Below are 72,089 nucleotides of genomic sequence, written 5' to 3'. Positions count from 1 at the left end.
GTACAATCTGTTTAAGAAGGAGAAGGAATTTTATTTACTATTTAGGGATATTTTATCATGTTATTACCCCCAAAAGATGACGACAGTATTCAATACAATGATTTTCCAAAAGTCACGTGGCTGTAAATGTTCAAACTAAATAAAATTATAAATGGTAAAGTGTGAAATTTTAACTTTTTAACCCCATCAGCATAAGTCCACACACATCCACACATTTTCTTTTCTTTTAAGAAATAATATTGTTATTTGATTTTAAAGGACAATGGGGAAAAAAGATGAATGAAGAATAAACAAAACTAGAGAGAGAACAACAGCAATGTTAGTCCAGTAAAAGATTGTCGGTCCAGTTTGTGTTGCCAGGGAAACGCTCCAGCTCGATCTGTTTATTGTGTCAATGGCCCAAGATACAACCCAACATACATTTATATGATGACAATATTTGACATTTGACATTGAATAGACCTGCTTTCATCACTGTGAATACTGCATACACTTTGAATTGCTTTCAGAACAAAAATAATCATTCAATAAAATTCTTTGGTCGTTTAATAAATGGCTCATGAAAAAATGTGCTTTTATTTTTAATTTTTTCAAGCACCAAACTTGGTTTGTTATTGACTTTTCTTTTTGAACTGTGTCGTCTAATGTGTTAATTCTCACAATGACATACATTTAAGACTTTGATTTAAGAAATGGTTAGACCCGCAAGAACTCTGATTTTATAATGGCATGAAAACAATTAACCATAAACAAAACCAAAGTGTGTTAGAGGAAATGTTGATTTATTAAGTTAGCTTTGCTGTGGAAAAATGTGTTAAAAAAGTGCAATTGTTTGGTTTCTCTGGTGAATAGTCTGACTCTGACCACATATTTAGTCATTTAGTATTTCTCATAACTTAACTAATATTTGAGATTTCCGTGACCTCAACAGAACTCGTCAATATCTGCAAAATTTAAAAATGGCCGAGTCCAACATTTCTCAGTTGCTCCTCACAAAATGTACTTTTAAGCATTGAAGCCAATATTACTTTACAAATGATAACCTCACTATCTCGTTGTATGCAACAATGGGCAAAATGAGTTTCATTTTGTTTGTTTTTTAGTGATCACAGAATAGCGCATTTTTCGGGTTTATAAGGAAATTACCCAGCAAACACTGAGAAAAAACTCATCTAATGTCACAAACATATGAAAAATATATGAAAGTACATTTGTTTTGCTAATGTGTAGAGGGTCAAAAAAGTTGTTTCTTTGGGTAAATTATGCATAAAATTTGACTGGAATGAGTCTCCTAGTGTGATGTCACTTCCTGTCATTTTCTACAGATTGTAGAAACTGTTTCTCCACAAATACCTACTTGATTAGTGTAAAACTATAATTCATATGTGCAACAGGTATAAATACACCAAATAAAGTCAAAATAAGATAACCTTAAATCATATTGACATTCAGAAGTCAGTTGAGGTGATGTTGGAGGACGTTGAGTTCACATAAGATAAAATGCTTCTGTGATTTCCGTGGTTCAGAAAATAGTTGTTATTGGCACATAAGCTGCTGTAAACAGAACAATACGCTTCATGTTGTTTTCAAAATGTGAATCTGCGTCACAAGAAAGAACAAAAGCACACGGTAATTTTCTAACTCATCATTTCTTTCAATAAGACGTTGAAGGCTGTTGAAGTGTTTTCTACGATGGTCCAGAACCAGGTTTATCCCAAGGAAGCAAAGGCAGGACTCACTGGTGGATCTTAAGGTTTTTACCATTCACTCATTTTGACTTTATTTGGTGTATTTATACCTGTTGTACATATACATTATAGTTTTAAAACAATCAAGTAGGTATTTGAGGAAAATAAACATTGACACATCTGTAGAAACTGACAGGAAGTGACATCGAGCTAGGTGCACTCATTCCAGTCACAGTTTATGCAGAATTTACTCAAAAGAAAAAAAAAAATTTGACTCTCTAAACACTAATTCAACAAAAAAATATTTTATTTGTCAAAAAAAATGTTTGCTGGGTTATTTCTTAGTGTGATGTCACCAATTACAAACAGTAAGTGAAATTATAAACCTTAAAAACTGCTATTCTGTGAAAAAATGTTTCATAATTTATACAAAATTCTAAATATATATATATCTTAACAGCATTTTAGTTCAATGAGCCGTCATTTTAGTTCAATGAGCCGTCCGACCGACAAAAGCTTTATGTTGAACATTTAAGTTGTATTGAAGTTTGGCAGTCTATGGAGAAATCAATACTTCCTAATCAGTCACAATTTGGGACGTACGGATCTATTTTTTTCAGTACCGACCCATACTTGGGCTTTGAGTCATCAACAATGCTCCTAAAAGTTTCGGATGGTAAGAGGCTAATGACAAGCTAAAAGGGCCCTCTATTCAGTTATATAATATTTGTTTATTTGAGCCTCTTCTTCTTAGATTGCTTGTGCATTACAGTATTATTTGCATTCACTGGGTTGAAAAATACCTCATTTTCTTATATGCTCTTTATGCAATTAAATCAAACCAAACCTTGTCCAACGTTAGAAGTATAACCTCTGAACTTTCACACAGACTGTTTCTGTTAGCAGTTCCTATTGATGCTAAGAATGCTAGCGCTGTTTTTGCATGAGGATAAAAAATGCAGCTGGATTCTACAGGTTCTGAGCTTTAAAATGAGGTTTGGCAAGGCCGTTTATTCACTGAGAATAAGTGGGAAATGGTGTTTATGTCTTGGATGTGGCTGCTTTGGGCCCCTGTCGTCTTTTGCACGGTTTGAGTGGAACTGAATGGAGTCTAAACAAACACGGCGACAGGATGCTCTAAATGAGGTATGGCAGGACTTTATTCACTCAGGCACATGACGACTGATTGAGGTATTGGTTCAGTATATTCTGTCAAACTGTAATATGGAGAGGGCAAGCACTTCCATCTGCTCTGAACTAAGTATTGATTGTATTTTCCTTCTCCTGCACTTTACCATAAAAGACTAGATTTACTCTCTGCATCTCATTACTGACATGTCTACCTCATTAAATCACCTGTAATTACACTTTGAGTCCTTGAAGTGTAATACTTAATTTCAACTGCACAAAACACTGGGGGTGTTTGAGGCATTGGCTGTTTGCAAATGGGTCATGAGAATTTCAGCACATTTATCTTGGTGAAGGGAGCAGCTCGTTACATAATGTCAGACTAGACTAGACAGGGCTTCACCTTAGTGTAGTGTGACCTTGTGTTTCAGACGGAGACAAGAACATAAACGATACTCAGATTATTTAAATTACAGTTACTGGAGCAAAAAATGAATAAAAAGACTTGAATAAAATCTTTTTTTTTTAGAGCTGATACCGATGGCGATGTTGAGGGGCTCCTTTTTTACCCACTTTTTTTTTTACCAATTTATATATATTCATAAGGCGCTGGTACAGCTGGCAGCCCGGTGTAAACGCTCTCTCTTCTTTCTCACACTTATTGTGCTTTATCTCCTATATTTTGTAAATATAATTAGTATATTTTAACTATTTTACTGTACGATAGGGACACGCGCTGGAATAGTTTTTTAATTCAACAGTTTTTGACTTTTTTCGGCTGGATTTGAGCGTTTTTCGTTGCGTTCGTTGTGTTGTTGTGACGTGAGCTAGCTCCGAGCGAGCCCACCAGCCCCCCCGCGCCCTCCGGCCGCGCTAAAGTACGGCGTGTCGTCGGTACACGTTTATATACACGTTTATATGAAAGAGGAACTTCACGAACGATCGGGACACGCACTGGAATCGCTTTAAATTAACTTGTTTTGACTTTATTCGGCTGGATTGAGTGTTTTCGTCGTGTCGTTGCGATGTGTTTTGGCTCTGAGTCCCCCGGCTCCGGCCCCGCTCCCCGCCCGGCGCCGTACCGCGTTTACACAAAGGAGGAACTCATGAAACTGCGGAGAACTGTCGTCTTACCCGGAGATCGTCACGTTATCCCGGCGGACATCCTAAGGAAAACGCAACGAAGCAGACGGGCTGGACGTAAACTCCGAGAGAAGAGAGGAGAAAACAGGAAGTCGGTTCCCGCCGTAGTCATGGGTAACGTGAGGTCCCTTCAAAATAAAATGACGGAAATAGCGAGCCTCATGCGGTCCCAGAGGATTTATAGGGACAGCAGCGTCTTGATTTTCACAGAGACCTGGTTAACAGCAGAAATGCCAGACTCTATTGTAGGTTTGGACAATTTTCATCTGCTGCGGGCGGACAGAACGAGAGAATCCGGGAAGAAAAGAGGAGGCGGTCTGGCGGTGTATGTGAACACGAGCTGGTCCAAACCCGAACACTGCACAGTGAGGGAGCAGCTATGTAACAAGGATATTGAACTAATGGCTATTGGCATGAGGCCATATTATCTGCCCCGGGAGTTCTCACATGTGATTTTGATCGCAGTCTATGTGGCCCCGTCTGCCAATGCTGAAGATGCTTGTGAAGCACTGCTCTCCTGCACTTGTAGGCTGCAAACACAGCATCCACAGGCTCTCTTCCTCATCTCTGGTGACTTTAACCACGCTTCTCCCTCTTCTGTTCTACCAACATACACCCAGTATGTTACCTGCCCCACCAGAGAGAATAGAACATTGGACTTGTTTTTTGCCAACACCAAGGAGGCTTATTCCTCTTCCCCCCTCCCTCCCCTGGGCAGCTCGGACCACAACCTTGTACATCTGAGGCCTGTGTATGAACCCATCGTGCGCAGGCAGCCTGTGGTGTCCCGTGAGGTGAGGATGTGGTCTGCTGAGAGCGAGGAGGCTCTGAGGGACTGCTTCAGCACCACTCTCTGGACTGAGCTTTATGACCCACATGGGGAGGACATCAACACCATCACAGAGTGCATCACGGACTACATCAACTTCTGTTTTGAGAACATTGTTCCCTCCCGGACGGTGCGGTGTTTTCCAAACAACAAGCCATGGATTAAGCGTGAACTGAAGGCTCTGCTGAAGGAGAAGAAGAGAGCCTTCAGGTCAGGGAACAAGGAGGAGCTGAGGACTGTGCAGAAGGAGCTGAGGAGGAAGATCAGGCAGGCTGAGGCCGGCTACAAGAGGAGGATGGAGGAGCAGCTGCAGCAAAAGAACATTCAGGGAGTGTGGAGGAGCCTGAAAACCATCTCGGGCTTCAAAATCCCCCCTGCCCAGACAGAGGGGGATCTACAGTGGGTGAATGATTTAAATGCTCACTTCTTGAGGTTTGATCGGTCACCCGCCCCTCCCCCTGCACAGCTGCATGCTCCCTCTTCCACAGCTGGACAATGCCCTGCATCTGTTCCTCTTCGCTTATCTGCCCCGGACCATCAGCTTCCCACTTTGCCTGGACTCACCCATCCCCCCAGCACACGGTCCCCCTGCCAACCACTGACTGTCACAGCAGCACAGGTGAGGAGTGAGCTGAAGAGGATTAAAGTGAGGAAGGCAGCAGGACCTGATGGCATCAGCCCCAGGCTCCTTAAGTCCTGCGCAGATGAACTGTGTGGAGTTGTGGAGCATGTCTTCAACATGAGCCTGAAGCTGAGGGTGGTACCACAGGTCTGGAAGACCTCCTTTCTGGTACCTGTGCCTAAGACACCGCGCCCCAAAGACCTCAACAGCTTCAGGCCAGTGGCTCTCACGTCCCACCTGATGAAGACACTGGAGCGGCTAGTCCTGGACCACCTCCGCTCCACCGTGAGCTCAGCCATGGACCCGCTGCAGTTTGCATATCGGTCTGGCATCGGAGTGGAGGACGCCGTCATCTCCCTGCTGCACCGCTCTCTCTCTCACCTGGAAAAGCCTGGCAGCTCTGTGAGGATCCTGTTCTTCGATCTCTCCAGTGCCTTCAACACCATCCAGCCGCTGCTCCTGAGGGACAAGCTGGAGACGGCTGGTGTGGAGTATGACCTGGCAGAGTGGATCCTGGACTACCTCACAGACCGACCCCAGTTTGTGAGAGCCCGGAACTGTGTGTCTGACACTCGGACCTGCAGTCTGGGGGCGCCCCAGGGCACTGTCCTCGCGCCCTTTCTCTTCACCCTTTACACTGCAGACTTCAGACATGACACGGACAGCTGTGTCCTGCAGAAGTTCTCTGACGACTCTGCCATCATCGGACTCATCACGGACGACGATGACGCGGAATACAGAGGACTGGCGCAGGACTTTGTGGACTGGTGTCAGCGGAACCACCTCCTCATCAACGCGGGGAAGACCAAGGAGATGGTGGTGGATTTCCGCAGACGCCACCCCACTGCCCCCTCACCAGTGAACATCCAGGGACGGGACATTGAGAGAGTGGACTCATACAAGTACCTGGGTGTTCATCTGAACCACAAACTGGACTGGACTCATAACACAGACGCACTGTACAGGAAGAGCCAGAGTCGGCTCTACCTCCTGAGGAGACTCAGGTCTTTTGGAGTGACAGGGCCACTCCTGAAGACCTTCTACGACTCTGTGGTGGCATCAGCCCTCCTGTATGGTGTGGCCTGCTGGAGCAGCAGCATCACAGAGAGGGAGAGGAGGAAGCTGGACAGAGTCATCAAGAAGTCCAGCTCCGTCCTGGGCTGTGCTCTGGACTCGGTGCAGGAGGTGGGGGACAGGAGGGTCCTGGCTAGATTCACATCTATGCTGGACCATGAGTGTCACCCCCTGCAGGACACTCTCTCTGCTCTGGAGAGCAGCTTCAGTGAGAGACTGATCCACCCTCGCTGTGTGAAGGAAAGGTTCCGTAGGTCTTTCCTTCCTGCTGCTGTCAGACTTTATAACAAAAACTGTTAGTACTGAACACTCGCAATACTGACCTAACCTAATACTGATGTGCAACTCTGTCATATGTGCAATTGCTGTTGGAATTCATGTGCAATTCATGTGAAATTCATGTGCAATCTATGTGCTGTCGTGACACATATTCATGTGCAATTACTGTCGTGATCACATGCAATGGTATTTATTTATTTATTTATTTATTTGTCTATGGGAGTTTTTATTTATTTATAGGAGATCTTCTACTGAAAGTGTTTTTCAGACTTCCTATAAGTGATCTGTTCTTCTGTATCTACCTCTGTATCTACCTGCGTTGCACCAATGAAATTTCCCCATGTGGGACAATAAAGGAATATCTTATCTTATCTTATAACTCAATACAGTAACTCTGCAGTATGATTCTACTGCTGTCTACTTTAACCCTTGAACTTTGACCCAGGCTGTTTCTTTTAGCTACTGTATGAATGGTGAAGTAAACATCGACAGACTATTAGACCACATCCACACTTGAGGATAGACGACGTCTGAAAACGGTGTAATACATATGCCAGGTCCCTTGGTGGCGCTGTTGAAAAGTAACTCAAAGACAATGCACATGCGCTGAAAACTGCACGTGGGGAGTACACAAACAAAACAAACATGGTGGCTTCAGTAAGTTTGGGGCAGGCGTTGCTCAGTAAAGGCGTTGCTACGTAAAGGAGTTGCAGCTATGGTGTAACAGCGGAGATGCACTCTGGGACCTGGTTTCAAAAAGATCAGTTTTTAGACTCCTGAAACACCTTATGGAAACGCTCCTTGTGGATAACACCCATTTTAAACTAAATATCTTTGCTGATTTGCCCTGAGTTTAGGGCCTTAGAACTTCTAAAATACTGACAGAGCTGTAATTGGCTGGATACCGTCGATAAACCGCCGCCTTTGCCTTGAAGTGTGGGTTGCCAAGCAGCTCAAAAACTCAGCAATCGAGGTTTTAAGCTTTAAAATGAGCTCTGGCCTGTCCTGGTGAAGCTGGAGTTGGTAATCAGCCATGTCTAGCCAGACTGCAAAACTATATCTGTAAAACAGTAACTCTTAACTCATGAAATAATAATAATACTCCAAATATAAACTCTTATGTAAGTGGATGACGAAGGCTCTGCCCTGGTGTGATTATAATGTGTGACTCAGGAGTAATGGACCCAGTTGCAAATACCTTTCAAGGCCATTTCTACCACACACGCTCCTCCAGCCTTAGACAGAAGTATTCATCCAAATAAAAGACTCCATCAATGCCTTTGGATGAGAAATTTGAACACTTAAAGCACATTTTTTTAAGTAGTAGCTGTTTTGTCTACCACAACAATTTCCGCAATTTGTTCAAGTTTGAATCAAATTGAATGTTTTATATTGAGAATTGACATTTTGGATCTTTCAAAAAACATTTTCTTTTTATCTCAACAAAATAAAGCAGCAACACTAAACCTCTACCTATAAGTTGATAGTGAAAATTGGTAAATTTGCTTATTTTTTTAATAAAATGGCTTATTTTCATAAAGGCAGGTTTATTTATAGAGCAGTTTGTATAAAGAGTAATTCAAAGTTCTTTACATGATGTGTAAAAGTAAGATAAGATAATCCTTTATTGTCCACACATGGGGAAATTTCATTGATACAACGCAGTAGATACAGAGGAAAAGGACAGATCACAGAATATAGGAAGTTTAAAAAACACTCTCAATAGAAGAACTCTTATAAACAAAAACTCCTATAGACAAAACCTCCCATTTCCCAACAAGGGATGGAGGGGAAAAATTAGGATGTCCGCCGGGATAACGTGACGATCTCCGGGTAAGACGATGGTTTTCCGCAGTTTCATGAGTTCCTCCTTTGTATAAACGCACCGGCGCCGAGCCATACGGCGGCTGTGGCCGAGGAGCGCGGTGGGGCCGGGGGGCTAGCTCAGAGCTAGCGCACATCACGACGACACAACGAAAAACACTCAATAATCCAGCCGAACAAAGTCGAAACAAGTTGAATTAAGCGATTCCAGCGCGTGTCCCGATCGTACAACTAAAGTAGAAAAAATATTTACAAAATACAAAAGATAAAGCACATAAGTGTGAAAAAAGTGTGAAAAAAGAGCGGAGCGTTGCACCGGGCTGCCAGCTGGACCGGCGCCTTTGTGAAGTGCAATGCAAACAGATGAAAACATAAATTGTCATTATAAAATGTACTTTAAAAGGTAATAGTGTAGTCTTTTCAGTCACATACACGGCTAAACATCTTTTTTTCCCCCGTCTAATGTCACTATAGTCTTAACAAAAGTTTCATCTGGAGGTGACTAAATATAGAATTCCGTCATCTAAATAAGCTCTCTATGGATACAAGTGTATCGTCTGAACATTTCCAATTAGATATTTTTACAAAATAGTTCAATCATGGTTATACCTCATCTGAACTTTTATCCTTTTATCTTCATTAACCTCTTTGCTCTTATGCTACGAGATAATGCTTCCAGGTAACGCCCCCCCCTCCCCCCTCCTCCTCCCGCCATCACAATCCAGGCTAACTAGGCCAGACATAATGAAGCCACATCTGTTCATTTGTGCGCTAATAAACACGGTCTACTTGTTCTGCTAATAGTACCGTCTCAAGTGCTTCGGAGACGATAAAAGCATGCAACAAGAGGAGACATTTACAGTCAAATTGAGTCCGCCGCATTAATATTCGGCCAGCGTTGCCTCGAAGGTTTGCAGGAAAACGCAGGACTGAAATGGCTCCTTCCGAAAAGTCGTTCTTGGGGCGACGATGCGGCGGTCCAGGAACATCAAAGAGCAAATGTTAAGAGTAAGCGCGTGGTAAAACGTTCTTTCAACTAAATACCATCTTAATTGCGATAGATCTATAATTAATTAATGTAAAAGTGGTGTTATTTTAGCTATCGGGTGGTCGGAAACAACCTTTGGAGATCAAAGATTAGTTATCGCAGACGACGCGCCGAAATGTTTTAAGAGTTGACGAAACAAAATGGCAGAACAGGTTGCATTAGAGTTTGAAAGCGCAGCCTCAAGGGGGATCAACAGAAAGTTCACAAAGTATAAAAATGTATGACCACCTAAATGTCTTTTACCCACACACCTTCACACAACACTTGAGGAGGCGTCCTGTTCAAGGGCACAAAAACAGTATGCACAGGAAGGGACGTTGCCTGACCAGCCAAGACCGCACGCTTTTAAATTACTTTACAAAGGCGTTTTGGTCTGTCATATCGTATCCATAATCGTATCCAGACTGAGAAACATCGTCAATTTCTGAAGAGTCAACAAGCGACACAATAAACTCTGTAAATCTGAGGTAAATGAAGCTATATTTTGTTCTCAATGTTCCAAAAATATTTGAGAGGAGACGTTTTCCGCATTTGAGAGTCGCGTGGCGTAAATTTGCGGCGATGGTTGGACCAGTGAATGCTCGGAGAGCTTTTTCGATGCCCCCCTATGGTCCTATTCCAGACCCTCAGGCAAGACGGAATGGGTATCGAACCACCAATCTTCGAGTAAGTTGGCCGAAGACCCTATTGCGCTGTGCTGTTGACATTTGAACTCAAGGTAAAATAACTACAACGTGACTAAACAGGTCGGTCGCCTTCAGGTTGTATTGAATGATTGATGATTGTAATTTCAGCTGTAGAAGAGGAACCTATCAACAAACAATTCATCAATGTCACTTTATTTTAGTTTAATCAAGCAGTTAAATACAATACTAAGAGAAAAGCTCAAAACAATGTCTTAGTGGAGCTCAACTGATGACTAGGGTCTGCAGATCCAGTGTCAGAGCAGTTCGAGGAGAGTAACAGCCCCCAGGACAAAAGTGTCTTGTCCAACATGACTTTTTGAAAGAAATATCCACAAAGAAATACTACAGATGTTGAACCTTCTCATGATTTGGTCGGGATTTGCTCCAAAAACATGTCATGTTGATCTTATGGCTTTAAGTTCTTTCCACAGACAACAATAATGTCTTTGGAGTTGAATAATGGCACCACTTTTTTGAAGCTATTGTGAAAAAATCATTCAACTTTTGTTTATTTGCGCTGACAAGAAGACATTAAAAGTTATGCCAGTTGTTGTTTTGTGTGGAAAGGCCCAATAGATGCAGAGATATTAACCGTAAACCAGGTCCATGAAGGGTCTCATTTCAAAAGCAGGTTTGCAGACGTAGTAGCGGTAGTAATAATACAACTGATAATTCCATTCCATTATTTTAATTTGCAGACAGCACAGATAAACTGTTGTTGTTTTCAGGGTGTTTGTTCCATTTGGCAACGCTTAATTAAAGTCATCTAACTTCCAGCTTAATTTTCATCGAAAGTCCACTAATTCATGTTGGATGAACTAAAAAGAAATAATTGTCAAACCTTTGTCGCCTGCTTTTAATTTTGTGATTATTTGCGTAATAACATTAGATTTAAGAAATATAAATGTCTTTTGTGCAAATGTTGTTCTGTCCCTAAATTTCACTAAACACTGACACGTGGTAATGGTTTCTAACAATGCTCTGGTGTTACTCCCCTCGGCCCAAATGGTGGTCGGTTGCGAAAAACAGCCCTTATTTTTAATAGTGTGCTATGTTTGGAGGCTAACGCTAAAGGCAGGTTTATGCTTGATGTGTCCGCGCCAGGGGGGGAAATTTAATTACGCAAACGGTTCTGTGCGGAAATAAATAGGATTCGTAGCATCTAGCTCTGCGACACCACCTGAACCTGAACCCGTGCAGACTACAAATACTGTCTTCTCCGCTGCCCTCCGCACGTCTCATTTCCGCGCTGAATTTACTTGCGGAAAGTATAATCCAAGCTTAACTCGCCGGGTCAAAATGCAACAGAGCCAACTCATGGAACGTTCTGTTTACAAACACTGGAAGGGTCTATAGTAGTAGTATAAGTATTCACTGTTTCAGTAACCTATATTTGTGGGAGCAAAAGGTAATGCTCGAAGCAATACTGGGAGTAATTCTGTCATTTTAGCCATTAAGGCAGCAGAAGTTACTGAAGTAGAACCACCATTAAAGGTAGCTGTATTATTACCAAGTTGCAGTAGAAGAAGTAGTAGTAGTAGTAGTAGTAGTAGTAGTAGTAGTAGTAGTAGTAGTAGTAGTAATGTAGTTGTAGTAGTAGCAGTAGTAGTAGTAGTAGTAGTAGTAGTAGTAGTAGTAGTAGTAGTATTAGTAATAGTAGCAGTAGTAATGTAGTAGTTGTAGTAGTAGTAATGTGTAGTTGTAGTAGTAGTAGTAGTAATGTAGTTGTACCTGTAGTAGTAGTAGTAGTGTAGTTGTAGTAGTAGCAGTAGTAGTAGTAGTAGTAGTAGCAGTAGTAGTAGTAGTAGTAGTAGTAGTAGTAGTAGTAGAGGCAGCAGCGGCAGTAGTAGCAGTAGTAGTAGTAGTAGTAGTAGTAATGTAGTTGTACTAGTAGCAGTAGTAGCCACAGCAGCAGTAGTAGTTGTAACAGCAGTAGTAGTAGTGGCAGCAGCGGTAGTAGTAGCAGTAGTAGTAGTAGTAGTAGTAGTAATGTAGTTGTACTAGTAGCAGTAGTAGCCACAGCAGCAGTAGTAGTTGTAACAGCAGTAGTAGTAGATGTAGTAGTAATAAATATGTTCATAGAGTCAAATGAATGAAACTATCCACAGTAGTGTTGACAGATTGTAGCATTCAGATATTTTGTGAAGCAACAACACATTTTTTTTTCTCTAAGTCAACATTTTCTTTGCACAAACTGAATCCAGGAGCGCGACACACAAATGCTCTCCACATGTGGCCGAGGCCGGAGGGGCACAGCAAAATGGAAATGATTTAAAGGACTTAGAGCTGGCTAAATACACCCTGATTTGAAAAGAATCAAGCTTTTCACCGTCTTTGTAAATGGCTTCCATTGTGTCTGCAACAGGAAGCAGTCCAGCTTTTCATCAAATATGGTGTTAAAATGTGTATTAGAAGTCAAGTCATTAATTCTGTACAGTGCAAACACACAATGACAAAATGCGTGTTGTGTGACTTTTGATGCTTTAAAATTAAATAAAGGTGATATTTTGTTAAATAGAATTTGGGCATTTTATTTATTGTTTTAATCCTATTATGTAATTAGCATTTTATTTATTATTCATAATTAATGTCAGACCTGTCATGGCTATTTTCAAATTTACATATCATTATTATTCTTCGATTATTATTCTTGAAAATGGGAGAACTACCAATTGGGCACGTGAAACTCCACTGCAGCCTCTACACCAGCAATATCTGCCCCAAAGGTCACTGCACTTAAATTATTGGTATGTTTGAGTTTCTTCTGATAGAAATATTCATATTAATAGAGGTTATGAAAATGACATCACCACAATTAGACTTTTAGCGGTGAGTGGCCAAACTGAATAGTTGAACCCCTGTAAGAGCTCAAAACACATCTAAAATGTGAAAGAGCTGCTACAGTCTAATAATATATATAACGGTCTCCAACTCAGTTAAATATTTAGTTTGTACCTGACATCTGAATAAAGAGTATGAAACCAGATAAACAATATGTAACACCTGAACCCAGTGAGAAAGTGTAAATAATGTGTAAAAATATACAATATGTGTAGAGGGATGTGAGTGATTAGGAATGAGGAACAATAGATAACGTTCAAAAGTGACCAGTTTAATGATTTGAATGGTCAAAAAATTGTTACCAAGGACAATAGGTCAAATGCCGAACAGTAAATGTTAGGGGCCCCCATGAACATAAAGCAATAGAATATATAACACAGTTGTAAAGCCGACAAACTTCCTAATTAATGTCTCTACTAGGTAGCGAGTGCATAGCATATACTGATACAGACTTGATGATCACACACAGTTGAATTGTTGTGAGGTGAGTTGAAGTGTCCTTTATCTCTCCTTGCCAGTGTAAGATTATACAAACAAGCTAGCTAAGCTCTAAACAGATGGAGACACTACTTTTACTTTCCATTCCACCTTATGAAGTTAATTTGAATGAAGCAAATTAACTAAAAGAAAAAGGCGAATAAATGTATTTTGTTAGTTGTGCTACCCAAAGTTCTGCCAATCTTTTTGAATTAAAATTTAAATAAGAAACAACATATTTTATCTATCAATGAGAAAAAACCCTCAAAATTGATAGATTTTAGATGACATCATACATCTATATAAAATCATATAAAATGCTGACCGCCGTATGGCACGTCTAAAGTCAGTTCCTCATTAGACTTGTTTCTCTGTGAAAAAGTGATGGTATTACTTAATCACAAAAGTTTATGTTTATTAAAAAGGCTTAAATTTGTTCAGGCTAATAATGGCAATTTGCTGATTTTAGTTTGGATATTCCCTATAGAAATATAATTATGTATGTGATGTATATGATAACTGTCTCCAGGCTAAAACCACAACCTCCTAAACCGGATCACTGGTGGGAAAGGGTTAAAGACGTCATGGAAGCAGAAAAAGTGACTGCAAGAATATATGAGTTATGGTTATATGTAATACAGACAACAAAGGAATTTCATAGTCCATTATTTTATTGTTTTTATTCATAATTCTAGTGTATTTGGAGGAAAAACACAGAATTGGAGAAAAAGGGTAAGAAGGGATTCAAATAAAGTTATTCTATTGTTAAGTGTGCACAACGCAAAGCTACCATTCATAGGTCAAAAAGGGAAAGTGTATGAACACTTGCGTGTATGTATATGGGGGGTATGTACATAATGTGCGCATATATTTTTGAATATGTATAACTACCAGATGTACGGGTATATTTTGTCCGTGTTAACACAGGACATTATTTGTTCATGGATCCACATATGCATTGTTGATGTGTGTGTTTAAGCTCATTCACACAGATTTATTTGAAATCATTATAATAGGTCTTTTCAATAATGTTTCTGTTTGTGGGCAGGCACTGTATGAAGGAAGGCAAAAGTGAAAATATACTTAACATCTCAAATTGAACTGTATAATAAAGATTTGTATTTACCAAAAATAGAATTAAATAGGCTCCTCGCAAACTGATGACGCTTGTATTTGTCGGACCAATTGCAGCTCTGAGAAGTTGGAAAGAAAACACTGCAAAACTTGGGCTTTCATCCAATTTGGGCTTGAGCGAAGCATAAACAAGAGCTTCTGTCCTCTGCCCTCTTTTCTTTGCTGTGGTATAAGAGTAACGCCGTGGAATAATATAATGAACGTCAAGCTGTGCCACTGAAGAGGCCAAGTGGGCGACAGTTCAAGTACGACGGTGACAGGCAGGCAAAAACACACAAACAAAAATAAATATACTTAAAAAATACACAAAGAAGGAAAAAATAGAAAGGTAGCAGCCATTTAGCTTCTCCTTTTAGGAACACCAATAGCAATGTCAAGCTTAAAAAGTATTTAAAAAAAAGGCATTTTCACCAAAAGGGTAACTAGAGCATGCAAAAATGTATATATTATGATTTTTAAAAAAGAAAAACAAATGTACAATCTACAGCAAAATCAGGGAAAACAGAATAAATACAATTTGTTTTATTTAAGTTGAATAATTTTCTTATTTAGGCTTGTTACTTCCTTTTACAAGATGACAATAAATGGTTCTTTGGAAATTCAAAAAAAAATATAAAATAATGAGAAATAAAAACTACATTAAATGACAATGAAGGAGGAAACAAAACAAAACAACAACAAAAATCTTTAAAAATCTGGGCCAAAACAGATCAGCAACAGAAAATGTGTTTTTGGTAGCTTGGTTCAACTAAATGTTGAAAAGGTTTTTGCTGCATTCTAAAGCCGTTGACCCTCACAAAACTCTCAAAGGTCAAGTGACTACAGGAGTTTGGGATAAACCTCCGGCTGTTTAAGACCTCAGTGACATTTCCCAACAGAGAAGACTCAGTCACACTCACCACTCAAATACTACTCAAAAATATAGCTGTGTGCCTCATGGTTTTCACACAAAAATAAGCAAATGTCAAATGTCACTTTGGAGCCATTTGCAATAATGTTTGCATCGATTTTTCTTCATTTAACTGTATTATCTGTTTTTTTTCTGAAAAGCGACGCACATCCAAAGTTATGTAGAATATAAAGCCCAAACACACCTGGCGCTCTACATACGACAAAAATTAGCGTTCACAATACACATTTTTAATAACAATATGAATGAATATTAGATACGAGTTGTATAAATTGATGCAATAAATGCCCATTTATGCTCTAAATTCAAGACACATAACATGGAGGCTTCTGACCGTCCTTTTGTTCTGTCATTTGTTCTGTTGCCTCAGAGCTTTTGGACGTGTAGCAACAGAGCTGTACTCGTGCTGACCACTGGGGACAGTAGTGAACACAACACAACAGTGATGCTCAACTTTTTATAAAGGGACTAGAACAAGCTGTAAAACAAATAACGTATCACACATCTCTCACATTGATTTTGGCTCTTTTACAACAAATGTGATCCAAAAAATATGTTCTTTTGGCTCTATTTCTTCAGTTTTGGTCATTTGTCCAACCGTCTTTTTAAAGACTGGTGGTTATTTAACAGAACACAGTTTTGGCATTTGAAAATAATTGGAAGTATGAATGCAAGGACGGTAACTACAGTTCAAAAGTGGTGACTGAGCCTCACTGGCACTGAATGTCTTGTAAAGTTTCAAGTTAAATTCAAGCTGTTCTGGGGTGTGGACTCCCAATTAGACCTATTTCTGAGGTTCTAGAAGGTCAGAACTAGTGGACTGTGATGGTGTTGGTCAGGGATATGGTATCTTGTGTGATTAGGTTGGGTGTAGACTCGATCAGAAGACTCTCTGGATCTAGTGTTGGTTTGCAAGGTGTTTGTAGAATGATTATGGGTTGATGATTATTAACTTCTATCTTTCACAATATGCCAAGGCAACAAAATCTTCAAATTGTCTTTCTTTCTTGCTACGGTGCTACGGACAATGCTGTGAGGTCACTCGGGGTTGCACTTGTCCTGGACGCTTTCCATCTTCAAATAAAAAACGCCTCTATAGCTCACCGTATCATTTCGACCCCTCCGTTGTCTCATGTTTTACTCCGGGGTACAAAGTGTGACTAACGAGCCGAGCTAGCACATTCTCATCAATCATTGTGCGCTGAACCTGGCGTGGCCCTGTCCTCGATCGTCCCCAAAGACGCCGCGTACACACAGGGGACATTCTTTTTAGACAAAGGCATTTTTTTTTTGGTCGCAACATTGGTGTATTGTTGGTCCATCTGCTCCAAAGATAACAGCTGAACCCTCAGGAGAAGAGTTAGTGAGATACTGGCTGTGAAGGTCTAACAGTCAGAATATTTGGCTGTGAATGCTTTTAACGGCTCAAAGGAGGTGTGTAGAATCTGGAGAAAATACTGTTGTCGGGGTATAGTCCTTGCAGCTAGTGGTCAAGGCAAATTTGAGTTGCGAAGTTATAGCTTTCTTTTTTCAAATTCATTGTCTATTCAATGGATGTGGTTTAAATCATTTGAAAATGAAAGTAAAAAGTTGGATAGGCAAGCACTTGAACTAGTATTTATTATTTTGCTAATTATTTTCTTATTATGTTGAAATTATATCGATGCACACAAATGTTACATCCACAAATGCCACAAATGGGTCCAGAGGAATGTCTGCTATGGTTAGTCATTAAAAGCTATGCAGTTTAGGGTAATGGGTGAGGTTAGGAAAGGGTTAGGGTAATGGGTGAGGTAAGAAAAAGGTTAGGGTAATGGGTGAGGTTAGGAAAGGGTTAGGGTAATGGGTGAGGTAAGAAAAGGGTTAGGGTAATGGGTAAGGTTAGGAAAGGGTTAGGGTATTGGGTAAGGTTAGGAAAGGGTTAGGGTATTGGGTAAGGTTAGGAAAAGGTTAGGGTAATGGGTAAGGTTAGGAAAGGGTTAGGGTATTGGGTGAGGTAAGGAAAAGGTTAGGGTAATGGGTAAGGTTAGGAAAGGGTTGGGGTATTGGGTGAGGTAAGGAAAAGGTTAGGGTAATGGGTAAGGTTAGGAAAGGGTTAGGGTATTGGGTGAGGTAAGGAAAAGGTTAGGGTAATGGGTAAGGTTAGGAAAGGGTTGGGGTATTGGGTGAGGTAAGGAAAAGGTTAGGGTAATGGGTAAGGTTAGGAAAGGGTTAGGGTATTGGGTGAGGTAAGGAAAAGGTTAGGGTAATGGGTAAGGTTAGGAAAGGGTTGGGGTATTGGGTGAGGTAAGGAAAAGGTTAGGGTAATGGGTAAGGTTAGGAAAGGGTTAGGGTATTGGGTGAGGTAAGGAAAAGGTTAGGGTAATGGGTAAGGTTAGGAAAGGGTTGGGGTATTGGGTGAGGTAAGGAAAAGGTTAGGGTAATGGGTAAGGTTAGGAAAGGGTTAGGGTATTGGGTGAGGTAAGGAAAAGGTTAGGGTAATGGGTAAGGTTAGGAAAGGGTTAGGGTATTGGGTGAGGTAAGGAAAAGGTTAGGGTAATGGGTAAGGTTAGGAAAGGGTTGGGGTTAGGGCAGTGGTCCCCAAACTTTTTTGACCTGAGGGCCACATTGGGTTCTAAAATTTGGCCGAGGGGCCGGGCCAGGAAAATATGGTGTGTTTGTGTGAACTAATGAATTACTATAAATTACACGCAAGATTTGACCTGTAACTTGGAACAAAGCAACAAATGCAAGGCTCAATGTACTAATTGTTTTTCAAATGCATTAAATAATGATTATTTTAATTACATTTCAGTTGAATAAACACAGCAGGAAAAGTGACCTTCTATTTCAGTGGGAACAGTGTTGTTGATCTCCCTGTTTTGCATCAAAGTCTGGTGTAAGTTTTGTTGTTCTCAGGATCGATCCTTTGGTGTTGGTCAGTGAAGCTGGATCTGTGATGGGCTTTGTTCATGTTCATGACACTGAATGTCTCACATATGTAGGTCGAGCCAAACAAGACCAGCATCTTCTGTACTTCCTCCGGAGGTTTTGTTTCGTTCAGTGAAGTTTAAGAGTGTTGGACCGTTTTTTTATTAGCATTTCTTCTACCCATAAATGATCTAGTAGTAACAGCATAGAATGATTAATATCCATAAATAAAAAATCTTAATAAATGTCACCAGAATATGTAAACATTTTGACTTGAATGTTACATTTTTGCTCTTCTGTCCTTCTCACTTCTCCAGTGGTTGGACACTTCGTCCAGGTTGATGCTGCGTTTGCTTCTTGCTGTGACTTTATGCTCATCAACTGCTCCAAAATGTGCCACTTCAAGACCATTTCTGGATGATATTATTCATAAACTAACAGGGCCGCACCTGTCATAAACCGCAGGTGCCCACGTTGTAACATGAGATATTTACACAGAAATAAACGCAGTAGTGATGTGTCTTTTAAACCGGGGGTCTCGTGGCGCACGCGGCGCACCCTGCGGTCCGCTTTAGACCCGCTTTAGAACAAATCACAGCTGTCTCTAGTGTCCCCTCTGTCCCCTCTGTCCTCGAAGACTCTGTGTGAGCTGATTTACCTGTGTCTTCACATCAGGATCATCTGCTCCCGAGCTCGTACTCATCGAGTGAGTGTTACTGTGACATGAGATATTTACACAGAAATATGGTCCAGATAATGATGCACATGTGTCTTTTGACTCGTGAGTCAGGTCTGGTCAAGAAAGTCTCATTTACACAATAGTGACACACCAGTGTCTATTGAACGTGCCCGCGGTCCGCGCTACGCAACGTTTTGAAACTAAAAATGTAGAGAACACAACGTGTCCCCTGGACAGTGCTTCTACTGTCCACAAGAGTCTTCTACAGTTTGTCAAACACTTGCGCTTCCTGCTTGATTGGCCCCGGTGGCTGTTTGTAGTAAATTTTATTTTCTTCGCGCCATCGATTTCATGTGCGAGCAGTGCGCAGCTTAGACGTAACAGTGACATCTCTTGGGGAAATGTGGGCATTGCAGGCGAAAGGTAAAGTGAACGGCCAGCCACAGTATCATGAGTTTGACTCCGACATTTGCTAAAAAATTATTATTATTTTACTAGCCGTAGTTTGGGGACCACTGGGTTAGGGTAATGGGTGAGGTTAGGAAAGAGTTCGGGTAATGGGTGAGGTTAGGAAAGAGTTCGGCTAATGGGTGAGGTTAGGAAAGAGTTAAGGTGATGGGTGAGGTTAGGAAAATTAGTAAATTGCATGTTATCTCAAATTATAATATGAATATAAAAAAATATAAACCAGTAAAAAATTTAACAGCCAGTTTAGCATTACGATTCGTTACTATGGAAACCAGATCACTTCCGTCCCTTCCAACTATCTCGCACTAATGCTATCCTAGTCCAGCTCCTTGTGATTGCCCCAGGTATCCATCCGCCGCCTCCATTGCTGGAGTTTTACATCCTACATACATGTATAGTTCCAAAGTCAAATGAAATGTTGATGTTGAAGACACAGTGCCACATCAGTCCACCAAGTACAATATTGAAATAAATAATCAAGCTGTTTTGAGTATTTCCACAGAGAATGAGCCAGTGCAGGTGACCTTGGTTTATAAAGCCAATATAACATTACATACGTATGATCGAAAAGGCTTATTCACAGAATACTTTAATTACTTATAGAGCATGTTAACTTTGTGGAAATGCCCAAGATATGCCCCAATATTCCACAAGTTTGTACACAGTAAATACAATGCCACACCTGTCACATAGTTGTCTCAAAACATGCCACTGTTGTGCAGTTTATCTGCCACTACAGCTGTGACAGTTTGCCTGATACACAACAACACAATGTATAATCCAGGAACCTGCCACAGAAAATGCCACCACTTAGAAACAAGAGCACCTCACCAAACACAGTCATAAAAGAGGCCTGAATGTCACACACATCGAGCAGCAACTTTATACTTTTTTCTTTTTTAATATAGCAACAGCAGTTCATATTTTAGCTTCAGGATTTTTCCAGTTTGTAAACTCATTTCTGAAACCCATTTGGAATATGTACTCATCAGAACAAAAGCCAAGAGTGAAACGCTCTGTTCCCTCCACAGTGAGGCTGTGAGCTATTGAACTAGAAACACACTGACACTGTGCAAGGCTGACAAACCAAACGTTGGCCCCCTCCGGCATCAGAATGATATTTGTAGTGTGGTAAGTAAGCACTGTGTACCGCAATTAACTCTATACACATGTGTTGTTTTGTTTAGCCCAGAGCAGCACCAGCAGCTCAGAGAAGAGACTTTAAAGCAGCTCTGCTTGTGAACAAGTCTCTCCATGGCCTAGCACCAAAGTACATCTCAGACATGTTAGTAGATTAAACATGGGCCGGCCTCCTGCTGGTGCCAGAGTCAGGACTAAACATGGGCCGGCCTCCTGCTGGTGCCAGAGTCAGGACTAAACATGGACCGGCCTCCTGCTGGTGCCAGAGTCAGGACTAACCATGGACCGGCCTCCTGCTGGTGCCAGAGTCAGGACTAAACATGGACCGGCCTCCTGCTGGTGCCAGAGTCAGGACTAAACATGGACCGGCCTCCTGCTGGTGCCAGAGTCAGGACTAAACATGGACCGGCCTCCTGCTGGTGCCCAGAGTCAGGACTAAACATGGACCGGCCTCCTGCTGGTGCCCAGAGTCAGGACTAAACATGGACCGGCCTCCTGCTGGTGCCAGAGTAGGGACTAAACATGGACCGGCCTCCTGCTGGTGCCAGATTCAGGACTAACCATGGACCGGCCTCCTGCTGGTGCCAGAGTCAGGACTGAACATGGACCGGCCTCCTGCTGGTGCCAGAGTCAGGACTGAACATGGACCGGCCTCCTGCTGGTGCCAGAGTCAGGACTGAACATGGACCGGCCTCCTGCTGGTGCCAGAGTCAGGACTGAACATGGACCGGCCTCCTGCTGGTGCCAGAGTCAGGACTGAACATGGACCGGCCTCCTGCTGGTGCCAGAGTCAGGACTGAACATGGACCGGCCTCCTGCTGGTGCCAGAGTCAGGACTAAACATGGACCGGCCTCCTGCTGGTGCCAGAGTCAGGACTGAACATGGACCGGCCTCCTGCTGGTGCCAGAGTCAGGACTGAACATGGACCGGCCTCCTGCTGGTGCCAGAGTCAGGACTGAACATGGACCGGCCTCCTGCTGGTGCCAGAGTCAGGACTGAACATGGACCGGCCTCCTGCTGGTGCCAGAGTCAGGACTGAACATGGACCGGCCTCCTGTTGGTGCCAGAGTCAGGACTGAACATGGACCGGCCTCCTGCTGGTGCCAGAGTCAGGACTAAACATGGACCGGCCTCCTGCTGGTGCCAGAGTCAGGACTGAACATGGACCAGCCTCCTGCTGGTGCCAGAGTCAGGACTGAACATGGACCAGCCTCCTGCTGGTGCCAGAGTCAGGACTGAACACTGACCGGCCTCCTGCTGGTGCCAGAGTCAGGACTGAACATGGACCGGCCTCCTGCTGGTGCCAGAGTCAGGACTGAACATGGACCGGCCTCCTGCTGGTGCCAGAGTCAGGACTGAACATGGACCGGCCTCCTGCTGGTGCCAGAGTCAGGACTGAACATGGACCGGCCTCCTGCTGGTGCCAGAGTCAGGACTGAACATGGACCGGCCTCCTGCTGGTGCCAGAGTCAGGACTAAACATGGACCGGCCTCCTGCTGGTGCCAGAGTCAGGACTAAACATGGACCGACCTCCTGCTGGTGCCCAGAGTCAGGACTGAACATGGACCGGCCTACAGATGGGTGAGTGAGGACTGTTCTCAAAAGAAAAACTTGTGAGTTATCTCTAAAAAACACCCTTTATTCTTCTCAAATAAGACCCAGGGCTCAGGACACCGGCGCTCACACTTCTCAACAAGGAAGTCCTACATTTGTCTCCCAAACCAACAGCATTTTGATTTGTTCTCCCATGTGTAAGGATCCTCTGGGTGCTAGGGGGGCTTTTCATAAATAAAATACAGAAAACATGAACAATCCTTTTGCTTTTCTGGTGAACAACAGCACTTGACCGACACCTCTTATCTGAAGCATTCTCATGGGTCTTGGATTTGAATGCATAACACCTCGCACGAGAATCTACAAGAAAACAAATAGTTGTGGTCGGTTTAAATATTCTATATGGGAGTGTTTGTGCAGCTGACCTCTAAGTCCTCTAGAATCATTTGGCAGCCAAGATGGGCACCAGAAGTCAACTCTCGGGTTATGTTTTATTTATCTTGACAAACTTCCATGACACATGACACCGGGATTCAAAATGCCCGTGAGATACAGCAATGTTTGAGGAAATTAAACCCACTCAGGAATTTGCTTTCAAACCTTTTTTTTTTACCCCACATTAGATCTTTCTGGTTTGACATTGGTATGTTTTTTTGTTGTTGTTTTTGTTAGACACATTTCTGCATGCGAGATTGTACCATCATGGAAGAGTTAATAAATACAAATTAAAAATGCTTTGAAAAGGTTTGAAACTTTAAAATTATTCGAAATTTTGTCCATTCTAGAAACAAATACTTTTACTCCCGGTTCAAAACTGCAGCTCCGCCTCTTCATAACTGTAGTAACTCGCAAAACGTATCAGCGAGGTACCACATATCACCACATATGATCTTTAAAAGTTGTGTGAATATAAAATATACGTCACGGCGTGACATCCATTTGGAGTTTGCCGATGAATCAACCAGAACCAAACGCTTGTGGAGTATTCACAGTGTAAATATCTCATCATATTGTGAGTGAAATCTGGTCCTCCTCTTCATATTTACTGTATCTTGCATAATTTGATATTTCTCCTGCTGTTTTACATTGAAATCCACATTTTGGGACAAACAAAGGTTCTCTTTTCTTATCTTATAACTAATTACAAGGAGTTTTAGGATTAGAACGTGTAAATAAGTTACTAAACTGCCTGTGGCGGTAGGTGTGTGCGCTGATTTTAATAAGATGCGTTTTGCTGGGAGCTTAGTAATTATTTCTCAAATATAAACATTGACAAATTGGACCTATTCTGTTTTATTGGTTCTTTTAAAGCTGCACCATGTAACTTATCTGGTGTTATTGCTTGCATTGTATAGCATTAGCAAACTTGTCTATCTCCATGGAGACAAGCAGGTGGCGCAGTTCAAGATCCGTGTTAAAAAGTTAAATGCAAGGTAGATAAGTGTAATGCCATACTGTGGAACATTCCAGGTGAAGCAATAAGAGCTCCATAGAGACAAGCAGATGGCAGATAGAAGAGTCTCGTAGTGCACCTTTAAAAAACATCTGAGAGGCCATTTCCTGTTAAATTGCAGTATAAAGTATTACTATTAAGGCTTTTTCCAATCAGTTCCAGCAACATTCTTGTCAGATAAGTGCAAATAAATTGTAATATGACAAAAAAAAAGCTGTTTTTCTGGAAAGTAGTTTTAAATTTGTCGACTAATATATTTTGCAAAGGTTTCAATTACTTTATTTGACGTTTTATTTATTTATTGAGACAGGGAAAGTGCACAATATACATGGAGAGGAGCGATGCAAACAAAGCTCAAGGCCATATTTCTGAAAGCGTTTATCTCATACTCTTAGATCTATATCCACATTTAAAAGACAAAAGAAACAAAGCTCAAGTCATACAAATATTTAGTATGTGAATAAACCAACTTTTTCATGCCTGATGTTAGGCTAGCAATTAGTGAAAGTGTTTTTGATAAAATTGTTTTCTCACTCTCTCCTGCACTTTTAACTTTTGTATTTCAATTTACAAACAGTTACAGCAAATATCAAGCCAAACTCAAATGGAGCCACGCTATCAGCTCTGTTTACTTCAGAGACAAATTGGAAACCCAAGCTTGCATCCATCTATCATTTCATTTTCAAAACTAAATCACACTTCGCTCACCTCAATGATTGTCAAATCTGCCTGTCAATCATGCTCATCTGACCTCTGGGAGATAAGTGTCCAGAGTAGACTACCGTCATATAATATGTTGAAGAAGATAAGATAAGATATTCCTTTATTGTCCCACATGGGGAAATTTCATTGGTGCAACGCAGGAAGATACAGAGGTAGATACAGAAGAGTGTAGTCTTGGCTGATCAAAAGCAATAAAACTAGAAATATATCTGTCCAGGTGTATTGGTTAAGTAATAAAGACACTATAGCGCAAAAATGAAACACTTTGTATTTTGTGTCTTCCTTTTCAATCAGAGCGCCCCATCCTATATATATATATATATGTGAACATGGAACAATTTAGTCCTTTGCACATGAGGTAGCGCAATATGAGGAACTTTGTCAAATATGTGAAATCTAATGTAACTGTAGATCATGTTTTACAACTTCAATTACGATATGTTACAAAGAAACCCTGGTTCATTGTCTTTTTGAATGATTTGGGACTGTCTCTGCTGGCAACAGTGAGGACTGACACATATCAGGTGCAGTTTAGAAGTATGAAAGTCAAGCGTTCCATTCACAGGCGTTTCCACGTCCGATCACCGGCTCCACCACGAGCGGCACGCACCGCCACGAGCCGCACGCGGCACCACTTCTCCTCCGCTGCACCAGCGTTTCCACGCCCGAACACCGGCTCCGCGCTCCCGCACCCGCCGCCCCGGAGGTCTGTACCTGGGCGAAGGTGTGGCCCCAGCCCGCCACAGGAGCAGACACGGAGAGCGGGGCACCGGCTCCACCCGGAGAAAAGCAGCCCCATACAACCAAGGTACAGCCCCGTTTCTCTGCTTTCCCGCTCCACAGACGGGGGCGATCTGGTCACAAAACTGGACTCAAATGCGTCTTGATTGGGCTAGAGCAACGCCGGCGTCTGGTATGTGGACTGCCGCTTCTGTCCCAACGTCTTTGTTTTGTTAGTCGTTTCCATTGTTTTGTTTTGTTCCCGCGTCTCTGTGTTGTCTTCTGTCTACATCCCTGTTCCTTAACTTCATCGGACATTACTGCACCGTCCATCGCTCATCTCCTCCCTCACTCCTGGACTATCTACTGCCCTAGCCGCCAGCTAACAGCTGGCTTAACACCTGCTGAGGTCCGTCATGGTATCGCGGGGCCTCCCTGCCGTGCAGACAAGGTCTGGGGCAACCAACGCCACTCACTCCACCAGCTTCAACACCCGGTCCACTGCTGCTTTTTCACAACTCTCTGCCCACCAGCTTCTAGTTAACCAGCTTCTAGCCACCGCCAACATTCTAACTGGATTACTCTCATCTGCTGCTACGTTCCATCTCCTCCTCGGACTATCACTCCCACGCCTCCAGGCCACCGCTCCACCAACTTCTCGCCTACTCACCTACACCGCTGCTGACCTTCACCTCCTCAACCATAACCACCGTCTCCCAGCTGCTGCTGCCTCTGCAGCTAGCTCAGCTGGGATCCTTCGCCGGCCCCGCTACATCCACAGGGGCTCTGGTCTCTCCCATAACCAACACTCCAACGACGGCTCACCTATCCCCTCACTCTGGACTAGTTTTCGCCCCCCTGTCACCCCCACCTGCCGCACTGCCAACCTCAGCAACCTCCGCCCCCCCACCCCTGCGCCCCCATCCATCTCCGCGCCCCCATCCATCTCCCTTGCACTGCTGAACCGCCGCTCCCTCGCCAACAAATCACCTGTTATATCTGAACTGCTACTGGACAATAACATTGATCTGCTTCTCCTTTGTGAAACATGGCAACAGCCCCTGGACTTCTATGCTCTCAACCAAGCCACTCCCTCCAACTACACTTACACTGCCAAACCCCGCCTCTCCGGGCGTGGGGGAGGTCTTGCTGTTATTCATAAAAAATCTACATCCATCACTGAACTGAACCTCAACCTTACATCCATCTCATCATTTGAATAACTCGCCTTCTCCCTCCCCAACTCTATCACCGCTATCCTGATCTATCGTCCCCCAAAGCCCCACCCCTCTTTCCTCACTGAATTGTCTGAACTCCTCACCATCGCATCCTCTCTCTCTGCCCGCCTCCTACTCACTGGTGACTTCAACATCCACATTGACTGCCCCAACGCCCCACTGACATCCGACTTCCTCTCTCTCCTGGACTGCTTCCATCTCACCCAACATATTGACTTCCCCACCCATACCAAAGGCCACACTCTGGACTTAGTCTGTTCCTCTCTCCTACCCATATCTAAGCCCCACCCCCTCCCCTTCCCACTCTCTGATCATCTCTGCATCCTTTTCTCCGCCCCCCTACCCTCGCCCCACAACCCCAAAAAACGCACCATCACCTACCGCAATATCAAGTCAGTCAACGCTCTCCCAGCTCATATCCTCTGCTTTCCCCCCTGACTCCCCCCCTCTTCCCCCGACGACTATGCTGTCATGCTCAACACCACCCTCTCCGACTCCCTTGACTCCCTAGCCCCCTGGAAAACCTCCTCCGTCTCATACATCAACCCCGCCCCCTGGTACACCCCTGAACTCCGCACCATGAAGCAGACTGGCCGCCAACTCGAACGACTCCTCAAAAGAACCCGCCTCACCGTCCACGCCGAAGCTTTCAAATTACACATCTCCTCCTACCGTGACGCTCTCCAAGCCGCCAAATCTGCCCACCTCTCCACCCTCATCAACAGCTCCCACCGGAGCCCTCGCACCCTGTTCTCCACCGTCAACAAGCTACTCCAGCCACCGGACATCACTCCACCCTCCTCCCCTGACCTCTGCAACTCTTTCCTCCTTGCCTTCAATGACAAAATTTCCAAAATCAACAGCTCCATGACTGCCGTCTCCATTAACTCCATCACCACCCCCACCCCTGCCCCCCCCCCCCCCTCTCCCTGACCACCCACCCTTCCCTCCCCTCACCACCTTCTCCTCTGTTAACTCCTCTCATATCATAGACCTCATCACCGCTTCCAAAACCACCACCTGCTCTCTCGACCCCCTCCCAACGACTCTAACCAAGGCCTGCCTCCCTGCTCTCATCCCCCATCTCACCACCCTCTTCAACCAGTCTTTATCCCTCGGCCATGTTCCTTCCATCTACAAACTGGCCTCCATCACCCCCATCCTCAAAAAACCCACCCTAGACTCCGCCAACCTCTCCAACTACCGCCCCATCTCCAACCTGCCGTTCCTCTCAAAAACGCTGGAACGCATCGTCGCCGCCCAACTTCACACCCACCTCCAGTCAAACAACCTCTATGAACCCCTCCAATCTGGCTTCCGCCCACTTCACAGCACTGAAACAGCCCTGGTCAAAGTACTCAACGATCTCCTCACCTCTGCAGACTCCGGGGCCCTCAACATCCTGTTACTACTAGACCTCAGCGCAGCCTTTGACACTATAAACCATTCCATCCTCCTACAAAGGCTGCGCCAACTGGGTGTTGAGGGCTCTGCACTTGACTGGCTCACATCCTACCTCACCAACAGGCAAGAGTTCATTTCCCTCTCCGGTCACTCATCCACCCTCTCCCCAGTAACGCAGGGGTCCCCCAGGGCTCAGTCCTCGGCCCCCTCCTCTTCATCTGCTACATCTTCCCCCTTGGTCACATCCTCCGCCAACTCAACCTGGACTTTCACTGCTACGCTGACGACACCCAGATATACCTCACCACCAAATCCACCCAAAACCCTCCCCTCAGCCACATTGAAACCTGCATCTCTACAATAAAATCATGGCTCACTCTCAACTTCCTCTAACTGAACAGTGACAAAACAGAGCTCCTCCTCATTGGCACCAAATCCACTCTCAATAAAACTGGTCCCTTTTCACTCAGCATCGACACCTCGACCATCACCCCCTCTACCCTGGTACGCAATCTCGGTGTCATCATGGACCCCACCCTCTCCTTCACTCCCCATGTCAGCCACATCGTCAAGACCTCATACTTCCACCTCCGCCGCATCGCCAAAATCCGACACTGCCTCACCCTCCCCGCTGCTGAATCCCTCATCCATGCCTTCATCTCCTCCCGCCTCGACTACTGCAACTCCCTCCTCACTGGCATCTCCTCCCATTCCCTCCATAGACTCCAAATGGTCCAAAACTCCGCTGCCCGCCTCCTCACCCACACCCGGTCCCGTGATCACATCACTCCCGTTCTCCGCTCTCTCCACTGGCTCCCCATCAAGCAGCGCATAAACTTTAAAATACTCCTCCTCACCTTCAAAGCTCTTCACCACCTTGCCCCCCCCTACCTGTCTGACCTCCTCATCCCCCACCGCCCCTCCCGAGCTCTCCGATCCTCCTCCTCTCTCACTCTGACTGCTCCAACATCCCGACTCAAAAGTTTTGGCGACAGAGCATTCTCCCGAACAGCACCCCGACTCTGGAACTTCCTCCCCCAACCTGTCCGCCACTCTCCCTCACTCACAACATTCAAATCCCGCCTAAAAACATACCTCTTCACCCAAGCCTATGACCTCCTCTACCCCATTGCCTACTCTTCTACCCCCTGTTACATCCCCATCTTTTTCTCTCTACTTCTTCTGTCTTGTTCATTTTATCTGTATATTAATGTGTATTCTACGTGTTGTCCCCCCGTCTGTAAATACCCCCCCTTTTTTATATATGTTCAGCGTCTTTGGGTCACTGAAAAGCGCTATATAAATAAAAGTTATTATTATTATTATTATTATTCATAATTATTAATATCTGTTTTCTACCAGTGTTTGAGATGATATAACCGCCACTTTTACACCTGATGTTGGCTCTGGCTAAAGAAACGACTGGCCCAGTTCAGCCAACATCCAGATCCATTGACACATTTCAGTGCGATAACACTTTCTTTTTGAGTACGCATAAAAGCTGTTGCTCCCCAGGGCTTGTTTGTAGTCATGGGGACTGCAATTTGTCAGCAAATTATCTGCTCAGTGGGATGGATTCCTGGAAACCCTGACCACAGACTGATAAAAAAGACAAGTCTAAAAAACTGTGGCGCAAATTAAAGATTCAATTTGTGAATGGCATCAGGTGTTATTCAAGGTCAGGAGGTTAGGCCTATAGTAACGTAAATGTAATCCCGCCTCCATCCAGGGGTGTGCCATGTGAGAAAGCAAGAGTAAGACATTTTAATGATAACTTTTAATAACCTTAAAGGTGGTATGGACGATTTTTTTCAGCAAATTTTTTATCATATTTCCTCGTGGTGTGGATAAATCATTTGTCCTGCCGCTCACCTGCAGCCGCGTCAGGCTCGTCCCCACATTTCTGCGTGCCTAAGCGCATGGATCTATCATAATATAGTTCCCTCAGTGTACGGGGAAAAATGAAGACGGAGAAAGACAGTTCGAGCTGAAGCAGAAGTGGACAGAAATCTACGGGAGACGAGAGATGCGATGCGCTCCGTTGTGCTAATAAACAAACGCACGTGTGTGTTGTATCAGTCCGCACGGGGGAGTGCGCATGCGCACTTCCACCTGCGTTCTAAAAACGCCGAAAAATCGTCCATACCGCCTTTAATAATGCACGAACATTCTTTAATGAACCAATAGTTTATTAAGAATAATGCGGATTTCAGCCTAAACCTGACCCCTTACCTAGTTACTTATCAGGGATGACTTTTTTGTGTTGCGATTATTGCGTGAAAAAACATTTTAGCAATTTAGTCTTTTATTCCCGATTATTGAGACCGTGAAATCTTTAATTGGAACTTCTAACATGTCACTGTTCCTCAAGTTTGTGACCGGCTTTACAAAATTCAACCAAAATAAAGTTATATGTGACTAAAATAGTAGTATTTAAAAAAAAGTTATTTTCATTTCGGTCTATTAATTGGACTATAGATTACAGAAAAAATACTTAGTCTTATATTGTGACCTGAATAATCACAATTATTACTTAAACTATTAGTTACTAAGCATGAGTCATTCTTAATGAGTAAGTTATATTTGTTAATTATAAATTAAAAAGTCTTTTCTCAGGCTTTATTAAGGATAATTAATGTGCACTTAATATAAAGTGGTACAGAAAGATTTCAAAATTGTACAAATAAATTATCAAATAAATGATAATGATCAAATGCAAACAATAAAACAACAATAACTGGACTTACAGCTTCTTACATTTGTTCATTTCTAAGAATACTTTCCGCTCTTCCCATTACACATCATATTTGTGCCTTTAGGTTTGGTGAATTGTCTGTATAATAATAATAATACTGTTACATCCCTGAGCTAACTGTTGGAATTAAAAATGGAGAACAAACCACTAATCTTTTGATTACAAAGTGACAGCGGCATCGAAGGAAGAAGTGTATCTTAATGTTAATAATAAGAGACATGCACACAATCTCTGTCCTTTAACTATAAAATGGAGCTACGCTAACGCAGGTAATAAAGCAGTAAGTGTAGCTAATCGCATTATTATGGGTCAATGCAAATAAACAACATATTCCTAAGGCACATACAGTATGAGATGGATGAAGTATTTTCTTTCCTCAACAATAAAAGCGATACAATATCCCACAATAAAAGCGATACAATATCCCACAATAAAAGCGATACAATATCCCACAATAAAAGCGATACAATATCCCACAATAAAAGCGATACAATATCCCACAATAAAAGCGATACAATATCCCACAATAAAAGCGATACAATATCCCACAATAAAAGCGATACAATATCCCACAATAAAAGCGATACAATATCCCACAATAAAAGCGATACAATATCCCACAATAAAAGCGATACAATATCCCACAATAAAAGCGATACAATATCCCACAATAAAAGCGATACAATATCCCACAATAAAAGCGATACAATATCCCACAATAAAAGCGATACAATATCCCACAATAAAAGCGATACAATATCCCACAATAAAAGCGATACAATATCCCACAATAAAAGCGATACAATATCCCACAATATCTTCAAATCTAGAAGTCCCATTCATCTACCTGCTGCTTATGTGAGGCTGGAAAGTAAAAAAATAAACAGAAAACAATTCATCCAACCTGGAGGCATTTAAATGTGGTGTGTGTGTGTGTGTGTGTGTGTGTGTCTTTAGGTGTGTGTGTGTGTGTCTTTAGGTGTGTGTGTGTGTGTCTTTAGGTGTGTGTGTGTGTGTGTGTCTTTAGGTGTGTGTGTGTGTGTGTGTCTTTAGGTGTGTGTGTGTGTGTGTGTGTGTGTGTCTTTAGGTGTGTGTGTGTGTGTGTGTCTTTAGGTGTGTGTGTGTGTGTGTCTTTAGGTGTGTGTGTGTGTGTCTTTAGGTGTGTGTGTGTGTGTCTTTAGGTGTGTGTGTGTGTGTGTGTCTTTAGGTGTGTGTGTGTGTGTGTGTCTTTAGGTGTGTGTGTGTGTGTGTCTTTAGGTGTTTGTATGTGTGTGTCTTTAGGTGTGTGTGTGTGTGTCTTTAGGTGTGTGTGTGTGTGTGTGTGTGTCTTTAGGTGTGTGTGTGTGTGTGTGTGTGTGTGTCTTTAGGTGTGTGTGTGTGTGTGTGTGTGTGTGTCTCTTTAGGTTTGTGTGTGTGTGTGTGTCTCTTTAGGTTTGTGTGCGTGTGTGTGTGTGTCTTTAGGTGTGTGTGTGTGTCTTTAGGTTTGTTTGTGTGTGTGTGTGTGTGTGTCTTTAGGTGTGTGTGTCTCTTTAGGTTTGTGTGTGTGTGTGTGTGTCTTTAGGTGTGTGTGTGTGTCTTTAGGTTTGTTTGTGTGTGTGTGTGTGTGTGTGTGTGTGTCTTTAGGTGTGTGTGTCTCTTTAGGTGTGTGTGTGTGTGTGTGTCTCTTTAGGTTTGTGTGTGTATGTGTGTGTGTCTTTAGGTGTGTGTGTGTGTGTCTCTTTAGGTTTGTGCGTGTGTGTGTGCGTGTGTGTGCGTGTGTGTGCGTGCGTGCGTGTGTGTGTGCGTCCGCGTGTGTGTGTGTGCGTGCGTGTGTGTGTGTGTGCGCGTGTGTGCGTGTGCGTGCGTGCGTGTGTGTGCGTGTGTGTGTGTGTGTGCGTGTGTGTGCGTGCGTGTGTGCGTGTGAGTGTGTGCGTGTGTGCGTGTGTGCGCGTGTGTGAGCGTGTGTGTGCGTGTGTGTGTGTGCGTGTGTGTGCGTGCGTGTGTGCGTGTGAGTGTGTGCGTGTGTGCGCATGTGTGAGCGTGTGTGCGTGTGTGTGCGCGTGTGCGCGTGTGTGCGTGTGTGTGTGTGTGTGTGTGTGCATGAGTAATTAGGGGGTGTCGTGGAGACCATTGGCACAGATTGGCAGTTTCTTTTGTTACTTTACCTCGGGGCTTCTGTCGAGTGAATGAATAATGCGATGTTGAGCGCTTTGTGTTTATTGAAAGTGGTTATATAAATCCAGCATTAAAGGAGACATATTATGCTTTTTTTCCCCCTTCCAGGTACTTAGTGTTGAACTTTAACAAAAGTAGATCATAAACCGCAACATTGATGTAAAACGGCTTAGTCATAGAAACTTCCTGTTCAAAAACAGCAGAACTGATGAATCCCGTCTCTTCATCGGGACATTTCAGCGTAGGAAGCAGCAGACTGTCATTTACACGTTTTTCATCTATGAGAAGTGGACACTTTAGAACTCCATATGTTTCACATAGTCTTATTTTTTCAAATAATTGCCACTATGTATAGGGATGTAAGCAGGGATAGGGGGTAGGTGAAAACAACAATAATTTCCTGAGCATTCGAGCCTCAGCTGTTGGACAATGCAGGACTATACAAACATGCATGAACCAAAACACAATTTTGTGTACACTAATGTTGAGGCTAAAATTATTAAAATTATTGTCGATTTAGCAAAATATGTCCCCTTTAAAAACAGAATCCACAGTAGTAAAGCTGTAAATACCACGACTAACTGACCCTTAGAATAGAGAGTAGAATTATCCATCAATTATCTTCCGCTTTACCCGGGGCCAGGTCGCAGGGGCAGCGGTCTGAGCAGGGAGACCAAGACTACTTTTTCCACACATACTTCCTCCAGCTCCTCCAGCTCCTCCCCGGGATCCCAAGGCATTCCCATAGTTCCTCCAGTGTGTACTGGATCTTCGCAGGGCCTCTTCCTGATGCGATGTCCCCAGGGAGGTATCCAGGAGGCTCTGGAACAGACCTTCACCATAGCTGGCCCCTGGACGTGGAGGAGCAGCGACTCTACTCAGATGTTACTGGGCTGCACTGGCAATGTGATTACTCTGGCATTGCGAACACAGCACCTGCTCTGGTCATAAAGGGCCCAGACAGCCTTGAGCAAAGGACCCGGGACAACATACTCTCCCCATACACCTGCATAAAATTAACTTGGAAACTAAAATCACAAAACATACATTTAGTTGAATAAACTTACTTGGTCATAGCATCTTTTATTTTAAACCCTGTAGCAAAATCTATCGGTGCAACACTCAGATTAAATTAAATATGCAAAAGCCTGATTAATTAGACTCCCATAGATTCCCAATGATATTTTAGGACATGTTTACTTTTTAAAAATGACTTAAAATAGTATACGGTTGCAGCAATGTCTCATGTTGAGTAGAAGTTTTGCTGTATTGTATGTTGCAGCTTGTCCAAATGCAAAACATATAGAAATTGTTTTGGAGAAGCAAAATCTTCTGAGCTGATACCAAGTTCAACTGCACAGAAATATGAGCATGTTATGAACAAGAAATGGCATGCTACTTATGGGTCCTTCCTCTTCATCCGCCGTCATCATTATTTTGTGCATCATTTTGAGTATTAAAAGTCTGTTGCTTTGCAGAAGAGTTTGCAGAGGCAAGCTGGCATGGCTGTACTCCAGATGTGGCCCCTGGGCTGAGAATGGGCAGCCCCATTTCAGAAATAAACATTATTATCTTAAGCTCCGGTTTGAGTGCTATTGAACTTGGCTTTATAAAAACAGCACAGCCATTATTTTGTATCTTAAAAAAGCAAATTGTAATCTGTGAAACCTTGGCAGAACGGTGGCCAAGCACTGTAACCTAGCAGCGAGAAGGTTTTGGGTGCCCGCATGTTCCTCCCATGTCTGTGTAGGTGTCCTTAAACTGGCACGCTGGCAGCGATGGGTAATAACGAAGATGAGTAGTAGTAGAGGTGGGTAGCAGCAGAGATGGGTAGTAGCAGAGATGGGTAGTAGCGGTGATGGTAGTAGCGGTGATGGTAGTAGCGGTGATGGTAGTAGCGGAAATGGTAGTAGCGGAAATGTGTAGGAGCGGAGATGGGTAGTAGCGGAGATGGTTAGTAGCGAAGATGGGTAGTAGCGGAGATGGTTAGTAGCGGAGATGGGTAGTGGCGGAGATGGGTAGTAACGGAGATGGGTAGTAGCGGAGATGGGTAGTAGCGGAGATGGGTAGTAGCGGAGATGGGTAGTAGCATAGATGGTTAGTAGCAGAGATGGGTAGTAGCAGAGATGGGTAGTAGCATAGATGGTTAGTAGCAGAGATGGGTAGTAGCAGAGATGGGTAGTAGCAGAGATGGGTAGTAGCGGAAATGGGTAGTAGCAGAGATGGGTAGTAGCATAGATGGTTAGTAGCAGAGATGGGTAGTAGCAGAGATGGGTAGTAGCAGAGATGGGTAGTAGCATAGATGGTTAGTAGCGGAGATGGGTAGTAGCAGAGATGGGTAGTAGCGGAGATGGGTAGTAGTAGCGGAGATGGGTAGTAGCGGAGATGGGTAGTAGCGGTGATGGTAGTAGCGGAGATGTGTAGTAGCGGAGATGGGTAGTAGCAGAGATGGTTAGTAGCAGAGATGGGTAGTAGCAGAGATGGGTAGTAGCAGAGATGGGTAGTAGCAGAGATGGGTAGTAGCGGAAATGGGTAGTAGCGGAGATGGGTAGTAGTAGCGGAGATGGGTAGTAGCGGAGATGGGTAGTAGCGGTGATGGTAGTAGCAGAGATGGGTAGTAGCAGAAATGGGTAGTAGCGGAGATGGGTAGTAGTAGCGGAGATGGGTAGTAGCGGAGATGGGTAGTAGCGGTGATGGTAGTAGCGGTGATGGTAGTAGCGGTGATGGTAGTAGCGGTGATGGTAGTAGCGGTGATGGTAGTAGCGGAAATGGCAGTAGCGGAAATGTGTAGGAGCGGAGATGGGTAGTAGTAGTGGAGATTGGTAGTAGCGGAGATGGTAGTAGCGGAGATAGGTAGTAACGGAGATGGATAGTAGCAGAGATGGGTAGTAACGGAGATGGGTAGTAGTGGAGATAGGTAGTAAGTAGCGGTGATGGTAGTAGCGGTGATGGTAGTAGCGGTGATGGTAGTAGCGGAGATGGTAGTAGCGGAGATGGTAGTAGCGGAGATGGTAGTAGCGGTGATGGTAGTAGCGGAGATGGTAGTAGCGGTGATGGTAGTAGCGGAGATGGTAGTAGCGGAGATGGTAGTTGCGGAGATGGGTAGTACGGAGATGGGTAGTAGCGGAGATGAGTAGTAGCGGAGATGGGTAGTAGTAGTGGAGATGGGTAGTAGTGGAGATGGGTAGTAGTAGCGGAGATGGGTAGTAGTAGCGGAGATGGGTAGTAGCGGAGATGGATAGTAGTAGTGGAGATGGGTAGTAGTGGAGATGGGTAGTAGTTGCGGAGATGGGTAGTAGTAGTGGAGATGGGTAGTAGTAGCGGAGATGGGTAGTAGTAGTGGAGATGGGTAGTAGTAGCGGAGATGGGTAGTAGTAGTGGAGATGGGTAGTAGTAGCGGAGATGGGTAGTAGCGGAGATGGATAGTAGTAGCGGAGATGGGTAGTAGTGGAGATGGGTAGTAGCTGGGGTTATCAGATTTGAATTAATTGAGAATGAGATTCATTCATGTGAAATCATTAGTGAGAGCTTGGGTTTTTTAATCAAGAGTAAATTGGCTGTCAGTGAAAGCATGTGTTATTTTATTGCGCAAAGTGGCCCTGATCTTGTTAATGACCATGAAATCAATACTGAAAGATATTTTTAATTAGTTTTTTAATAGAAAAAAGATAACTGAAAGAAACTGTAGATCAAAATGAGGAAAAACGCATTTGTCCTACACTTTTTGGCCATATCACCCACCCTTGGTTGTACTTGAGTAAGTCTACAAAAACAATATCGATGATTTGAACATTTGTGATTCTTGCACCTCCTCTTTTTTCCTCTCTCCGTTGAAAACATCAGATTGAATGCATTGTATCTTCACCATATGTTTTTTCCAATCCTATAACATCAATTTAATTTCTATGTATAAATTAGATGCTACTTCCATACATTTACTCTTATAATTACTTGAGGGGAAGGAATCTGTGTAATCTCTTTTTTGTCCAGAAATGGTCCATAAAAAAGGTTTCATTGGGACACTTTTTAAAATTGAGACATTTCGACTGCCATCACAAAGTAATTTTCAATCTGAAGGTACTGGACATAAAGCTGAACTTTATAGGCAAGCATCTACCTTGGGATGGTACACATTCTAAATTCTCAGACCAGTACCTTCAGATTGAAAATGACTTATGGATGGCAGTTATAACGACTCTAAAAAAAAAGTCTAGATTAATACATTTGAAAACCTTTCTACCATAGTAGTTTCCCCAAATACCTTTCACTCTTAAATAATTTCTTGGACCACTACTTTGTACTTTTGTTACTACCTTGTACTACTTTGATAGACAGAGAGAGAGACAGACAACTCTTACTTGAGCACAAGTTTGTATTTTTTTAAGTGGAAAACTATTGTTCACTTTTGGAGGTATCAGTGTCCAAACCTGCCATTGCTAGCACCTGATTGCTTTCCTCAACACCTTGATGAAGAGACCAACAGGAGAAGAAGCAACAAGTCCACACAGGACACAGGACACAGGACACAGCAGTCTGTCCTAGTTTTGCACTTCAGAAACTAATCTTGTCAACAACAGTTATTCAATTCAACAGCCAAAGCAAAGTAATGCCTTGGTGATAGTTTAGGGCCCATTTCCATTTTCCATCATTTGCATCACATGTTATATCATTTGACTAAACTTTGTGCAATTTTCTTCTCTATTATGTTTTACTTATTGCAATAACAACAATTATTATAACAAATAATTGCTGTTCCTAAACTAATGACCAATCAAATGCTTCCGATTCCCTTGCCTTATTTGCCCAATGTACCAAGACAAATCCACTCTTGTACACCACAATTATTTAATTTGTCTCTAGAAAGGGTTTAATCTTCATTTATGTTGATCTCATCTGACTAACTCACCTCAGTGGACTCATCTCTAGTTTAATTGCAGGGGGGAAAAGAAGTGAATTCTGTGAAAAACATATGCCGCTTGTCAGGGGCTATTTGTCATATTTTCTAACTTGGCAAGCTCGCCCAAATTAAGCCTTCAACAAAGCAAGACCCAGGGAGATGCTGGAGAATATTTAAGCACCGCTGAGACCACATGGCTGACAGCAATCACGTTTAATAGAGAAATGCAAAAAATGAGCTTGCTTTAACAAGGACGAGCATGTTACAAAAGAGGGAAGCATGCTATGGTACATCTGCCAGAGCATTCATTATTCTGTGGCAAAATGCAATGTGCTTCATACGACATTTAATAGGCCAAGACATCAGGGTGAACGATAAACGATCAGTCATGTTAAATACAGTAATAGAAAATGAAATAGAAGAAATGATATAGGCCCCAACTAAAACATGCGTCATATGTCATTCACAGCGTTGTCTTAGACAGACTAAAAAGGCGCCAAGTGAATTAGTGCGTCGTTGACTTGTTGGTCAAATTAATACTTAATAGCATATTTTTCCTGTCCGATAGGAAGTGCAGTACAGTGGCAACAAGCGGCAGAAGAGCAGTGGGCGGGGCGGAATAGGATGAATATATTGGGACCAGTAACGTTTATTTTATTCAATGTATATATCAACTTTTTTGGTTTGTGTTTGTACTATGATGACCAAATGTCTAATCAAAAGTATAAAATTGCAAAGACGTATTTAAAAAGTCATACAAATTATTATCATCTGAAAATTGTAATGAAAAAGCTGCTGGCAAAAGGTCTGTGTGTTCTGTCATGCGTAACTAGAGTGCATTTAGCTACAAGCGTAATAGGCGTAAATAATATCCCCAATTTCAGTTATTTACCAAATTTGTCTCACTCATGCTAGCTTGTTAGCCTGAATATATTATATTATTTAAAGCCAGAAACAGTGTTGTGGCCTTACTTCAGCATTCATATACGTTTAATAGAGTTTGTAAAAGTTGGGAATGGCTTGATAACTTTTCTCAACATGCTGCAGTCAATAAGCTAACATTAATTATTTTCTTACAAACTGGTAGACTACACTATAATTTAAATGGCAATAAACAACAACAGTCGCATGATAAATTGAGTTTTCTGGGCTTGAAGCTAACTGTGTGCTTTTACATTCAGATTAGCCATAACATTACAACACACTGTACATAAAAGGTCTACTGAGTCCAAGAAAAGGCACTCGTGGTCGAGCCTCAGATATCCAATCTTCTGGGGAGATCATATTCGGATGGTGTTTTCACTCTCTTCTAATTACTTTGTTTGGATTCATTATGGTTCCACTAAACGCAATCACTGACAAGATAAATGTATTCTGTGGCTTCCAGGTGTCACAGAGTTTCATCAGTGTTTTTTTGGCTGAGCACTGTCTCAAGGCGGCATAAATCATGCAAAGAAAACCGCTGGAACTTTTAAGTATATTGAAAAACTTAGTCTTTAGACAGATCAATTTACCATTACTACTATGTAAATTTGTACTAACTCTGGACGCCACAGCATTACGGTGATAGTCTGTAAACTATTTTGTCACGACTGTTACACAAAATGACTGAGCTCCACAATGTGTGCGAGTTTATAAATTAAACAAACACTTAGAGATACAGTATTATATCAGGATCCCAAGATAATTTCGCATAATCCAGTTTCTGCACTGAATGAATGACGTAGTAGAGCAAAGATAGTGGATGCAAGAGAGGAGGTTCGTCTCTGGGTCTCACTACACGGTCTGCTTCCTCTGGACCCTGTCTACACTTGGGCACTCAGCCCATTATGAGCCTTTAGTCGGCTTTGGAGACGATCATAACGCACATATATAGAAGTGCATGTGTGCATCAGTGGATGGCGAATGAATTACATGCATGTTACATAACGTGAACAGGGGAAAAACAGTGTTGTTTACTAGTGTCGGGATAAACACTGAACGGCAATAAACTTCCTGTTCTAACTATCTTTCTATTCTGGGCCCTCTGCACGTCCAAACCAACCACAGTTACCTCACCATCCGCTGTTGGAGCTCAGGGCTGTTCCGCAATGAGAGCACAGTCGAGGCACCAGTGCGTAAAAGGCGTTTATCTTCATATGCGCTCTAGAACTTTCTTTTTCCACACCTCAACCTGCTGTCCACTCTTAAAACCCAACGATTCACAGGATCTGCATTGAATGAAAGACAAGGTAGACAGAGATTCAGAAAGTGTTGTTTACCACGCCCCTGCTGCCTTTCCATCTATGCGAGGAGGATGGCTTACAATGCAGTCTGCGTCCCAGTTGGATTAAGTTATTACCTGCAGTGTGAGGAAATTCTCACTGGGCTCCGGCGCTCAGACCGGCCACACACTGACGCGATGGCCCGTGCTGCCGTTTACAGAGTTGAGAACAGCACATATTGAGACCTTGGCCTCCACTGTGCTTTCTAACCCAAACAACAGCCCTAAAACCCCTATTCTATAATAGTGGGAGGTCACATGTGCTTTGTTTGGACCCGCAGAGCCCTGTTTGCCCGCTCTGTGACAAGTATGGCACTAGGACAGACAGACATTGAGTCATTGTTGACACTGTTTGTCACCAGTTCATGTTAGGTGAGCACATATTGGCTTGGCCACAGCCACAACACCTCACACTGCTGGAGTGCTATCATTTCTCTATAGTTTATTGTGTAACACCTTGCACTATATGCCGTGGCATTGCAAGTGTCTTGAGGCCACGAGGGGGCTTTCCAGACTTCACGGCTTCTTCTCTTTACCTTTGAACAAAAAAAAGCTGCTTATAAACATCAGTATAGTTCTGCTTTGCAAAATAATGCCAGTGAGTTATTGCAGTTGCTGAACCCATGACTGCGGACAATATCTCAAAGAAATTGGCCTCACTGATGTCATCCCACCTATTGTCGTCAAAGTATGAACTACATTCAATAGAAAGACCTGTCAATCAAATGTAATTACTGTAATGAGCCTGTTGTAGCCAAAGGACTGCCCTCTGGGGGCCTCCAAACAATTGCTTGTCTTGTCTGTTGCAAAGCTAAACGCCTCCGACTATTTCGGACGTGATCGTCTCCAAAGCTGACAAAGTGCTCTTCTGCATGGAAACTCGGCAGAGGTGTGCTTACTTTTCTGTGCTTCTGTCATTGAAGGCCAATGCACCTATACGCAGTATACAAAACCCAGCAGATGGCGAAAGTTTGAATCTGCTGGCATAATGGCTGATGAGGAACAAAGATTCTATCAAAGGGAAAACCTATAGTATATCATCTTTGTTCTAATTCATTCATAAAAATACCTAGTTTTGTCTTTACATAAATCTTTTCAAAGTAATTTGACATTCCACTCTCCCTTAATTCAGTCAAACTTTAAGAACTGTCTTTGCAGCAGTCCCAATCATCACTCAATTGATCTAACATTAGATTTCATACCCACTTTATGTCAAACTTGAATAAATCCTTTTATGTGACTCATTCACACATGACTTTTGCAGTAATTTGTCAATGTTTATATGGGATTTTTGTCTATGGGGTCAATCCTATTTTAGCCTCTTTAACGCCAAAAGATTACAGGGCCCGAAATTGTCGCATTTTAGCTCATCGTCTGCGCCAACCGACTTAGCCAGGCAATGACTATAGATTTGCAAAGTAAATACCATACTCATACTGTTTTCTTGGGCAAAGCTAAGTCATCCATAGCCCTCATTGATACTGGATTATCCTCTCTTTTCATAGCATTCTAGCGCTCCACTTTCCCTAGAAAATGCAGACTTGTTTCCTTTTTTTGATCGCGGCTGTTGACACACAAGAACTTGGACCGCTACTTCTCAGCGCTTTAGAAGGATCTGAAGCCTTTGGCCAACTGCACAAATAAGTTACTGATAGAACTCAAAAATGTACTCTTGAAAGGTGTAATTTGGTCAAAAAAAAGGTAAGCGGTAGAAGAAGTGGGAAAGGAGCAGCAGAGGAGGCAGGAGGAGAAGTTATCCGGATTCGGGTAGAGAGGAGGAGAGTGCCGGGCTGACCCTGGCACCTCCAGAAGAGCTGTGGATCTGCTCGGAGACAGTGGGAACAGCAGCAGGAGAGGTCACGTCAGGGGCGGCTGGAAGAGCAGAAGAGAGGAAAGGAGGAGAGAAAAGAACAAAAGTATCAGAAGATTATGAGACATGAATTGAAATTTTGAAACCACATCCATAGAATCTATAGTGTTATAAGTACACATGCAACAATGAGCAACATATTGTGCTATCTATTGTATTGTCACAAGCCTCGCACTATTATAATGGGCTGTCATTATATGTCTAATTAAAAGCTTTGTTTCTAAAATGTGTTGTTTTGTGGCAAACTACATAGACCATGATCCTTTGCGCCATTTCAGTGTAGACAACATGAAGACATGACTAATAGCCTATTAAGCACTTCTAAATATAAAATGACAGTAATAAGAAGTGGAGTCAATAGAAAATGTTCATGAAAAACCACATTCACGATGATTTGAAAATGGACTAATTCACCCTCCACTAAACTGGGACAAATGCATAAAAGAACACACAAAATGTGATGTGTCAAAGCTACATTTGTTTGTGTTTTGTGTTTCATATTTGTCTCTTGTTTTGTTTTTTTGTTTTTTCTCAAATGGTAAGATTGACTTTTGCACGGAATTTGAAAATGTGGGACATTGAAAAAATTACAGGTATAAAAAGGGATTCATCAAGTCTGAAAATGGTTGTGGGCACCTTCCTCATGCCACAGCTTTCACAGTTAAATGTCTGCAGCATATCTTTCAGCCCCACTCGAGCCAGGAAATGTTCTTCTCGCAGAGCTCATTCAGGCACCTGGAGGAAAACAACCCAGCGCTCCCCATTGACTTAAGTAGGGACACTTATTTTGCACAACATTTTTCCCTTGTGGAAGAAGCTGGAGAAAGGAGCTTGTACTGGATCTGGAGCGGTGCTACTGCATGTTTACCCAGTTTAAATCCAAATATGGAAATGAGGTGCACTGAAAGGTATAACATCTAAATCATGTTTACGGACACTTAGTTTATTATGACTGATTCAAGCTTAGTAACACAAATTAAATTATGAATGAGACATATATAGCTAGTATAAGATGATGCTTCACGATGTACATCATCAGGAGAAGAACATCCAAGATGTGTCGTCCGAACTGATCGTCTTTTCAGAAAAATGGTGACAGCAAATGATAATGTAAAAATTTGTATAGGTAATACTATAACCATTGTTGAATAGACTGAAACTGAATATTTGGTCTGAAAATACGTATTTAGAGTTACTCTTTCTTTTATTGTGGTATGTGCACACAATTTAGGCCTTGTACGTCACGTAATAAGTGAGAAAAATATTAAATAGCTCTTACAGTGCTTACAATGTGGTTTTTTCTTTCTTACATACTTTTTCAAAATAATAAGAGTAGAACAAAAAGTTCCAATGACATTTTTTAAGGTGCTACAACGTTTCTGAGTCGTTTTGTGTCAAAAACAGCCTCATTAGCGCACTCATTCTCCAGTGTCCGGACTCAGCAAAGCTTTTTCCTCTGCGGCTGTAAGACATTTTGCACACGTTGCTGATGAATGATGAGAATACAAATGTGTATGGAATATTGTGAGATTGCATGATTTTAGAATTGTGTTGTATGATGCAACCCTGGTAAGTACATGATGTTTAACTCTGATTGGCCTCATTATCCACCCCTTTAAAGTCTGTATTCAAATATGTATTTCTAGAACATCCACCTGCTCAGGGACGGCTGCTGTGAATTGTGCTCAAACCTGTTATCGGCATCTTACGTTGGACTTTGTCTTGGTAAAGTTATTGCTGTGCACTGTCCCTGTCCAAATAAAATAGCACTAAACATACAAATCCTGTTCTATCTTTGATTTCCAACGTGAGCCCTACAAATGTAGTAATGCATAATCTAAAAACACGATGATTCATGTAGAGTCTTTGCATTTTCATGTCTCTGTCCTGTTCACAGAGAAAATACTTTCATTATTTTAATTGGAAATAGATTCACACGTTTGATGTTTGTATGAATTTTCCTTTGAAAAATTAAAGATTAAGATAAAAAAAGGATTAAAGATTAAAAATGTGCCAACGCGACTGGGAAAAAACTTTATTTTAGAGAAATTTTGAGCCGTCTGTTTGATTTTACATTTTGATACAATGCATTTTGATGTTTCTAGGAATTTCCTTTTGAAGAATGCATTTAAGGCAACTGAAAAAATAAACTAATTCACAAAACATAAAATAGTAAAGTCACTGTTGAGAAAACCAGAATTGACATTGCTTGAAATTGAATTGAAATGTTCTTTTACTGATTTATTACTGCCAGTTATTACTACGATTATTACGATAATTACTCATTTCAATACCAAACTGATAGTATTCGTTTGAAATTCTGCTTACATCAGCTCAAATATAAACGCTCAACTAGTCCAAGATTCATGCTGCATCGTATATAAAAGTGTGATTTATTTCCCTGCACTTTCATTATGACATCTGGCACATGGCGCGTCCCATCAGAGGGTTTCTTACATCCATAATCTCCAAATAGAGCTTCCAGATACAGTTTGAATCACTCAAAGCGCCGGGATGTCGACTGCAAGTTTGATCTTCAAGACGGTATCAGACATTTTTCATTTACGGCCTGCGCTGTACAACTCGTGTCGTCAGACATCTCTTTCTCTGGAGCGATACGAGGAGGAAAAGTTCTCTGCGAGCTGAAAATAGCACAAAATAGCACGTCTTGTCGAACAAAATCCCCAAAATCATGGTGTATTTCATCACAGAGTGAATGATACACTGTGAGAAAGCTTGTGTAATTTAGAGGAGAACACAAAAAAAGGGTATTAAAGACTCGAGAAGAAATCTTGAGAAAAGCAACAGGTTAGGTTCAACTTTATTGAACCCGAAAGGAAATTTGTCTTGGTGTCAAGGTGCTGCAGGTCACAGTCCACACAACAACACACACGCACACACACACACGCACGCACGCACACACGCACACGCACGCACACACACACACACGCACGCACGCACACACGCACGCACACACACACACAAACGCACACACACACACGCACGCACGCACACACGCACACGCACGCACACACACACACACACGCACACACACACACGCACGCACGCACACACGCACACGCACGCACACACACACACACGCACGCACGCACACACGCACGCACACACACACACAAACGCACACACACACACGCACGCACGCACACACGCACACGCACGCACACACACACACAAACGCACACACAACAACACACACGCACACACACACACGCACGCACGCACACACGCACACGCACGCACACACACACACACGCACGCACGCACACACGCACACGCACGCACACACACACACAAACGCACACACACACACGCACGCACGCACACACGCACACGCACGCACACACACACACAAACGCACACACAACAACACACACGCACACACACACACGCACGCGCGCGCACGCACACACGCACACACACACACACACACACACGCACGCACGCACACACGCACACGCACGCACACACACAAACGCACACACACACACGCACGCACGCACACACGCACGCACGCACACACACACACAAACGCACACACACACACGCACACACACGCACACACACACACACGCACGCACACACGCACGCACACACACACACAAACGCACACACACGCACACACACGCACACACACACACACGCACACACACACACACACGCACGCACACACGCACGCACACACACACACAAACGCACACACACGCACACACACGCACACACACACACACGCACACACACACACACACGCACGCACGCACACACACGCACGCACACACGCACACACGCACGCACGCACACGCACACACACGCACACGCACGCACGCACACACACGCACACGCGCGCACGCACGCACACGCACACACGCACGCGCACGCACACACGCACGCACACACACGCACACACACACACGCGCGCACACACACACGCGCACACACACACACGCACACACACGCGCGCGCGCACGCACACGCACGCACGCGCGCACGCACGCACACACACACGCACACAACAACACGAAAGTGACAAGAATACATTGCATCTGCTATAATAGTGGAAGTGCAGCACAGAAAGAGATTTACATTGTTTGATCTGTGACTACGAACATATGAACAAGATAGTGTCAAGATAGTGTCAAGATAGTGTCAAGATAGTGTCAAGGCCTCGATACGCATGCTTCAGAACATTGTGTGTTTTGCACCTATATTTACATCCAGTATGTTTATTAGTTCAAGCAGAGGTTGAAAGAAAATAATGATGGCCAATGTAAAATTGTTCAGAGTTTCAATGCAGTTTAATACAAAACTCATTGGTATTGGATCAATATTGCGATATTTGCCATAACATTGGTATTGGATCTAATCCAAAATCAGTGGCATCGACCATCACCATGACTCATCACAAATCACAGCTTCATAGGTGGTTGTTCATCTTTCTGTTGTCCACCCCGTGTGCAAAATCACAGTATTATAAAATAGTCCAACAAGTACAATGATGAATGCATAACTTCATCTGATTGACACGCAGCTGTCAGCAGTCCGGATATATATATACATATACATATACATATACATATACATATATATATATTATTATTTTTTAAATATATATATATTATTATTTTATATATAAAAAGTAAACTTGATATATATATATATATATATATATATATATATATATATATATATATATATATATATATATATATGTGTGTTTTTTTTTAAATAATGATAGATTTTTAAAAATAAAAATAAACAACATCACACATGGAGCTAAGTGAATAGGCAATGTCTATGATTTCTTCAGAATTATTTTGAACGTCCTTACATCAAAGCAAAAAGAACAATGAAATAATCAGTACAGTGAAAGCCATTGGACTTCAAAAACAAAGAGGAGCACTGCTAGACTACCATCAAATGACCAAGAGGCTGGAACGAGGGAGACATTACAAAGGATTATGGGGTTGACGTGTCTTCATTGACTTATTGTTCAATTTCCTAGTGTGATGTCATCAATTACAAAAAGGAAGTAAAAAAAATATACCTTAAAAACTAGCCATTCTGGGAAAAAGTTTGTACTTTTTTTTTTCTTAACTGCAATTTAGTCCCATGAGTAATCCGCCCTGTCATAGGCACTTTAAATTGTGGCGTGTTACAACCGGGAATATAAGCTTACCTGTAATAATAATATTTTGAGACTTTTTTAATGTGTCAGTTAGATCCCTCTGCGTTGACATCAGTAAAACAAACGGGTTTTAAATTAGATTGTGCCATTTCCCCGATGTTCTCATGTTAATAACAGGGTGAAGGAAATGTAATTAAAAAGTATTATAGCCTGTGTTACACTAATGCTGGTGCTCACTTGGGTGTGAGGTCTGGAGAGCGGCATAAAGCACAGTCACACAGAAGTAATCAAAGGGGCATGAAACAGTGCTGGAAAGTAACAAAGTACCAAAAAAAGTACTACTCTTATGAAGAATTTGTAGCTGTCTGTACATTTCATAGTGGATCATTTTTACTTTTACTCCACTACCTTTGAGAGCATGTACTTTCTGCTGCACTGCATGTTTGAACTGGACTGAAAAGTAAAAAGTTTACTTTTTAGCACGTTCATGGTGACATCCTGCCAAAAGGATTTGAATTCAAGTCCCAAATTTGAGTACTGGTATACAAAAATATACAGATAAAAGAAATACAGTATATTATTTGAATTGCTGCTATTGACCACCAAAGATCAGCAAAAATCTTTTTTTTTTAAAAATCACAAAATGTTATGCCCTAACAGTTCTCAAATATACATGGATCTATTGCTGTCTGCAGTGTTTTTATGTCAAATCAGACTCAAACGTTGTATAATCCAATATGATGTTTTTTTTCCCCCCTGGAGTAAGTCAAATTGTGACACTCAGGGTCGCTAGCCATTTGGGGGCCCTAAGCAGAAATGCTCAGCGGTGCCTCCATGCCCTTACCCATTTCAAACGTGCAACAATGCATATGGGTTTGATGTCTGGAATACAACCTTAAAGGAATAATAGAGGATTTTGATAACCAATTTGAGTCTCATTTCCTCGTGGCGTGGACAGCCAAGTAGTTTTCCCACATGTCAATCATTCCCCACATGCTACTGCACACCTGCAGCCTCGTTCCCAGGATAGCAGCACGTTTCCCTGGTGGTTGATATGCCGGTGTGTGTTTAGCGAGTTCCTTCAGTGTACAGTACAAAATGACGGCAGAGAAAGACTGTGTTCAAGCTGACTCAGAAGAGACAGAAATCTAAGGAGACGAGAGATGTGATGCGCTAATAAAAAAACGCACGTGTCGCTTGAGTTCTCAAATCGGCAAAAAATATTATTTCTTTAAGGTGACTAGTTCTGAAGTTATCATTTTTACTAATATAAATAAAATGTAAATATTGCATAAATCGCAATCCAAACAGTGGTCTGGGGGCCCACAACCAAGAGGTTTTCACCTAAAATTATATATAAGTTCTATATTCTGGTGCAGATTTCATAATATTAGTATTATGAGGGTCCCTAAATGTCCCTGCTGCGCCCCTGCTCCAGCAGCCCTTCTCCGACTCTTCTGCAGAGCACATCGAGGCTCTAGAAACCATTACAGGCTGCAAACTATTTATGAAAACATAAGTTAGACATTTGTAAGAAGATGAACCACTTTGTGCACGTGGCGGTGTCAGTTCTGTGGAGCACGCCGGCTCGACACATCACACTTGTTTCATTCTCTCTTTCACGGTACATAATCTACGGTTTCTAATCTAAGACCGTTTTGCTCCTTGTGATTCATTGAATATGTCGGTGGCGTCAAAACTGTTCTGAACTGTGCCCCTGATCTGTCTGCATCTGTCTGCATCTGTGGCTTGTGTAGCTGCCCCTGCACATCACACTCACTCACTATGGAGAGAGAGGTGACATTTGAGTCCAAGAGTGAATTGATCTAAGGTCTAAAATCTAAAGATAGACTAAACCACCTGAAGAATGTTGAATTTGTGATAGAAAAATGTCATGTCATAGCAGTGGTGGGCCGTCAGGACCAGCAAGGCCTTCTCTGCTGGCCTAAACATAATCAGAATATGATTTAAAAATATATATACATTTTCACTCAAATATTTATTAAATTATATCCCAGAGTAAGCGTTTTACTCTTCATTTCATGGCTTTCCTCTTGGTTGCACTGCTTCTCCCCCAGGTTCAGATTTGGAGGCTGGTCTTATGTTAGATCTTTTATCCAATCATATTCAGCCATCATGTGTTGCCAGCGATCTAAAATCTGCCGAGGCCTTCAGACTCAACAGAGCTGGTGCTTGTAGCTAAAAGGAATGGGAATGAAAATGATGTGTCAACCAATCAGCTTCAGAGTTGGCTCTTGTACGTCTGCTGCTGTTACACAGGAGCAGCAGGTGCATCACGTCTATGTCTTTTGATTGGATCACCAATATTGAGAAGCAGGTCCTATGGGCCGGGCTCTGCGAAACCTCAGAAACTCTGAATGAGGAAACTGGATTTGACGGACAAATGAATCCGTGTACTACTAAGCTGGTTTTTCAACCCACAACGGGCGAAAGGAGGACAATATATCGATTTGGCCGAGGATATAATTATAATGCCTTTCTCAAGACGAACTTTTCAAGAAAAGTTAGACATTGTAAGAAGATGTTGTCCTACGCCGACGCTGCAAAGCTTGTTACAGGCGGCGGGTCGAAAACGCGTTGACAACAAGCGGGCGCAGCACGGACGGCACAGACAACGTGCGGCACGGACCGGACCGGACCACGTGCGGACCACGCGCAGAGAACGAGCGGACAACGGCAGGTCACGGAGACCGGCACACAGAACGCGTGAAGAACGAGCGCGGACAAGGTAAAGCAATGCCTGTTTAAACGTCTAGAGCCATGGCATCATAATGATGGTAATAAGAGGTGGATTTATTCGGGTGGGACTGTGTAGGACCTCATTGAAGGCCCAAGCCCCAGACCCACGGCCCGCCACTGTGTCATAGCCTGATGCTGATGTTTCATAAAAGTGTTCTGTAAGACATTTGACTATTTCAACATGGTTAGTCTCGTGACCTCTGTCCTGCGCCCTGGCCAGTTGACACTTGCCTGAACGAAGGAAGGAAAGATATGGTCAGGTGTGTAGCATCAGGGGCACATTTATGGCTCTGCATGAAGACATCCTTGCGAGCCTGATAACCTGGGACCCAAGGATGCAAACCATGCCGGAAAAAAACATTCAGTACATTCTTGCAAAACGTTCAGACTGGTTTTGTGTAATCTAATTGGCCAGAAGGTGTCGCTCCACTCAGTATAAAAACACCCTCTTCCAGTTCTTCTTTCTCTGCTACTCCTAATTCCGCCTCGGATCGGGGGCTGCTGACCTCCTGTCCTCAGGTAGTTTCTGCATTTTCTGCTTCAGCAATTTATTTCTACAGCCACTAATGTATTTGTTACTCTAGTGCCACACAGAGCATTCTGATGCCAATTAGGTACCCAGTGAGGAGGGAGCGAAAGTCAGTTTATAATATGATGGAATGAAATGCAAATAAAGCATAGGTTTTATCATTTGTATCGATATATAACTATGAAAGTATAACCTCATATAAGTGTTTTTGCATTGATCATTGCAGTAAAAGATGGTCAGAGCGGATTCATCTTTTTAGACATTAAATCAAGTTTAGGCTAAAGATATATGCTGTTTAAACCTTGCCAAGATAAGAAGCCGATGTTAATGTCTAAACAAGGACTTGTGGAAATGAACATTGTGTGTGCTTATCTTGGGACCACATGTGGAGTGTTTAACAAGTAATGTGAACTTTTGAACCTGAACTGCCAAACTCTGAACCAATAAAACTGCCTCCCATGTCGTTCTTGTTTTTTGGAATGTTTTGAGCTTGACACAATGGGATGTCACAGGGCTGATTGTAAAGAAAGAGGGCAGTTTATCAGGAGGTCCCGTCAGGTGGGCCGGTCCTACTCAGAGTAGGACAAATATGTGAGTTCCCAGAGTCCAGATGACAACAACTGAATCTTTGTCTACAATTAAACGTTTGCTTTCTTCCTCTTCAGATGAATAGTCATATTTAATAAGAGTATTGAGTGTACTTCTCAAAACAACAGCTGCGACAGTTTTAGATTATATTGTGGCTTATGGTTCCAGTTTTGTTCATTTAAAACACCGTAAACCACTGAGTTGGAATGGATACTGCTTCACAAAATGTCGAAGAGTCATTTTACTAGCATAACAGCTGTACTTTTATTTCAGTAGCTACATAATGGATCAATATATCAATATTTAGTTTGTTTTTTGTTTATTTGCGAACGCATTATTTATCTGCAACAATAATAATAAACGGCTCTATTGACTAAATTGTAAGTCACATAATCACTGGACAGAGCTGCACTGTCGGTCCCATCACTTAGACAGACATGTTTGAACCCAGCATGATGAGCTTGGAGTCTAATAAAGCCTGGCAGTAACGTGAGCAGGATAAAAGACAAAATAAAATGTATGTGATGCAAACATGCACTCGAGAATGTAACTACAAGAGAGTGTAGGGGAATGGAGATGGACATTCCACGGCCAGATAACAGAAAATCTCTCTTTGAACATTGGGGTTTTTCGTTCTCCCTCTGTCCCTCACCGCAGGGGAGCTGCTGTGACTTTTTGATAACAGATCTTCTTCTCCCCACAGTCTTACAGGAAGACGCCCCGATGAAAACTGTTTTATGTGATTATGCCATGAATGTTTGTCCGAATCAACTCCCTACACCGCATGTTTCACCTTGTGTTACGTATTTTCCCACTGTTTAAGGTTTTATATTCCCAATGCTTGATTTTCGAGCGCCCATCACAGGTGAAAGAAGATGTAAAATGTGTCTACCTCAAGAAATAATGTGTACAAACTGCCAAAAGTGTTTAACGTGTAAATGTTAAAACAGGGTTCAATGTTTTTGCCATTATTATTTACGTTACTCCAGTTTTATTTTCTCGGTCAGGAAAATGTTAAACAGGAAGTTTTCGCAGTAGCGCCCGCCCCTTTCGCTCCCAGCATGCCCTGCGGGCCAGGTATCAAAAGGACGCTCCAAGCTAGAAACGGGCTCTTGTTCTCTTGCTCTCTTGTTCTCTTGCTCTCTTCTTCTCTTCTTCTCATCCCCTTTGTCTTCTCTCTTGGAAGCTGTCTCCACGGACAGGCCTTTCACTTTTCCTTTGTCTCAACAAAATCCGTCCGTCACGTGGTCGACAAGGCCATGCCAGCCCTGGACTCTGAAACCACCTGAAACCACCTGGAACTACCTGGAACTACCTGGAACTACGCTTAAGCGCTAAACCGGACAGAGACTTTCTTTGCTACTTCGTTTCTTTCTTTTTGAAGTAATCTACGCCGTTTACGTGGATCAGCGCTACGTCCTCATCTGAGTAAAGGCCGCGTGAGGAGCCAACACGCCGCTAAAGCGTTCTACCTCTAAGGAACTCTCGGATATTGCCTCCGTTGCCGCCGCCGCTTCAAGAGGTCGCAGCACACCGCTCCACGCGACCCCTCGCTCCCCGGCGCAGCACACCGCTCCCCGGCGCCAAGGACCCTACAGCACGTCGCAGCCTCCTCCGCTCCACGCGACGCCTCGCTCCCCGACCGCCGCCAGCTCCACGGCCGCCGCCCACTTAACGAACCTTCGCCGCCACACCGCTCCACGCGACGCCTCGCTCCGCACCTCGTCCGCGGACAAGGACCAGTCGGACCGAGTCTCTACAGAACCGTAAGCCGAGTCCATTGTGCGGTTCTCTTGTGGCGTGATTTGGGTAGAGCTCAGCTGTTCCTCCTCCCTTTAGCTTCTCACTTTCCCTCTTTTTGATATAGATTAGCATAGACACTTTTGGTTATCAAAGGCAAAACCCTGGTTTAACATTATCTGCATGAAATCTGCTGTTAAATCTGATATAACATCACCTGTGATTTACCTGTGCGCATTTCTGCTCCGGTGTTTTGATTACCCTTTTGATAAATAAACTACACGAAAGAGTTATTGACTATTGTTTGTTTGAATAGACTATGTGTAAGTCCCTGAATCGTGAAACACCCTTCAGACCTTTTTAACGAGCGCGATTAAGGACCGTATCTTAGCTCTTTGGGTTTAACCCTGGTGCCCCGTCTGGTCTCGTTTCTGCTAAGAAATCTTCCTTAATCATAAACTGAATACATGTAGTTTGAGACCCTACAAGAGCGATGGCTTATGATTACCTCTAAAATGCATTTACACATTTCTTTCATTGATCAACAAATTGTATACTGCAATAAATATTCAAGCCTATTCAACATATTCCGCCATACGATGTAATTACTCTCCTGGTTGTATTAGTTAAAAAGGAGCTGGAGACCTTGAGAGAAAATAAGTTTTACACAGACTAAAAAGCGTTCGGGCCGCCCAGGGAATCGGTGCATTATTGACTTGTTTGTTACATGAACATTGGCTATTTTATACAACTCAATCTGCTTTATAGGATATTTAGTGGGAAGACTTTTCCCCGTTGGACCGTAAGTTCCATTACAACGGAAGTGCCAATCACGTGGGAAAAGAGGGCAAAGTGGGCGGGGCGGAATAAGGTCAATAGTAGTACCTTATTCTGGAAGTTGCCACGGGTGCCACCATTAATTGTGGCCCTCCTTCTGCTTGTATCATTTATCATAGAGCTGCTGATCTCAATACGTTACGTTCTACGCAGTTTATAAAGCCCTTTTCAAGTCGCCCAGAGAAACTGGTCCATTATTGACTTGTTGGCATTTGATGTTCCTTTTTGTGGCCCATTATTTAACAAACATTGTTTAAAAATCATTGCGGGCCCGGAAGAAAAGGTGACTCGGGATCTCTGGAGAAGGGGCCATTTCTTCATTGGCATATATTTGTTTTTACAGCGATAAATACTCACATTGTATTCGACAAATCACGTGTCATTTTCAGTATTCTGGTGCACTTTTTCCACATCATTTGAAAAGGCTACATCAAGGCTAATTCTTTATTCTACCAGGTCTTGTAGAACATACATACATAGATCGATTTTGACATTACAGGTTTACTTGCGTGTATGTTGGGCATGAGTTATAAGACCCCACCTTAACTAATCTTTTGCACTTATATCAACCAATTGTTCAGCCAGATTTACTCTCTCTCTCTCTGGTCTGGACACAGCGCACTAGAGCATGGGCCCCTATGGTTGAGGCCCTAAACAATTGCTTAGTTTGTTTATGCTGTGGGCCGATCCTGCTCGTAGGTACATTGAACATTTTACTCAAATCAAATGACTTCATATCATATTTTCGTATATTTAGTAGACTTTTGTGAATGGTGTTCCCGCTCAACCGGAAGTGCCAAAACAACGGAAGAGCAAAACCGAGTCAGACAGAGGCGTGATGAGATAAGTCATTCAAGAGCATTTTTAAATATACAATTTTACGGGGGAAAAACGTCAGAAAGTAGGCATACCAAAATACATCTTCAATTCCTGTGCATTATATCAAGCTGTGAATTAGATTATTTTTGTTTAAATCCATTTGTATCCAAAACGTAAACTAATAATATTCAAGCAATGCATCAAAAGGATATGAGAAAAGAAGCTTCAACCCGTCGCTGCTATGCTAATGTAATCCTGTGGCTAACGGACGGCTAACATCTGTGGCAGCAGATGGAAGCAGCTGAGAGTGACCTGTTCTCCTGTAATTATGGGCCAAGATCAGACTAACATCTGCCTGGCGTGTCACGAAGTTTGCTAAACACAGATGTTTTCGTGTGAAACGCATCTTCATCATCATAAAAAAATTAATTCTGTGGTTCAGTTGTTGGATCGTGTGGTTGGTAAATGGTGACTACAGCCAGGTGGAGTCTTTATGTGCATTTATTGTGTGTTCTCCTTATGTCTGGGTGGGAGATGGGTTGTGCTCCTTGCTTTTCCCAGAGGCACTGCAGGAGGACTAAACAAGAACAAGCTAAGCTAACTTTGGATTAAAGAAAGCAAATCATGACTAAATGATAAATCCTTCTGAATTATTTGTATTGCTATTGGCCGTCAAACGCTCTTTCTTTGCTCAAGCATCTCTTTTTTTAAATGTATAATAATTAATGTATTGAAAAGCATACAATACTTTCTATCAGTAAGGCGTTCCCTGATCAGAAATGGATGTTAGCACTCCAGCTACTGGCAGCCGAGGGTATTACCATGGGGAAACTTTAAAAAGTGCTAATGTAGGCAATAGGGCTGTATTCAAAATATCTATATTGTGATATATCGTCTCTGCACTTTTAACTGCTGTTTTGCACTTCTGGTTGATGCTAACTGCATTTCGTTGTCTTAGTACCTGTACTCTGTGCAATGACAATAAAGTTGAATCTAATCTAATCTAATATCGTGGCGAATAATACAAGTGTCAAACAGAGCTGTGTATTGTGATACTTACACATAAATCATAAATACAATTGTATATTTTTCTGCGTAATCAAAACATGAATTTAGAGAACTTTTAACTCTGGTTTAAAAGGATATCCATGTGTACCGGTAAATTCAGTGTCACAGAATACGTATTGTATCAGGTTACATTGTATCAAGTGGTACTAGGCAATACAACGCTCTAGTAGACACGCAGCGTTTTGACGGCAGAAATGCTCAGAACGATTCTTATGAACTTCATAAACAGCAGAGAGATCTCCGAGGCTCTACATATGTCATCATAAATCTACGACATTTGGAACTAAGTGTTTTCTGAGGCGGAAGGAATGTTGTTAGAAGCTCAAAAAAGTCAATTTTGCATAATATGTGTCCAAAAGCACTGTAAATCTACTATTTACTTGTGCAATTATTACTATATTATATTTTGCTTGATTACAAGACAGATATTGGCCATTATCACAATATCAATATACTGTGCAACCATTGTCTATCACACTATCATTCTAAGATCTCACATAAATACAATTAGGGTTACAAATAACGATTACTTTAGTAGTCGAATTCAAAGTAATTTTGAATTTTTTATTAGTTGACTAGTGAAACATTGATTTCTAATGTACATTTAGAGTTGTTGTTTTTTTACACATTATCAATCAAAGAAAGTTTGAAATAGTGTGACTAAAGGCTTCTAGACAGATAATATTTGAGAATAAAGTGAATGAGAACTTTTTTTTGGACATTTTGATATAATAATGGCACTGTCTTCGTTATAGGCCACATTGTATGCATTTTAGAGTCTGTAAAGTCCAGATAACTAACTTTCTAGTCGATTTGTCTCATTTCTTGTTGCCATCCTACATATTATTACATATTATTCTTTTTATCCATTAGTGAATGTAACAATGCACAGTTTTAGTCATGACAGTTCAGTAAGTGCAGAAAGAGTGTTGGGAGTTCAATAAACAACAGAAGCAATTTGACTGAAGGAAAGTGGCAGCATATAATTACTAGACTGCCTTTATCAACAGCTTCTTGAGGACAAACTGGCTCCTTCAAAGACCAGTCAAAAGTGCCCTTCATACATTACATGCCATTTTCATATGCTGATGAAAGGCAAACAATGAATACAATTTGGACCAGTCACTATGAGGTCAACATGATGAACAAATAATGTGCAGGAAAGTCACTGCACTAAATACCGTATGGCTTGGCTTACTCAAGAAAATAAAGTAGTACGGTAATTGGGCAGTGAGTTTATATAGTATATAGTTCATATGGATTTATGATAAACAAGGTTTTGCTGCTGGCAGACTCCAAAAGGACTTGAATATTGCCGAGTACAAGTACAATTTATGCGTATAGCTGTGCAGTGGTGAAAAAAAAGTCATATCAGGAGGTGCATGCATAGAAGTCTGTCCAAATAAAGACTCGAAACATAACTGAAATTGCTTCAAACTATTAAAAAGTGCACCTTATATACTACCTCATATACTGATAATGGGTCGAACTGAAAATATCAAAAGAAAATTGTATTCTGTCAACTGGACAAAAGTTTTATTCGTGGAGATATTTTGCCACTCAGCCAAGTCGCGTCTTCTTGAGTGCCTTTGTTTTGAAATGTTATGTTTTACAACTTAAAATAATAATCTACTGAATGCACACATTACTTTATATTTGTGAGAATTGTGCACTCCTTCAATTGAGTGAATTACCCGTATTTCCCACACTATAGGGCACGCTGGATTGTAAGGCACACTGTCAATGAATCTATTTTCGATTATTTTTTCATATATAAGGCTATAAGGTGCATTAAGGTGACTATAAGGTGCATTAAGCAAAACTAAACGTGTACCACACAAAATTGCTTCCAGGTCAGTAAACACAACCAGAATGAATCTATATATACGGAGCACTGGATTGTAAGGCGCTCCGTCGTTTTTTGGAGAAAATTAAAGGCTTTTAAGTGTGCCTTATAGTGCGGAAAATACGGTACCATGGAGACGTTTACACAGTAGTAATGAACGTGATTTGAGGCAGAAATGCTCAGAATGAGTCTGGTGGTGATTTATTGACTTATAAATGGCGCAGAAGGTCTAAAAGTTCTACCATGAAGTCACGAATCTGCAAAACTTGAAACTGAGTGTTTTCGGACGCTCGGTGGGGAAACATGAAATAAGCTAAATACAACTCCAAGTATGTTGTTTAAATGTTTGTTTCACATACTTTATTTCCCATGACATGAGAGAGTGGATTTGAAAGCACGTAATGCGGTAGTTTGCACTGTGGTCGATATTAGACTTGGAATGAATGGTACTCACAGCCCGGGACCTCGGTCAGCTCCTCCAGCGGTGGCACAGTCTCCAGCGTGTTGGCATATTTCTTGGCAGCCAGTCTCATTGCGTGCCTTGCTTCAATTTCCTTTTTCGTTCTTGGGATTCGACACTTGAATATACAGCACAACGTGATGACTGGAAGAAAAAGAAGAAAACGTTTGATCAAGTAGCGATACATGTCTGAATGTCTGATTTTGTGACTGTATTTATGTATGTATGTATTTATTTATCATTTGTTTATTTATGTATGTATTTATTCATGTATTTATTTATTTATCTATGTATTTAATTATTTATTCATTTATTTATTCATTTATGTATTTATTTATTGTTTTATTTTTTATTTATGTATTTATTATTTATTTATTTATTTAGAGTGTCTTTAAGCCCATTCACTTCGTTGAATTGTTTTGGGACTGTAAGGTGGAGGAGATGATAAAGGATTCCTTTTTTTGCTTCTGCTGTTTTAATGCAATGACTTGACAGTGACAAAATTGGATCCAGATAAAGAGCCCATTCGAAGGGCATAGTTTGTTTTCTGAGTGTGCGTCGAGAGATAGAACTTGTTACTCATCTCACGCATAATTGAGTATTCATGAACCATCGCCAGCTATTTTTGTTTTTGCATTGCACCTTAAATAGAACAGCTTCAGAGATCTTATAAGTAGTTTTGAGGTGAAATGTTTGGGTAAAGGCACCAGGCAAGTTGGCTATATAACATTTTAACCAAACAAATTAGCTATGCGTGCAAGATTAATCAGAAATTGTATTTGAAGTCTTTATGACTTGATGACTTGATGATACAAAAGGCATTTCGTATGATGAGAACCAGGCATGACCCTACATTTTGTCCATTTAGGCACGTTGTGAAAAGAGAATTATCATCATTAGAGTGAGAGAAGTTTTCTGTTCCTTTCTACGTTTTTTCCCTGTTCATGCCCTCAGTGTCTTCGTCCAACTGTCATGTCCTATTGCCAATAAATCCCTGAAATATTGTTTTGAGCAGTTTTGCATTTTGGATCGTTCTTTTGATTCCTTGAACACATAAAATAATACAAATGCACCCCAAATTACTACATTACACTTACTCTAGTTCAAACCTATTATATTACTTTTAAAAGCTTCTCTAAACTGAACGAAACTATAACAAAAGTAGATTGTCATTTTACATTTTCTTCATTTCTAAATCAAAATATTGATTCACTAATTCCTTGACTTCCTGTTCAAAACTGTGACATTTCACCTAAACAAGAAGCCTGGAGTCTAAGTACACAGGTGAGAGCGGCGGTGAGTGAAAACAGACATTTTCGGAGCACTCAAGCCTCAAAGGCAAAATAGAGGAATCAAAATACAACTTTGAGTAAACGAATGATGAGGGACCACGGTTATAACAAGGTGGAAAAAGTTGATTTAGCATAATATGTCTTCTTTAAAGGCTGCTGGAAGATTATAAAACGTGTGAATTGTGAATAACATCCTGATTTGAATATAAATGTTAAGTTGTGGCTAATACAAAGCTTGTTAGGTAATATGACAGATATTAAATATAAATATTTCAGCCTTTATGTGAGCAAGAGTTTTATTCATCAAACGGCAGGAAAAAAAAATAACAATTTTGAATGTTTTTGTCACATGGCTGCAACCATTTCAAATGTGACTTGTGATTTGACCAATTTCCGTAATGGATGCCATTCCTATTGAAACTGGACAGGGCAGTGGGTTTTAAGAGTCTGATCCAGGGAGACAAAACGACAACATGTGCTCAGGCTGAAAACGAAATGTACCATCCTAATGTTTCATCATCATGTGTCCTGAGGATTTGTGTAAAACGGTGTCTCTCCACTGCTGTAAGACTGAAGGATCTAGACCTGTGTCACTGGCTGACAGCTCGCCTCCTGCTGAGAAGAGCTTTTTGTGTGGACAAGAGCTGCTTTTCACGTCACTGTTTATCGTCAGTTACAGACACAAGTATCCAACACAATGAAGCAGTCAGCAGGCTATTCAGAGGTGTAAGAGCAATTGTTCATTTAAGGTTAAGTGGATACTTCACTAGCAAGGACCATGCCACAACAATGGAATGTGAGAGAACGTTTATTGATAATAGGGATGATGATAGATCGATGATGGATCGATGAAAGTTGGCTGGGTAGAGACATGGGGTGGGAGGGTGAGAGAGAGAGCAGAGACCACAAGAGATGCTGGGATAGGCCTGTATAAAAAGGGCTTCTGGGTAATCAGAGGTGTGGTTATAGTGAGGAGGCGTGGTTGCTGGAGGAGTAAGAGGTTGAGGCGTGGTCCAGCTCCCGAACCCCAGTCAATGATTAACAATCATCCACTACATATTACGCAAAATGATAAACAAACAAAAGCTAGATATTTATGTAACTTGACCAGCTTGCTGATATAAGCGTGCAGTTGTTAATATATTCCTTTATTGTCCCACATGGGGAAATTTCATTGGTGCAACGCAGGTAGATACAGAGGTAGATGCAGAAGAACAGATCACTTATAGGAAGTCTGAAAAACACTTTCAGTTGAAGATCTCCTATAAATAAATAAAAACTCCCATAGACAAAACCTCCCATTTCCCAACAAGGGATGGAACGGGAATAATAATAAAGATAAAAATGAATAAATAAATACATAAATACCATTGCATGTGATCACGACAGTAATTGCACATGAATATGTGTCACGACGACACATGGATTGCACATGAATTTCACAGTAATTGCACATATGATGGAATTGCACATGGTTAGGTCAGTATTGCGAGTGTTCAGGACTAACAGTGTTTGTTATAAAGTCTGACAGCAGCAGGAAGGAAAGACCTGTGAACAACAGTGTTGTAAACAACAATTGCCATTTGACAAGAGAGAACGAGTTTGGGGATAATTTAAGGACTTAACTTTAAAACTGGGCATTATTTCTAACTTTGACATCGCAATCGAGGGAAAATTGAAATGGAGTGGATCCTGTAAACCAGATTAATGAAAAAAGCCGGAATTAAGCGGAATACAACAATAGGTACGTTTTTAATGAGGGAAACATTTTATAACATGGTTGAAAGTTCAAAAAAGTCCTGGTGTGTCCCCTCAATAATTCTAAACTCTCCTAAACTCTTTAAAAACATGGAAGAGCTGCATGGATTCATTAAGATATTCTAGTGGGTGGTGAGCTTTTGCGGGGCAGAAAAGAGAGGACTGAAAATGAAGGATTGCTCCAACACGTGTGCAGAAACAGAAATGGCAAGAAACGTTTGGACGGACAAACATTTTAAAATGGTTCATAAGTTCAAAAAATGGACCACAATGGCCTGTGCATGTCACCTATAAAGACCCCACTATGTAACAGCCAAAAGACAGGAGACCATCTTTTCACCTTTGGAAAGTGTTCGCGGGAGAAAATGTTCTATCTTGATAGTAGTGCTTTGAGGGCAGCTTTTTCAGCCCATTTATTCAAACAAAAGCGCTCTGACTACAACCAAACCGCCTCAAAGTGGAAAAGAACATCAGGTGACCCTCAGGACACTGAAAGGATCACTACCAACGAGTGACCTGTTTTGAAAGCCTCCAAAACAACTGGAAAAGACAAGGAAGAGTGGTATTTTTCAGGGTTAAGCAACAGAGGACATCCTGGTGAAGGTGGAGAACGATTCACTCCACGCTTTCGCCGGTGAGCAGTTCTGCGGGACGAATACACCGGAGTAACACAAACGTCCTTATATAAAACAGGAAACCCTTTCACATGTCGGTAGATGAATTGCACGTGTTCTGTGTGCGGGGCGGACATTAGTATTATCATCACCTGTCAATCAAGGCAAGCTATACAAAATGGAAAATTGAACTGTAAAAGCTCCTCCGAAAAGTGTTTGCAGCCCATCTCTAGACGGGTCAGTCCTATGTTCCCCGGGACCTGGGATTAGGTTAGGGGTGTATGCTGCTATATTTTATGCTGTAAAACAATACATTTATGCACAACATTTGGGGATGTGGAACCTGAACTGGGATATGCTCTGCTAGTATTAGTATAGTTCCCCCGTTCATAGAAAAGGGGGAAATAGGTACGCACCCAGACTAAGTGGTAATTAAAACGTGATCCTCTGTTTTGTTTTGTTTTTTCAGTTTGAAGTCACTTGATCTTAAAGCTTATAATGACACAGTAGACTAAATTTGGCAATTTTGGTGAGATTTACAATGTCACTTCCTGGTTGGACATGGCCAGCGAATATGACATTTCAATTCCAGTTATAATTTGACAAAAAGTTACACCTGACAACATGCTTATTTTTATTAAATTATTGTTTAAACTTTCAGAAAAGATGTAAGTTGCGTGCAAATGTTCTCTGCATTTTTGATGGAATGGTGCTTTTTGATGACATCACAGGTGGAGTTATTCTGTTGTAGAACTTCCTGTTATTTGTGAAACTGCAACTTGACTGAAACTATTATAATTTACCACAGGGACAATTTGTCAGTTGGTCTGGACCTGGGCCTGTTTTGGGAGCTTAGATTTCCCTCACTCTGCAGCTAACTTGATGAAAAACATCCTCATATTGATCAATCACAATTTTCTATTTAATTTGATTTGTCTTGTCAGCACAATATACAAATATAATATTCTTGATCATAAACAACACCAACTGTGAATAATTGCCATTTTTTTTAACTGTCTTCCTCCAAAGTTGCTCCAAACCATTTGTTTACTGACAGAGGATTGGCCATAGACCTCTTGAGATTGTATTTTGCGCCCTCTGCTGGTGCATGTATTCATAAACAAAATACTGTATATTTATAAAGCATAGGAACAGTATTAAAGATAGTCATCTGGACAATGTTTTCAATCTAAGGAGCTGGTCTGCATGGCTCGACTTTATAAGCCCCGCCCCTTGGAGTGACTTTCCTCTGAAATTAACCTGCCTTTAGTTTTGGCCCATTCCCTCACCACTGTTAAGCAGCTGAGTAGCATTTTAATGGCTTGTTTCTCACTTGGCCAAGCTGAAAGGACACGGCGTGTTAATTCAATCTTAAACCATCATTTGTGTTTAAAAAGGAATTCCCCTTTTTCACAAAAATGGCCTCCTTCACTAGTTCAAAACGTCTCTTCTCGCTGCTTGTAATCTGTACCTGACTGTCTTCAAACAAATGGTTTGTGGCTTTGAGATGCACGGCGGACTGCAATGCCTTCTGGGATACAGTCGCTCACCTCTTTCACTATATTGGATAAAATAAACCACGTTGCTGTTTTTGCACGAGCATTTTAGCCTTGGGATGAACCAGATTACTACCTGAAACCTTTTCTGAGGTCTACATTTTCACACCTGGACAAATGAGGTATCACACCGACTGAGATATATGAATTTGTTTTTTCAACAGTCTACAGTTTCAGTCATACAACATAAACACCAAAGTACTATGTAACATTTCTGGTGCACCTTAGAAATCAGCCTGAATAAGTTGACTTTACAACGACACAATATCGTTCGGTCTTAGTTAGCTTTAGTTAGTCTACTTACAGCATATTCCCCACCACACATCCTCATATAAGCGGATTTAAATTCAATATGAAAGAGCACATCATAATCTAGGCAACATAATCACGCAGTAATGCCCAGAGTTATTTCTCCAGGCAGCCCGCTTAACACTCCCATTACTCACTTATTGCAAGTACAAATACGGAGAAGATGCCGATGACTTGCCACAAGCGAAGCCCCCAGAACACCACAGTCTCTGAAGTCACCGGGTCGGGTTTCTTTGGGGGATCTGTCGGAAGAAGCTGCAAGGGAAAAGAGAAAAGCCATTGAATTTCATGAGCAGAAATAACATATCTTTTAACAATAACAGATGCAAGCCTTTGGAGGAAACAGAGATGAGACACACTATGTCAAGTTTATTTTTATTTTTTTCATTCTGCTGATATATTCACATACATCAAAATAAGTCTTGATGTTGGTGTTTGGATTTCTGTATGTGGTCTGGGGTAAGAATATTTTAACATCTATTAACAAAATGAATATAACATGGTTGTATTTTATTTATTTTTTTGCTACACCATAAGACTGGTTGTGGATTTACAGTTATGTTAGAGATAAAACACCAACACTTTTCCAGTACCTAAGACAGTTTGGAAGTTCAAGTTGCATTTCTAGTCATTTAAAAGAAACTCAACTCTTTTGTCATGAATTTGTAAAAAAAAAACATATTGTAAATGCAGAACTTTGTGACAAAAACCAGACCTCTACATCGATTACCAAATATATTTATCTATTGCAAAAAAAAAGAAAGACACGTGCGTCGCTATAATGCTTCGGGACGAGAGCTGATTGGCTCTGCAAGGGTGGTCCTCCCTGCTTAACTCCTCTGTCTGAAAAAGCTGTTTTTAAGCTGTGCAAGTGGCCAAAAAAATCATGCATGTGAATACTATCTACCTACTTCAGGATTCTCAAGCTTTAAATGATTGGAACTGTGTAGGCTGTAATTTCATATAATTTAATGTGAATTTAATGTTTAGTCTCTGGTTAAACCCTAATTTAGTCTTCAAGACAAGGCAAGTTTATTTATAGAGCACAAGTCGTACACAAGGCAACAGGAAACAAATGCATTAAAATCACAAAGACATGACAGAAATCACAAAACAATTTAAGACCTAACAGAGAAAAGTGCAAATCCTTTCAGTCATATGCACAGCTAAACAAAACAGTTTTTAGCTTGGATTTGAACATTGTCAGAGAAGAGGCCTGTCTCACATCCTCTGGAAGACTGTTCCAGATTTTAGCTGCATAAAACTGAAACGCAGATTCCCCGTTCTCTTCATTAAACGCAGTAAAATCATGCGTTCATTTCTCAGGCGCTGCAGTAACCAAGTATTCTCACACATAACAGGGACAAATACTGTACATCTCTTACTAAAGCAAGTGACAAAATAACTCAAACTGAAGACCTTGTCCTAAGCTCTTCCAATGAGCAAACCATATAAAAAGTGAGCAGGAAATAACTCAATCAATCAATCAATCCCCAGGAACTACAAAATGTTCCAAGAAAAACTCAAATAGCTGGGGACCTTTTAAATACCGTATTGGCAGTGCGGTACAAAACTGGGACTGTAGAATTAAACACTGGAATTAAACCTTTGCAGAAATGAGCTTGAAAGTTTGAATGTGTGTTGCTAATTGAGTGTTGGGACTACTTTGACATTTGTTCTAATAAACAGTGGCTAAAATGGCTTTGTAGCAGTAATGAAATTAACCTTGCAACGCGGTCAATATCTGCTCTGAAAAATCATTCTCATTTTTCATCACATAATCCATCTCTCCCGAGTGCGGCACTTGGAGGACCAAAATAAAAGCGTGTGTGTGTGTGTGTGTGTGTGTGTGTTGGATCAATGTCCCAGCTCAGTGTTTGCTAAGCGTGGCTGCGGGGTAAGATCAAGTCTGGATTTCGCCTTGTTTACAGTGTGTATGGCTTGGACTGGAAACTGGACAAATAGACAGAGAAAGCAAAGTAAATCTCATCCATCATAACAATACATTTCAGCCCAGCAGTGCAAACTATGGACTATGGATGGAAAAAAACAGTTTTATAAAGATTAAAGATCCAATATAGCACGCTGGTAGATTACTTTGAATTTATAAGAACAGAAGGGAAAAAAATTTAAACAAATTGCACTTTTTTGCCGTCAGGCCTGGTGAGAAATGTGGAAATCGACAGAGCGTAACTGAACAGTGCTTCACTTAACGTCATGTAATCTTCGAGAGCTCCAAACACTCTTTTGGCTGATTTATTACCGTCGGTGAATGTGTCAACAGTCATCCAAAAACAGGCCTCAAATGATTAAAGTGATCATATTTACAGCAGAAAGATTACGGCGTCTCATTGGTGATGGGTGATAACACAACTTTTGGTATCAATACAATATCAAGTAGTTTGGAAGGAATTTTCCCGATACTGGTCTAACTTTGTGGGTGATTTCGAGTATACGTATTGTTGGAGTGAAATAAGTGTTGTCCTAACGGGTCCTCGTGTTGTAAGGAGAGGCAGGAGACTCTGGATGTCTGAAGCAGTAGAGGGTAATCCAGGACCCAGCGACCTGAATACTCAACACACTGCCAGAAGGCCAGTTTGGAGAAGACGTGCATAACATACCACTTCTGTGACGAGTCGACCAAGGAAACGGAGCATGTTGGAGAATGACATGGTCTATCTGTGCCGGCCGTGATCCAACTGTTACAGAATGTCAACAATGGCTCTACACGAAATGGAAAATTCTACAGCATGTATGAGAAGGCTTTCAAATAGGTTCAAAAGGACAAACGGACCTGACATAGATGAATCAGTCCAATCTGCTGCTGGTGAAGTGTTTGAGACAAAACAATGAAGAACTGGCCATAACATGTCTAAAATGAATGCCTAGCCTTAAAATGTACACGTAATTAGCATCAATATTTGTGTGCTGCCCCCAGTGGTAAAAGATTTCCATTTTGAGTTCATGTGTTTTTGTCTGCTCAGAGCTTCCATAGTTTCCTCATTGACTTGTCTACGGTCACGTGCTAGATTGTTTGAGCCTCTAAACTGTCATTTGGTCCTTCAAAATATCTGTCTGTAAGTATTGTACTGTTAGGAGTGGACCTATTTGCTGTATATCATCTAAAAGTTGTAAATATTGGTGAAGTTTGCGATAAAATACATGACGCGATTAGCATTAGCATGTCTAAGGCATTTTCAATACATGTTAGCATCAAGCTAAGCGCTAATTTGACACACGTTTCTATTGGGGTATTTAAGCCAATGTTGTTCTTTTCTACATCATATTTACCTAAAATGTATATCTTTATCTAGCTATGCATGTGTTGTGTTCATTCAAATGTTGTAACATGATTGTAATATGCTGCTATTTTTGTATGTTACAGTTTTACAGTCAAAGCTTCAGTAAATAACCAAAACGGCAAGGAGCTTCCTGGTGTTTATTGGAGCAACTGTTAACTATCTGTAAAGGTAGTTCCTAAACACTAGTGGAGACAGAATAATTTGCATATCAGTAATGATGCCCACATTTTAGTCAGTATCAATATATTAATACTTTGATACCGATACTCCCATTTCTTTATCTGCGGACGCCTTTCCATTTGTGTCTGTTTTGTTTTATTTGAATGTGAGATGATAAGACATGATTCACTGCGCCTCTTTTGTGTTGAACAACAAAAGAAGAAAATAGCATATTATTTAGAGCAGCAGCATCATCTCAGTGTAATTCAATGTGAGGCACTGAATTATTAATATAATTTTGTTATATGATTAATATTATATCAAAGACAAGGGTGGAAAGAAACTGGTTACAAATACTCCCATGACTTTAATTTCGTCGATTTTTGGTCTCCGGTGTTAAAAAGTGAGAATGGAACAAAAATGTATCCTCTTGTTTAGAAGTACCTTTTTTGTTTGAGGGTCATAGAATACAGAAAATCATTCAAATGGATGAATTTAGCAGAGGTTTGACCGAACTACCTCACATTTATTCAGACTATAAGGTTTGTCTTTACCACATTTGTTACTGCGCTTACTATGAATTTTATTGTAAATGTAGGCTATATTACCTCACTTTATTACGATATTATTTACAATATACGTTCCTGGAGGTGATTTTATCCAAAACACACCACCAACATTCATTCTTACATGTTTTGTTTTCAGACCAGACTTGTAAAATATTTTTCAACAACTTCTCCTGAATTTTTAAAGCATAAAAAAAAAAAAATGCTACTATTATTCCACACAGAAAGCATATAATTATTGACTGGTCGCAATTATGACGAATGCTTTTAATATGTCATTCCAATTGTAACTGTAACATGTTAATTTCCCTCTACCGAACCATTAGCTCTTCGTTCCTTGTAGTGACAAAATTGCCATTGTCCATCACCGCGTGTCATCACTGCTTTTATTCATTTTAGACACAGGAAAATAACCCATACTTGCCTGCGACAATGTTGGTCATTTCCACACGTTACCCAACACGTGTGTGAACTTGGGTTATACGTAAGCTCGCCTGTTTACACACAAACGTCATTCCAACACAACACTCATTCCGGGCACGTTATCCCGTAGCCGGACGGACATTTACGACATTATTTCGTTGCTTACCTCCGGATCCGGGATTTGCGCGACCACGTTGGACACTCGTTGGGACAGCGGCACCAGAAGCAGGAGTACTCCCCTGCCGCGTACCACAGAGATGTCCACCATTCTGTGCTACTGGTGCTCCTGGCTTCCACCCTACCCCCTATCCTCTCCTCCTATAACCTCCTCTCCTTTTTTTTCGTTCCCCCTCTATGCTTCCGTGTCTGGCGCCGCACACAACAATTACAATGGACCCAATGTGATTAACGGTCACTTCGGGGGCTCGCCGACGTGTTCTCCCATGCACAGATGCGTCCTAAAGCCCGCAAGAAGAGGGAACGTAAAGCCACCCTGGCGTTGTTGTCCGGTGAAATGCTGTTTTACAATGGGGCGAGCCAGGCTTGCAGTTTAGACGCATTAATTAATCAACGGGGTGCTGTGGTGTAGTTTACAACCTGCTGCTGTTGCTACTACTACTGGAGGCTAGCGGCTAACGATGAGCATGGGAGAAGCGGGGGGATGGGCACCCAAAGGCTCATCAGGTCGACCGGCGCAGGACAGTAAAGGGATCCCTGCGTCAGGCTCCTGCCGGGGAGGGTGCTTACCGGTCAGGTTGGGTAATAGAAGTCTACATTTGTGGAATTGTGAGGGGGAAAAAAGGGTAAGATAAGTAAGACTCAAAAAGTTGTATTAGCTTTAAAAGTGTAACTTGGATAGAACCAAAGCTTTGAAAAAAATTTAAAAACCAAATGAGACTAAACTACATAAATACTGTTGAATTATGCCAAATAGTCAGGCTTTTTCTTAATTTAAGGTTCACGTTTTGTTTTTTTGAATTGCTAAAAGAAGGTGTACGTATTAGTTTAACTTTTATCTGAAAAGAAAAGGTGCCGCGTTAACTTGACTTTTACTGTCTTAATGTATTAAATGTGTTGTCTCACTTTTTCTCACATATTTCTAGCACCCCAATAGTTCACTGTGATGAGTTTCTAAGTGCTTTTCACAACTTTCAGAAGCCCGAGCGAGTTTTGGCTGTCACGCTGAAGCTAACAACAGCTAGCATGCTAACTTCCGCACGTTTTCTGATCATTTAAACATTTTATCATTTTAACGGCTGCTTTTACAACATATCTGTACTGGGGCAAAACAAAATGTGTGAAATAAATATGCTGAAGGGACTCATTTATTTTAAGAATCATATTTTGTGTAGGTTCGAAGGTTGAAGAGAAGTTGCTGCATGCCTCCAAACCACCACAAAAGAAATGTCAAGGAAATGTCAGATTATGTCTAAAGTTGTGAAGAGGTGAATATTCTTCCACTTCTCTCCTCTTCTCTACCCCAGTCCATTAGTTTTTGGCCAGCCAGCGGTAGGCTCACAACTATTTTAATTGTACTTTAAACTAGCCTCTTTTTATTGGCGGATTTGTGGCCAATTTAGCAAACAGAGGTCACTAAAGCTGTCATTGATCACCTTAGACAACGAACCTGCACCTTCAGTCAACTCATAAATAACACTCCCAAGGCCGTATAACTACACACATCACACGCAGTGCATCGGGCTCGAGGGGCACTAACCAGGCAGTTTTGGATTGAATAACATAATTGGCTATTTGTACGGCAGCTACACTGTTTGTTTTGCAATTAAACAGACATCCTATGCACAGTATATCTTTCGTTCTTTATCAATTCACACTCAAATGTCTCTTTTTTCCCTCTCCATAGTGCGTTTGACATGTGCAGGGGCAGCAACACAATCACAGTTGGAACAGACGCAGAGACAAAGCTGCAAACAGTTTTGACTCCACGGACATTTTCTATGATCAAGGAGCTAAAAAGATCTTTAGATGGTGAAAATGAAACAAGGCGTGCGATGTGAATGCGCTGAACAACTTTTGGTTCAACGAAAAAGTCATCTTACGTTCAAATATCTTTAAGCAGTAGTTGAGTTTATTTGTTTTGGAATGTACATGAGTTTTAAAGCCAGACTCAGAGATATTTATCTAAAAATCTGTTTTAGGTTAGTACTAGAGCCTGATTTCAATTTTCTCTGAAATAGCAAGGAGTATTATTAATGAGAAGTTTTTTGGACAATAACCGCTGCTGCACAGAGTTAAAGTCCTGTTGTAGAAATGTAGTCCTTTACAACAGTAGACTACAGTGCCATCTGTCATAATGAGTCTGGTGATAATTAGCCTCCTTGGTGTTTGAACTTTCACAAAGACATCCAAGTAGTTTCATTGATGAAAGAGGAAAGAAATAGAACAAAATACACATTTTCTTTCCTTTTATTGTTGTCTAAATAGTGTATTTGTTGTCAACAATTGGCATCTCTTAAGTGAATAAAGGGACCTGCATGCTGAAAGCACTTCTTTAGCTGGGCGATAATCATTATTCTTTGGGGAAATCAAGATTGGAGAAATGATAACACGCATTGCCATTTTTGTATTGATTTGCTTCTTATTCGACCAAAATAGCATTCTGGCCCCATGCTATCAAGAATCACTCAATAAAGTATAAAACAACACTTCACAAATACAGAGTTCTGCATTCGCAATTGGTCAACAGTGTAAAACTATACAGCAATACACGATACGATAATATCACGATTTTGCGATACATGTGATAATCGATATATCGCTCATGATATTCTACGGTATATCACTATTTTTTTAAAAGAACCCAATACATTCTAACAACATTTTTCTATGTTAAACCCCGACCTGCACAATACAACAATTGTAATAATGTAAAATGTTTTGCATAAACAAGTCTCATTTATTTAAACATGCAACATTTGACTAAATATTTTGGGAAATTATATAAAAAATTACCCATGGTGGTATATCGATACAGCAGCTCACGGTACTGATATTATAAAATACTTCACGTTGATTGGTCGAGGCGTCAAAACAGCAGAAGAAGCAGAAAAATCCAAATGGTGTTGAATCCAGTATTTAGAAAAGCACTGTAGCTGACGCTATTTTGTCAGTATGCGTTACTATGGGTACTAAGAAGTCCGCCTCAAACAATTTATTTTCATAAGAGTTTCTCACCAAATGGACCCAAGCATCATTGTAATTGTTTGTTATTTATTTGTTTATTTAAGTTAATATTTACCTGTGTAAGTTTTGCCCCAGAAGTAAAAATACAGAGAGAGAGAGAAGCCGTGAAACAGAAAGACAAAAGAAAAGACTGGCTAGAGAAGAAGAGAAAGAACTAACGTCTGCCAGAAAACCACTTAACTACCAATGGTCATATGTTGGCGAGCACGTTTTCACGGTGTAAAGGTGTAAAAGTGTCAAGGTGCAAAGTTGTAAAAGAACAGTGTGGCCAAAACTGCAATTAAACCTGACACAAACATCATTATGGAGCGTGATGTCCTTTTTAGACAAAGTTGAACCATGATAGTTACAAGCACAGTCCTCTTTCTCATCCACAAATAAACAGCCTTTCATTGTGTGAAGGTTTTTTTGAAAAACCAAATAGTCTGTATTCCTCCAAAAATAGGTACTTTTGTGTGTGTATTTTACACAAGGGAGATTACATGTAAAACACCTTTTCCTCTTCAGGTGCATTGTGTAAAAACACTTGATCAATTATTGTTATATCATTATATTTGGTGCCAAAATTAAATCCAACCACTACAACATCCCCATGATGCTGGATTTGCATCAGAATCTTTCAGTATTTTTCAACATGACCAGTCTTGATTAGACATAATACTAAAAGTTCTGATTTTCAACACAAAATAATACTTTTTGTCGTAGTACCAACTGTTCTCATACTATCTCATATAGATCAAGATAATACTAAAACTATTCAGGCAAGTACAAATGTGTCTGATTTCCTACAAATTTATCCTATTTATATATTTTCTTTTCCATTATTGGTTATCTGTTATTATCTGTTTAAACAATTAGTGTTGATTCTTGTTCTAGTATTGCTTTATATCAGGATATCAAATTCTTCTTATAACCCCAGTCTAGACTATAGCCACTGATTGTCACTTAAATGACTACTTTCCATTCAATTATTGCTGTATTTGACAAAAGCCCCATGTTAAAATCCATAACTGTGAAGGTCAATGGACTGGGCTGATTGTGGTGGTGGACGGAGCCTCCTGCGGTGGGACAAATGGGACATTTTATTCTTATGGCTCTCTGGTGAGTTAAATCCCATTTGATAGATGCCCCAGGATGTTAACACCATCAGGAGGCAAAGGACATGAAGAATTTTGAACTCTGTAAAAATCATACTTTTCAATT

General features: G+C 41.6%; 1 protein-coding gene across 1 annotated transcript; it reads right to left on the bottom strand.

The window, feature by feature from the left end:
- Positions 1-41,743: 41,743 nt before the first annotated feature.
- Positions 41,744-68,318, bottom strand: tmie (transmembrane inner ear). The gene is made up of 4 exons (XM_072440421.1): positions 67,849-68,318; positions 63,370-63,487; positions 57,698-57,847; positions 41,744-41,915 (listed from the first exon to the last, which is right to left on the bottom strand). The coding sequence occupies exons 1-4, from the start codon at positions 67,948-67,950 to the stop codon at positions 41,797-41,799; spliced, it is 489 nt and encodes a 162-aa protein (XP_072296522.1). The 5' UTR covers positions 67,951-68,318; the 3' UTR covers positions 41,744-41,796.
- Positions 68,319-72,089: the final 3,771 nt, after the last annotated feature.

This window comes from Eucyclogobius newberryi, unplaced genomic scaffold (genome assembly GCF_026437365.1).
Source record: "Eucyclogobius newberryi isolate DKJ021-1_F unplaced genomic scaffold, fEucNew1.0.hap1 SCAF_12, whole genome shotgun sequence".
Taxonomy (NCBI): domain Eukaryota; kingdom Metazoa; phylum Chordata; class Actinopteri; order Gobiiformes; family Gobiidae; genus Eucyclogobius; species Eucyclogobius newberryi.
The sequence above is the reverse complement of the archived record's forward strand: the minus strand, read 5'-3'. Positions and strand labels throughout refer to the sequence as shown.

Bases quoted from the DNA above. Each gene is read 5' to 3' on its own strand.
- tmie (XM_072440421.1), bottom strand. From the start codon at position 67,950: ATGGTGGACATCTCTGTGGTACGCGGCAGGGGAGTACTCCTGCTTCTG. The intron at 63,488-67,848 runs GTAAGCAACGAA...TTTCCCTTGCAG, and splicing joins CGCAAATCCCGGATCCGGAG to CTTCTTCCGACAGATCCCCC. The intron at 41,916-57,697 runs GTGAGTACCATT...CTGCTCTTCCAG, and splicing joins GCTGACCGAGGTCCCGGGCT to CCGCCCCTGACGTGACCTCT.